The sequence below is a fragment of the Salvelinus namaycush genome, chromosome 34, assembly GCF_016432855.1.
Source record: "Salvelinus namaycush isolate Seneca chromosome 34, SaNama_1.0, whole genome shotgun sequence".
NCBI lineage: Eukaryota > Metazoa > Chordata > Actinopteri > Salmoniformes > Salmonidae > Salvelinus > Salvelinus namaycush.
Window position 1 is genome coordinate 38,751,758 of NC_052340.1, and position 72,089 is coordinate 38,823,846.

Genomic DNA, 72,089 nt, shown 5'->3' on the forward strand with positions numbered 1-72,089 from the left:
TGATAGATATTACTTTCCCTACTGGTTCTGATAGATATTACTGTTCCCTACTGGTTCTGATAGATATTACTGTTCCCTAATGGTGAGATAGATATTACTGTTCTATACTGGTTCTGATAGATATTACTGTTCCCTACAGGTTCTGATATATATTACTGTTCCCTCCTGGTTCTGATAGATATTACTGTTCCCTACTGGTTCTGATAGATATTACTGTTCCCTACTGATTCTGATAGATATTACTGTTCCCTCTGGTTCTGATAGATAATTACTGTTCCCTACTGGTTCTGATAGATATTACTGTTCCCTACTGGTTCTGATAGATATTACTGTCCCTACAGGTTCTGATATATATACTGTTCCCTACAGGTTCTGATAATATTACTGTTCCCTCTGGTTCTGATATATTACTGTTCCCTACGGTTCTGATAGATATTACTGTTTACTACGGTTCTGATATATATTACTGTTCCCTACTGGTTCTGATAGATATACTGTTCCCTACTGGTTCGATAGATATTACTGTTCCCACTGGTTCTGATAGATATTACTGTTCCCTACTGGTTCTGATAGATATTACTGTTCCCTACTGGTTCTGATAGATTTACTGTTCCCTACTGGTTCTGATAGATATTACTGTTCCTACTGTGAGATAGATATTACTGTTCCCTACAGGTTCTGATAGATATTACTGTTCTCTACTGGTTCTGATAGATATTACTGTTCCCTACTGGTTCTGATAGATATTACTGTTCCCTATGGGTGAGATAGATATTACTGTTCCCTACTGGTTCTGATAGATATTACTGTTCCCTACAGGTTCTGATAGATATTACTGTTCCCTACTGGTGAGATAGATATTACTGTCCTACTGGTGAGAGAAATTACTGTTCCCTACTGGTTCTGATAGATATTACTGTTCCCTACTGGGAGATAGATATTACTGTTCCCTACTGGTGGAAGATATTACTGTTCACTACAGGTTCTGATAGATATTACTGTTCCCTACAGGTTCTGATAGATATTACTGTTCCCTACTGGTTCTGATAGATATTACTGTTCCCTACTGGTTCTGATAGATATTACTGTTCCCTACTGGTGATATATATATTACTGTTCCCTACTGGTGAGAAGATATTACTGTTCCCTACTGGTTCTGATAGATATTATTCCTATGGTTCTGATAGAATTACTGTTCCTAATGGTGAGATAGATATTACTGTTCTATACTGGTTCTGATAGATATTACTGTTCCCTACAGGTTCTGATATATTACTGTTCCCTCTGGTTCTGATAGATATTACTGTTCCCACTGGTTCTGATAGTATTTACTGTTCCCTACTGGTTCTGATAGATATTACTGTTCCCTCTGTCTGATAGATATTACTGTTCCCTACTGGTTCTGATAGATATTACTGTTCTCTACTGGTTCTGATAGATATTACTGTTCCCTACTGGTTCTGATAGATATTACTGTTCCCTACTGATTCTGATAGATATTACTGTTCCCTCCTGGTTCTGATAGATATTACTGTTCCCTACTGGTTCTGATAGATATTACTGTTCCCTACTGGTTCTGATAGATATTACTGTTCCCTACAGGTTCTGATAATATACGTTCCCTACGTTCTGATATATTACTGTTCCTCCTGGTTCTGATATATATTACTTTTCCCTACAGGTTCTGATAGATATTACTGTTCCCTACTGGTTCTGATAGATATTACTGTTCCCTACTGGTTCTGATAGATATTACTGTTCCCTACTGGTTTGATAGATATTACTGTTCCTACTGGTTCTGATAGATATTACTGTTCCTACTGGTTCTGATAGATTACTTACGTTCCTACTGGTTCTGATAGATAACTGTTCCCTATGGTTCTGATAGATATTACTGTTCTCTATGGTTTGATAGATATTACTGTTCCCTACTGGTTCTGATAGATATTACTGTCCCTACTGGTTCTGATAGATATTACTGTTCCTACTGGTTCTGATAGATATTACTGTTCCCTACTGGTGAGATAGATATTACTGTTCCCTACTGGTGAGAAGATATTACTGTTCACTACAGGTTCTGATAGATATTACTGTTCCCTACAGGTTCTGATAGATATACTGTTCCCTATGGTTCTGAAGATATTACTGTTCCCTACTGGTTCTGATGATATTACGTTCCCTACTGGTGATATAATATTACTGTTCCCTACTGGTTCTGATAGATATTACTGTTCCCTACTGGTTCTGATAGATATTACTGTTCCTACTGGTTCTGATAGATATTAATGTTCCCTAATGGTGAGATAGATATTACTGTTCTACTGGTTCTGATAGATATTACTGTTCCCTACAGGTTCTGATTATATTTACTGTTCCCTACTGGTTCTGATAGATATTACTGTCCCTACTGGTTCTGATAGATATTACTGTTCCCTACTGTTCTGATAGATATTACTGTTCCTCCTGGTTCTGATAGATATTACTGTTCCCTACTGTTCTGATAGATATTACTGTTCCTACTGATTCTGATAATATTACTGTCCCTACTGGTTCTGATAGATATTACTGTTCCCTACTGGTTGATAGATATTACTGTTCCTACTGGTTCTGATAGATATTACTGTTCTACTAGGTTCTGATATATATTACTGTTCCCTACGGTTCTGATATTATTATGTTCCTACTGGTCTGATAATATATTACGTTCCCTACAGGTTCTGATAGATATTACTGTTCCCTCTGGTTCTGATATATATTACTGTTCCCTACTGGTTCTGATAGATATTACTGTTCCTATGGTTCTGATAGATATTACTGTTCCTACTGTCTGATAGATATTACTGTTCTCTACTGGTTCTGATAGATATTACTGTTCTCTACTGGTTCTGATAGATTACATGTTCCCTACTGGTTCTGATAGATATTACTGTTCTACTGGTTCTGATAGAATTACTGTCCCTACTGTTCTGATAGATATACTGTTCCTACTGGTTCTGATAGATATTACTGTTCCCTACTGGTTCTGATAGATATTACTGTTCCCTACTGGTGATATATATATTACTGTTCCCTACTGGTGAGAAGATATTACTGTTCCCTACTGGTTCTGATAGATATTACTGTTCTCTACTGGTTCTGATAGATATTACTGTTCCCTACTGGTTCTGATAGATATACGTTCCCTACTGGTTCTGATAGATATTACTGTTCCCTACTGGTGAGATAGATATTACTGTTCCTACTGGTTCTGATTGATATTACTGTTCTCTACTGGTTCTGATAGATATTACTGTTCCCTACTGGTCTGAATATATTACTGTTCCCTACTGGTTTGATAGATATTACGTTCCCACTGTGATATAATATTACTGTTCCCTACTGGTGAGAAGATATTACTGTTCCTAATGGTTCTGATAGATATTACTGTCTCTACTGGTTCTGATAGATATTACTGTTCCTACTGGTTCGATAGATATTACTGTTCTCTACGGTTCTGATAGATATTACTTCCCTACTGTTCTGATAGATTTTATTGTTCCCTACTGGTTCTGATAGATATTACTGTTCCCTACTGGTTCTGATAGATATTACTGTTCCCTACTGGTTCTGATAGATATTACTGTTCCCTATGTTCTGATGATATACTGTTCCCTACTGGTGCTGATAGATATTACTGTTCCTACTGGTTCTGATAGATATTACTGTTCCCTACTGGTTCTGATAGATATTACTGTTCCCTACTGGTTCTGATAGATATTACTGTTCCCTACTGGTTCTGATAGATATTACTGTTCCCTACTGGTTCTGATAGATATTACTGTTCTACAGGTTCTGATAGATATACGTCCCTACAGGTTCTGATAGATATTACTGTTCCCTACTGTGAGATAGATAGTACGTTCCCTACGGTTGACAGATATTACGCTCCCACTGGTTCTGATAGATATTACTGTTCCTAATGGTTCTGATAGATATTACTGTTCCCTACTGGTTCTGATAGATATTACTGTTCCTACTGGTTCTGATAGATATTACTGTCCCTACTGGTTCTGATAGATATTACTGTTCCCTACTGATTCTGAGTATTAATGTTCCTACTGGTTCTGATAGATATTACTGTTCTATGGGTGAGATAGATATTACTGTCCCTACTGGTTCTGATAGATATTACTGTTCCCTACAGGTTCTGATAGATATTACTGTTCCCTAATGGTGAGATAGATATTACTGTTACCTAAGGTGAGAAGAAATTACTGTTCCCTACTGGTTCTGATAGATATTACTGTTCCCTACTGGTGAGATAGATATTACTGTTCCCTACTGGTGAGAAGATATAATGTTCATACATCTGATAGTATTACGTTCCTACAGGTTCTGATAGATATTACTGTTCCACTACTGGTTCTGATAGATATTACTGTTCCCTACTGGTTCTGATAGATATTACTGTTCCCTACTGGTGATAATATATAATGTTCCCTACTGGTTCTGATAGATATTACTGTTCCCTATGGTTCTGATAGATATTACTGTTCCCTAATGGTTCTGATAGATATTACTGTTCCCTAATGGTTTGAGATAGATATACTGTTCTATACTGTTCTGATGATATTACGTTCCATAGGTTCTGATATATATTACTGTTCCTCCTGGTTCTGATAGATATTACTGTTCCCTACTGGTTCTGATAGATATTACTGTTCCCTACTGATTCTGATAGATATACTGTTCCCTCTGGTTCTGATAGATATACTGTTCCCTACTGGTTTGATAGATATTACTGTTCCCTACTGTTTGATAGATATTACTGTTCCCTCCTGGTTCTGATAGATATTACTGTTCCCTACTGGTTCTGATAGATATTACTGTTCCCTACTGGTTCTGATAGATATTACTGTTCCCTACAGGTTCTGATATATATTACTGTTCCCTACAGGTTCTGATATATATTACTGTTCCCTCCTGGTTCTGATATATATTACTGTTCCCTACAGGTTCTGATAGATATTACTGTTCCCTACTGGTTCTGATATATATTACTGTTCCTAATGGTTCTGATAGATATTACTGTTCCTACTGGTTCTGATAGATATTACTGTTCCCTACATGGTTCTGATAGATATTACTGTTCTTACTGGTTCTGATAGATAATTAGTTCTCTACTGGTTCTGATAGATATTACTGTTCCCTACTGGTTTGATAGATATTACTGTTCTTACTGGTTCTGATAGATATTACTGTTCCCTATGTTCTGATAGATATTACTGGTCCCTACTGGTTCTGAAGAAATTACTGTTCCCTACTGGTTCTGATAGATATTACTGTTCCCTACTGGTGAGATAGATATTACTGTTCCCTACTGGTGAGAAGATATTACTGTTCACTACAGGTTCTGATAGATATTACTGTTCCCTACAGGTTCTGATAGATATTACTGTTCCCTACTGGTTCTGATAGATATTACTGTTCCCTACTGGTTCTGATAGATATTACTGTTCCCTACTGGTGGTATATATATTACTGTTCCTACTGGTTCTGATAGATATTACTGTTCCCTACTGGTTCTGATAGATATTACTGTTCCCTACGGTTTGATAGAATTATGTTCCTAATGGAGATAGATATTACTGTTCTATACTGGTTGATAGATATACTGTTCCCTACAGGTTCTGATATATATTACTGTTCCCTCTGGTTCTGATAGATATTACTGTTCCTACTGGTTCTGATAGATATTACTGTTCCCTACAGGTTCTGATATATATTACTGTTCCCTCCTGGTTCTGATAGATATTACTGTTCCCTACTGGTTCTGATAGATATTACTGTTCCCTACTGATTCTGATAGATATTACTGTTCCCTCCTGGTTCTGATAGATATTACTGTTCCCTACTGGTTCTGATAGATATTACTGTTCCCTACTGGTTGATAGATATACTGTTCCCTACAGGTTCTGATATATATTACTGTTCCCTACAGGTTCTGATATATATTACTGTTCCCTCCTGGTTCTGATATATATTACTGTTCCCTACAGGTTCTGATAGATATTACTGTTCCCTACTGGTTCTGATATATATTACTGTTCCCTACTGGTTCTGATAGATATTACTGTTCCCTACTGGTTCTGATAGATATTACTGTTCCCTACTGGTTCTGATAGATATTACTGTTTTACTGGTTTGATAGATATTACTGTTCTCTACTGGTTTGATGAATTACGTTCCCACTGGTTTGATAGATTTATGTTCTCTACTGGTTCTGATAGATATTACTGTTCCCTACTGGTTCTGATAGATATTACTGTTCCCTACTGGTTCTGATAGATATTACTGTTCCCTACTGGTTCTGATAGATATTACTGTTCCCTACTGGTGATATATATATTACTGTTCCCTACTGGTGAGAAGATATTACTGTTCCCTACTGGTTCTGATAGATATTACTGTTCTCTACTGGTTCTGATAGATATTACTGTTCCCTACTGGTTCTGATAGATATTACTGTTCCCTACTGGTTCTGATAGATATTACTGTTCCCTACTGGTGAGATAGATATTACTGTTCCCTACTGGTTCTGATAGATATTACTGTTCTCTACTGGTTCTGATAGATATTACTGTTCCCTACTGGTTCTGATATATATTACTGTTCCCTACTGGTTCTGATAGATATTACTGTTCCTCTGGTGATATTATATTCTGTCCCTACTGGTGAGAAGATATACTGTTCCTACTGGTTCTGATAGATATTACTGTTCTCTACTGGTTCTGATAGATATTACTGTTCCCTACTGGTTCTGATAGATATTACTGTTCTCTACTGGTTCTGATAGATATTACGTTCCCTACTGGTTCTGATAGATATTATGTTCCCTACTGGTTCTGATAGATATACTGTTCCCTACTGGTTCTGATAGATATTACTGTTCCCTACTGGTTCTGATAGATATTACTGTTCCCTACTGGTTCTGATAGATATTACTGTTCCCTACTGGTTCTGATAGATATTACTGTTCCCTAATGGTTCTGATAGATATACTGTTCCCTACTGGTTTGAAGATATTACGTCCCTACTGGTTCGATAGATATTACTGTTCCTACTGGTTCTGATAGATATTACTGTTCCCTACGGTTCTGTGATTCTGATAGATATTACTGCTCCTACAGTTCTGATAGATATTACTGTTCCCTACTGGTGAGATAGATAGTACTGTCCCTACTGTTCTGACAGATATTACTGCTCCTACTGGTTCTGATAGATATTACTGTTCCCTACTGGTTCTATAGATATTACTGTTCCCTAATGGTTTGATAGATATTACTGTTCCCTACTGGTTCTGATAGATATTACTGTTCCCTACTGGTTCTGATAGATATTACTGTTCCCTACTGTTCTGATAGATATTACTGTTCTCTACTGGTTCTGATAGATTTACTGTCCCTACTGGTTCTGATAAATATTATGTTCCCTACTGGTTCTGATAGATATTACGTTCCTACGGTTTGATAGATATTACGTTCCCTACTGGTTCTGATAGATATTACTGTTCCTACTGTTCTGATAGAATTACGTTCTCTACGGTTCTGATAGATATTACTGTTCCCTACTGGTTCTGATAGATATTACTGTTCCCTACTGGTTTGATATATATTACTGTTCCCTACTGTTCTGATAGATATTACTGTTCCCTACTGGTTCTGATAGATATTACTGTTCTCTACTGGTTCTGATAGATATTACTGTTCCCTACTGGTTCTGATAGATATTACTGTTCCCTACTGGTTCTGATAGATATTACTGTTCCTACTGTTCTGATAGATATTACTGTTCCTACTGGTTCTGATAGATATTACTGTTCCCTACTGGTTCTGATAGATATTACTGTTCCCTACTGGTTCTGATAGATATTACTGTTCCCTACTGGTTCTGATAGATATTACTGTTCTCTACTGGTGAGATAGATATTACTGTTCCCTACTGGTTCTGATAGATATTACTGTTCCCTACTGATGATATAGATATTACTGTTCCCTACTGGTTCTGATAGATATTACTGTTCCCTACTGGTGAGATATATATTACTGTTCCCTACTGATTCTGATAGATATTACTGTTCCCTACTGGTTCTGATAGATATTACTGTTCCCTACTGGTGAGATAGATATTACTGTTCCCTGCTGGTTCTGATAGATATTACTGTTACCTACTGGTTCTGATAGATATTACTGTTCCCTACTGGTTCTGATAGATATTACTGTTCCCTACTGGTTCTGGTAGCAGCAGATCTATACATGTGAGAGAGGGCGATAGGCAATGGTAAAATTGAATCGAGTGAATAACAGTGGCCACCGAGGTGGGGAGAAGCGTCGCTAGAAGCGAGGTTACTGAGAGCCCGGGAGGTTTCCGTTGTGGCTTTCTCCAGTAAAAAGTTTACCATCACAGCGTTCAAGGTCTGGAGTCCCTCCATCAGGTTCTGAAGTAGCTCCTTGTGTCTTTCAATGGTGACTACTTGCAGGGAGACAGCGTTGTGGAGCTGGTCTGTGTCTGCTGGGTGAGTCATGGCCAGTTTGTACTATCACAACTTAGGATATGACCCAGATGGAGACACAGAGGCCGATGGTTCGGTTCTCAGAATATTTATTATAACAAAATGGTAGGCAAAAAGGCAGGTCGAGGGCAGGCAGAGGTTTGTAGTCCAAAGCAGAGTCAAAAGGGACAGAACGGCAGGCAGAAAGGTTGGAAACAGGAAGACTAGAAAACAAGAACTAGAGAGTCGGTAACACACGAAAAACACGCTGGGACAACCTAGACAAGACAAGTCGATCTGGCAACAGACAAACAGAAAATGCAGATATAAATACACAGGGGATAATGGGGGATAATAGGAGACACCTGTTGGGGGTAGGAAAAGATCATGGTGTGACATAGTTAGATTTGTTTTGGTTTGTTGCATTGAAAAAGGGCTGATATAAATTTGATTCGATCACTGAAAAAACATTGATCTATACAGTGAACACTAATGGGGCAAAGTTCAATCTCTTATGCCTGGCATTTCTTCTGCGCGACAGTGCAGATTAAGCAGAAAACGAAAATTCTCATCTGAAATAAAATTTTAAAAATGAAATGTAGGCAAATGGGGACATGTCACTACACTACGCTATAGATAATGACTAATGACTAATGAAAGCGTATTCGTGCCATGCATCAACTAAATGGTATCAGAAACCCCGGTGAGTAATTTTCGTCTCTACATTTGGAACACAACCAAGCTATTTTCAGTCAATTTAATCTAGCACTCCTAGGACATAAACAAAAGGTTTTGACATTCTGCACATTTTTTACCAATAAACTTTCACACCATAAATATCCATCATTGTAGCCCAGTGTAAAACAGGACATGCATACAGTTTCAAATCAAATGTTCAAATCAAATTGTATTTGTCATGTATACCAGGTATAGTAGACTTTACAGTGAAATGCTGACTTACAAGCCCTTGTAATGCATACACAGTTTGTCATTGTAGTCATTTTCCACAAGTGTACACTGGGCCCTCTCTGGGACTTGTTTGTGGAGGCCCAGGCGTGCAACAATAGGGCCCTCTCTGGGAGTTGTTTGGGGAGGCCCAGGCATGCAACAATAGGACCCTCTCTGTGAGTTGTTTGGGGAGGCCCAGGCATGCAACAATAGGACCCTCTCTGGGAGTTGTTTGGGGAGGCCCAGGCATGCAACAATAGGACCCTCTCTGGGACTTGTTTGGGGAGGCCCAGGCATGCAACAAATAGGACCCTCTCTGGGAGTTGTTGGGGAGGCCCAGGCATGCAACAATAGGACCCTCTCTGTGAGTTGTTTGGGGAGGCCCAGGCATGCAACAATAGGACCCTCTCTGTGAGTTGTTTGGGGAGGCCCAGGCATGCAACAATAGGGCCCTCTCTGGGAGTTGTTTGGGGAGGCCCAGGCATGCAACAATAGGACCCTCTCTGGGAGTTGTTTGGGGAGGCCCAGGCATGCAACAATAGGACCCTCTCTGTGAGTTGTTTGGGGAGGCCCAGGCATGCAACAATAGGGACCCTCTCTGGGGTTGTTGGGGAGGCCCAGGCATGCAACAATAGGACCTCTCTGGGAGTTGTTTGGGGAGGCCCAGGCATGCAACAATAGGGCCCTCTCGTGAGTTGTTTGGGGAGGCCCAGGCATGCAACAATAGGGCCCTCTCTGGGAGTTTTTTGGGGAGGCCCAGGCATGTGTAGTGTCCTTGTAGAGGAGGTCTGTGCTGTAGTGTCCTTGTAGAGGAGGTCTGTACTGTGGTGTCCTTGAAGAGGAGGTCTGTACTGTAGTGTCCTTGTAGAGGAGGTCTGTACTGTAGTGTCCTTGTAGAGGAGGTCTGTACTGTAGTGTCCTTGTAGAGGAGGTCTGTGCTGTAGTGTCCTTGTATAGGAGGTCTGTACTGTAGTGTCCTTGTAGAGGAGGTCTGTACTGTGGTATCCTTGTAGAGGAGGTCTGTACTGTAGTGTCCTTGTAGAGGAGGTCTGTGCTGTAGTGTCCTTGTAGAGGAGGTCTGTGCTGTAGTGTCCTTGTAGAGGAGGTCTGCACTGTATGTCAAATGACAGGTTTCTCCATGTGTTTCTACTTACCCAGCAGAGCCAGAGAAGACACAGGTAGGGGTTCTATAAGACACACCTGTTTGGCAAGGAGAGAGAGACGTTACCAAACGTACGTACATCCAGCTAAGAAAGGATAAAACCCTTAACACAATTTAAATGTGTTTTAATGTAGCAATAATTCAACCTCCCTACCTGGCGGATCATCTTAACAGGGTATGCTGTAGTAGCCCTTGTTGTGGTTGTTTCCACAGGAGAGGGATAAGAGGTGGGAGAAACAGTGAGAGGATGCAAAGTTCTGGGAAAAAGGGGCTTAGTGGAAGAATGTGTTTGTTTTCCTCTTGGATCCTTCAGTGTTTGTCCACATGGATGAAAGAGAGGTATGGTATTGGTATTTCTCAACACAGAGATTTAAACATAGAATTATCTCTCCTTCACTACCAGTTTGAGAGCACTGACATTCTGTGACTGACCTTGACGCTGACCAAACCCCTGACCATGATCCCGAACTTGACCTTTGTTCCGTGAGAGGTCAGATGTACAGTATGACTCCAACGAGGTCCATTCAGTCAAGATCATCTGTCATCAGTCATAGAGTTCATCCAATCATCTTTAAGTCACTGTCCTGGCTCCACCCGTATTGCTAATATCAGCAAGACATCCGTAATCTCCTGAGCTAATGATGATTGGTAGAGTAGTCCATCTGACCCTATAGAGCTGTTTTGATTCAGACAAGGAGAGGGGAAGTGAACATAATCTCAAACATTTTATGTGTTGCCAAATAGACTGAGTGGTGTACCAGCCAGGCCTGTAATACAGTAAACAGACTGACGGGTGTACCAGCCAGGCCTGTAATACAGTAAACAGACTGACGGGTGTACAAGCCAGGCCTGTAATACAGTAAACAGACTGACGGGTGTACCAGCCAGGCCTGTAATACAGTAAACAGACTGACGGGTGTACCAGCCAGGCCTGTAATACAGTAAACAGACTGAGGGGTGTACCAGCCAGGCCTGTAATACAGTAAACAGACTGACGGGTGTACCAGCCAGGCCTGTAATACAGTAAACAGACTGACGGGTGTACCAGCCAGGCCTGTAATACAGTAAACAGACTGAGGGGTGTACCAGCCAGGCCTGTAATACAGTAAACAGACTGACGGGTGTACCAGCCAGGCCTGTAATACAGTAAACAGACTGACGGGTGTACCAGCCAGGCCTGGGTGAGCTAGTCCAGGGATACCAATCATCAAGCCCTTGATTGGTAATCAGGTGAGCTAGTCCAGGGATACCACTCATCAAGCCCTTAATTAGTAAGCAGGTGAGCTAGTCCAGGGATACCAATCATCAATCCCTTGATTAGTAATCAGGTGAGCTAGTCCAGGGATACCAATCATCAATCCCTTGATTAGTAATCAGGTGAGCTAGTCCAGGGATACCAATCATCAATCCCTTGATTAGTAATCAGGTGAGCTAGTTTAGGGCTACAACAAAAATGTGAAACATCTAGGGGTCCCCGAGGAGAGAAAGGGAGTGGAAGAGAGAGAGAGCGGAGATTGGCGAGAGACCATGCATATGCCATGGATATACCATGTATATCGAATTGTATTGGTCACATACACATGTTTAGCAGATGATATTGCGGGTGTAGCAAAATGCTTGTGTTTCTAGCTCCGACAATGGAGTAATATCTAACAAGTAATATCTAACAATTTCACAAAATATACCGAAATACACACACATCTAAGTAAAGCAATGGAATTAAGAATATAGAAATATATGGACGAGCAATGTCAGAGTGGCATAGACTAAGATACAGTAGAATAGTATAGAATACAGTATATACATATGAGATGAGTAATGCAAAATATATAAACATTATTAAAGTGACTAGTGTTCCATTTATTAAAGTGGCCAGTGATTTCATCTCTATGTATATAGGCAGCAGCCTCTAATGTGCTAGTGATGGCTATTTAACAGAATTTAAGAGTCTGATGGCCTTTAGATAGAAGCTGTTTTTCCAGTCTCTCGGTCCCAGCTTTGATGCACCTGTACTGACCTCGCCTTCTGGATGATAGCGGGGTGAACAGGCAGTGGCTCGGGTGGTTGTTGTCCTTGATGATCTTTTTGGCCTTCCTTTGACATCGGGTGTTGTAGGTGTCCTGGAGGGAAGGACACCTACAACACCCAATATACCATGCATACACCATGTATATACCATGTATATACCATGTATATACCATGCATACACCATGCATATACCATGTATATACCATGTATATACCATGCATACACCATGCATATACCATGTATATACCATGTATATACCATGCATACACCATGCATATACCATGTATATACCATGTATATACCATGCATACACCATGCATATACCATGTATATACCATGCATATACCATGCATATTATATGCATATTCCATGCATATTCCAATCATAGTCCATGCACATTCCATGCATATTGCATGCATATACCATGCATATACCATGCATATACCATGCATATACCATGCATATCCCATGCATATATCATGCATATACCATGCATATCCCATGCATATACCATGCATATTATATGCATATTCCATGCATATTCCAAGCATATACCATGCATATACCATGCATATCCCATGCATATACCATGCATATACCATGCATATTTCATGCATACACCATGCATATTCCATGCATATAGCATGGATATTCCAATCATAGTCCATGCACATTCCATGCATATTACATGCATATACCATGCATATACCATGCATATACCATGCATATACCATGCATATCCCATGCATATATCATGCATATACCATGCATATCCCATGCATATACCATGCATATTATATGCATATTCCATGCATATTCCAAGCATATACCATGCATATACCATGCATATCCCATGCATATACCATGCATATACCATGCATATTTCATGCATACACCATGCATATTCCATGCATATAGAATGGATTTTTCATGCATATACCATGCATTTACCATGCATATATCATGCATATTCCATGCATATAGCATGGATATTCCATGCATATACCATGCATATTCAGGATGGGAAGAGAGGGAGAGAAAAAAGAAGAAAGAGGGAATTTCTGAGAATCAGTGAGGCACAGACTGTGGCCCCGTAGGATTGTTTATGGCCCTGTGGTTTGCTGCCCTCTCTATTCTTAGCGTAAATGCTGACCAGATGTGTTCTAGCCATGGATATGTCTAACTACAGGAGAAAGAAGCTATGTTAGGAAGAATCTAACATAAGCTAATAAACATTCCAGAAAATCAAATCGTTCATCAAGAGATAATCTTTCATTGTTGAAGTTAGAAATGTCTAAATGTCTTGTAATATGACTTGAGGGATTTTATAAACTGTTCCTGGGCCGTAGCTGGGCATGGTCAAAAACAACCTTTGTGCAGGCTGTCTGTAGAACTGTTTAGGATTGCATGCCTGGAGGGACTGTAGAACTATGTGTTGGAGTGCGAGGGCAACCAATGAGGGTCTCTCTTTCCTCTATCACATGATCATCTCTTCACAGGTCTCTTTACCTCCTTTCTTTCATCTGTTCAGTGTGGTGAAAGGTCCTGGGCACCACAGAGACAGAGGGATTCACCCACAATAAGACCAATCAATAGAGAAATTTACCTGGTCTCATTGTCTACTGTTCCCCCTGTATGATTGATAGTCAGGGCCTCCTAAAGGCACACAGAGACTTGCCTGATAATGACCTGAGACACTGATAGCTTACTGGACCCAAAATGCTGCTACTGAGGCTCTGATAGCTTCCTGGACCTGGAATTCTGCTACTGAGTCCCTGATAGCTCTACCTGTTGAGGTGGTGCTACTGAGGCCCTGATAGCTCTACCTGTTGAGTTGGTGCTACTGAGGCCCTGATAGATCTACCTGTTGAGGTGGTGCTACTGTGTAGTAACTATATCTGACGGATGACTGTGGTCTGAATGTGTACCGAGGTAGTGGAACAAGGGGAGCGCTTGTGTGTCTGGGGGGGCTCTATGCGATATGGAGAGAAGACGCATCGTCAAGACCGGACGGCAGACTCGGGTAAGAGTCTTTGGTAAAAACAGCTGGTGCGCAATCTCTAATGTTATGTAAGTCTCAAGGTTTTGTTAGTCTGATTTAGAATACCTCATGACAAGCTGCAGACCATACTATTTACCCAGTTTGTTTTCATCCACGTTTTTCGAAGCTGTCTATTTACCACCACAAACCGATACTGCCAATAACACCACACTCAATGAGCTGTATAGGGTCATAACCAAACAAGAAAATGCACATCCAGAGGTGGCGTTTTTTGTGTCCGGTGATTTTAACTTCTTTGGGGTAGGGGGCAGTATTTTCACATCCAGATGAAAAGCATGCCCAGAGTAAACAGCCTGCTACAAAGCCATAAAAGCTAGAATATGCATATTATTAGTAGATTTGGATAGAGAACACTCTGAAGTTTCTAAAACTGTTTGAATGATGTCTGTGAGTATAACATAACTCATCAGGCAGGCAAAAACCTGAGAAAAAATCCAACCAGGATGTGAGACATCTGAGGTTGGTCGATTTTCAACTCATCTCCTATTGAAGATACAGTGGGATATTGGTAATGTTGCACTTCCTACGGCTTCCACTAGATGTCAACAGTCGTTAGAACCTTGTCTGATGCCTCTACTGTTTAGTGGGGCCGAAGGAGAGAGGAATGAGTTAGGTCTGCCATGACCTGAACATGCTCTGACCATGCGCATTCAAGTGACAGCGAGCTCTGTTCCATCGCAATTCTGAAGACACAGGAATACTCCGGTTGGAACATTATTGAAGAATTATGTTAAAAACATCCTACAGATTGATTCAATAGTTTGTTTGTCATGTTTTTACGGACTGTAATATAACCTTTTTAACTTTTCGTCCATATTTTCCGCTGGACCTGCCCGCGTGTCGTGAGTTTGGAAAGTGTACTGAACGCTAGAACAACAAGGAGGAATTTGGACATAAATGATGGACATTATCGAACAAAACAAACATTTATTGTGGAACTGGGATTCCTGGGAGTGCATTCTGATGAAGATCATCAAAGGTAAGTGAATGTTTATATTGTTACTTATGACTTCTGTTGACTGCATAATATGGCGGCTATATTTGTGTCTTGATTGGGCTCTGAGCGCCGACTCAGATTATTGCATGGTTTGCTTTTTCCGTAAAGCTTTTTTGAAATCTGACACAGCGGTTGCATTAAGGAGAAGTGCATCTAAAATTCCATGCATAACTGTTGTATTTTTTAGCAATGTCTATTATGAGTATTCCTGTAAATTGATGTGGCTCTCTGCAAAATCAAAGGATGTTTTGTGACTTCTGAACGTAAGGAGCCAATGTAAACTCAGATTTTTGGATATAAATATCAACTTTACCAAACAAAACATACATGTATTGTGTAACATGAAGACCTATGAGTATCATCTGATGAAGATCATCAAAGGTTAGTGATTCATTTTATCTATATGTCTGCTTTTTGTGAATCCTCTCTTTGGCTGGAAAAATGGCTGTGTTATTCTGTGAATAGGCACTCACCTAACATAATTGTTTGGTTTGCTTTTGTCGTAAAGCTTTTTTGAAATCGGACACTGTGACTGGATTTACAACAAGTGTATCTTTAAAATGGTGTAAAATACATGTATGTTTGAGGAATTTTAATTATGGGCTTTCTGTTGTTTTGAATTTGGAACGTTAACGTCCCACGTCTTCAACAGCCAGTGAAAGGGCAGGGCGCCAAATTCAAATACAGAAATACTCATTCTAAAAATTCAGAAAACAAAACATATTTTACATAGGTTTAATGATTAACTTCTTGTGAATCCAACCACGGTGTCAGATTTTAAAAATGCTTTACGGCGAAAGCATACCTTACGATTATTTGAGAACATAGCCCAGCAGACAAATCATTACAAACAGTAACAAGCCAAGTAGAAGAGTTACACAAGTCAGAAATAGAGATAAAATTAATCCCTTACCTTTGATGATCTTCATATGGTTGCACTCAGCAGACATTCATTTACTCAATAAATGTTCCTTTTCTTCGATAAAGTCTCTTTATATCCAAAAACCTCAGTTTTGTTTGCGCGTTTTCTTCAGTAATCCACAGGCTCAAACGCAGTCAAAACAGTCAGACAAAAAATCCAAATTGTATCCATAAAGTTCATAGAAACATGTCAAACAATGTTTATATTCAATCCTCAGGTTATTTTTAGCCTAAATAATCGATGATATTTCAACCGGACAATAACGTCGTCAATATAAAAGGTAAACAAGAAAGGCACTCTCGGTCGTGCGCATGAAAAAGCTCTGTGACACTTTAGGATCCACTCATTCAGATTGCTCTTACTTCCTAATTTTTCAGTATACAAGCCTGAAACAATTTCTAAAGACTGTTGACATCTAGTGGAAGGCATAGGAACTGCAATTTGAGTCCTAAGCTAATCGATACTGTAATGGCATTGAATAGAAAACTACCAAACCCCCGAAAAAACGACTTCCCAAATTTATTTTTCTCAGGTTTTCGCCTGCCAAATCAGTTCTGTTATACTCACAGACACTATTTTAACAGTTTTGGAAACTTTAGAGTGTTTCCTATCCAAATCTACCAGTTATATGCATATCATATATTCTGGGCCTGAGAAGCAGGCAGTTTAATTTGGGTATTCCAAAATTCCGCATGCTGCCCCCTACCCTAGAGAAGTTAATGTAGGGAAGTTGAAATCCGTTTTACCTCTTTTTTTTTTACCAGGATGTCACCTGTGTAACTAGAGGCAACAAAACTCTAGGTCATCCTTACTCCACACACACAGAAACGCATACAAGGCCCTCCCTTTGTCAAATCAGACCATAACTCTATCCTCCTGATTCCTGATTACAAGCAAAAGCTCAAACAGGAAGTACCAGTGACGCACTCAAAACGGTATTGGTCCAATGAAGTGGTTGCTAAGCTACAGGATTGTTTCGCTAGCACATACTGGAATATGTTCCGGGATTCATTTGATGGCATTGAGAAGTTTACCACATGAGTCACCGGCTTCATTAATAAGTGCATTGACGACATCGTCCCCACAGTGACCGTACGTACATACCCCAACCAGAAGCCATGGATTACAGGCAACATCTGCACTGAGCTAAAGGCTAGAGCTGCCACTTTCAAGGAGCTGGACACTAATCCGGAAGCCCTCCGACGAACCATCAAACAGGCAAAACGTAAAAACAGGACTAAGGACTCATACTACACCGGCTCCGACACTCGTCGGAAGTGGCAGGGCTTGCAAACTATTACAGACATCAAAGGGAAGCCCAGCCACAAGCTGCACAGTGACACGAGCCTACCAGACAAGCTAAATTAATTATATGCTCAATTCAAAGCAAGTAACACTGAAACATGCATGAGAGCATCAGCTGTTCCAGATAACTGTGTTATCACGCTCTCCATAGCTGAAGTGAGTAAGAGCTTTAAACAGGTCAACATTCACAAGGCCGCAAGGTCAGACGGATTACCAGGACGTTGTTGAGGGAATTAAATAATTCCTCTAATGTACTCATTAATTAAAATCAATCTGTCTATTTATAAGAATTTGTAAGATACTTATTAACATAAAATAGACAGGATACAGTCTTATTAAAATTAGATAATAATATTTATTCTCGGAGCACGCTACCATTTGACCATAAACAACAGGTTTATATACAAGATATGACGTCATAGGTTACAGAATAAATCTCCTCGTCCTGGCCAATATAAAATAGGTTCAAAAGTTCATTCCAACTTCCCAGCGCACACACATGACACACAATATAATCTATCCTCCTGAAGGCTCACTATAATTTATTACCACTTTAGCAGACAACTCAAGATAATGGAAGACCTAAAAAGTTACCCACAGCCTTATCTAAACATCTCAGGGCTAAGTTGGGTCAGTTCAACCATAGTTTAACGACCCTTTCTGCTTATTGTATAACCCACAACACAAATCTCTTTTCACCAGGTGTGCAGAGTTCAATTAGTTATAGTTTTATCTAAAGCTAGAAATTGTTTTAATTATTTATTAACAAAATTCCTAACAGACGTGTACTCCGAGCATGCGCTGACCAACTGCCAAGTGTCTTCACTGAAATGTTCAACCTCTCCCTGTCTGTAATACCAACATACTTCAAGCAGACCACTATAGTCCCTGTGCCCAAGAACACTAAGGTAACCTGCCTAAATGACTACCGACCCGTAGCACTCACGTCTGTAGCCATGAAGTGCTTTGAAAGGCTGGTCATGGCCCACATCAACACCATTATCCCAGAAACCCTATAGCCACTCCAATTTGCATACTGCCCCAACAGATCCACAGATGATGCAATCTTTGTTGCACTCCACACTGTCCTTTCCCACCTGGACAAAAGAACACCTATGTAAGAATGCTTTTCATTTAATACAGGTCAGTGTTCAACACCATAGTGCCCTCAAAGCTCATCACTAAGCTAAGGACCCTGGGACTAAACACCTTCCTCTGCAACTGGATCGTGGACTTCCTGACGGGCCGCCCCCAGGTGGTAAGGGTAGGGAACAGCACATCCACCTCGCTGATCCTCAACACGGGGGCCCCTTAGGGGTGCGTGCTCAGTACCCTCCTGTACTCCCTGTTCACTCATGACTGCATGGCCAGGCACGACTCCAACACCATCATTAAATTTGCCGATGACACAACACAACCTTTTAGGCCTGATCACCGACAACGATGAGACTGCCAACAGGGAGGAGGTCAGAGACCTGGCCGTGTGGTGCCAGGACAAGAACCTCTCCCTTAACGTGATCAAGACAAAGGAGATGATTGTGGACTACAGGAAAATGAGGACCGAGCACAGCCCCATTCTCATCGACGGGGCTGCAGTGGAGCAGGTTGAGAGCTTCAAGTTCCTTGGTGTCCACATCACCAACATCATGGTCCAAGCACATCAAGACAGTCGTGAAGAGGATACGACAAAACCTATTCCCCCCTCAGTAGACTGAAAAGGTTTGGCATGGTTCCTCAGATCCTCAAAAAGTTATACAGCTGCACCATCAAGAACATCCTAACTGGTATGGCTACTGCTCGGCCTCCGACAGCAAGGCACTACAGAGGTAGTGCGTACCGCCCAGTACATCACTGGGGCCAAGCTTCCTGCCATCCAGGACCTCTATACCAGGTGGTGTCAGAGGAAGGCCCTAAAAATGTTCAAAGACTCCAGCCACCCTAGTCAGACTGTTCTCTCTGCTACTGCATGGCAAGCAGGACCGGAGCGCCAAGTCTAGGTCCAAAATGGCTTCTGAACAGCTTCTACCCCCAAGCCATAATACTCATGGACAGCTAACCAAATGCCTAGCCAGACTATTTGCATTGCCCCCCCCCCCCCCCCCCTTTTACACAGCTGCTACTCTCTGTTGATTATCTACAGTATGCATAGTCACTAACTAACTATATCTAGGCTACTCATGATGATGTATTGGTTGACCTAGCCAGCTATAGCTAGGCTACTCATTATGTATTGGTTGACCTAGCCAACTATAGCAAGGCTACTCATAATGATGTATTGGTTGACCTAGCCAACTATAGCAAGGCTACTCATAATGATGTATTGGTTGACCTAGCCAACTATAGCAAGGCTACTCATAATGATGTATTGGTTGACCTAGCCAACTATAGCAAGGCTACTCATAATGATGTATTGGTTGACCTAGCCAACTATAGCAAGGCTACTCATAATGATGTATTGGTTGACCTAGCCAGCTATAGCAAGGCTACTCATAATGATGTATTGGTTGACCTAGCCAACTATAGCTAGGCTACTCTTAATGATGTATTGGTTGACCTAGCCAACTATAACTAGGCTACTCATAATGATGTATTGGTTGACCTAGCCAGCTATAGCTAGGCTACTCTTAATGATGTATTGGTTGACCTAGCCAACTATAGCAAGGCTACTCATAATGATGTATTGGTTGACCTAGGCAGCTATAGCTAGGCTACTCATAATGATGTATTGGTTGACCTAGCCAACTATAGCTAGGCTACTCATAATGATGTATTTGTTGACCTAGCCAGCTATAGCTAGGCTACTCATAATGATGTATTTGTTGACCTAGCCAGCTATAGCTAGGCTACTCTTAATGATGTATTGGTTGACCTAGCCAACTATAGCTAGGCTACTCATAATGATGTATTGGTTGACCTAGCCAGCTATAGCTAGGCTACTCATAATGATGTATTGGTTGACCTAGCCAACTATAGCTAGGCTACTCATAATGATGTATTGGTTGACCTAGCCAACTATAGCTAGGCTACTCATAATGATGTATTGGTTGACCTAGCCAGCTATAGCTAGGCTACTCATGATGTATTGCTTGGTTGTTTTTTTCCTTTTGATGTGCTTTGAGATTGTTATGAAAAGCGCTATAGAAATGTAGTCAAATATATTGTATCAAAGATGGATTATTTAGTGGATGATTTATTTATTTAGTTTAGTAGAGATAAAAGCTCTGACGAAGGCCAAGAGGCAGACATGTAAGCTTCAATGAAAAAAGTAATGCTTGGAAGAGCAGTGTGGATGTTTCTTTTTTCTTTCAACGTATCTAATTGCTACCCATAGCTTAGATGTGAGAGTGCATTTTTATACAGAAATGTTGAAAGTAAAACACATCAACAGTAGATGTACTGTACCGGTATCAAATTTAAAATATATATATATTTTACCAACAAGAAACACTTTTCAATTAGAAAACAGAAATCCACTTTAGAGACCTAAAGTTAAGATTAAGAACTTAACCAAAAAAACATTAAGAAATTAATAAATTAAGAGCTATAAAAATAAAATATAGAAAATACCGAAAACTACTTTTTAATCATGGCCTCTAAATTAGCCGTAAGGTCTGTCACCTGTCACCTGTCACTTGCCTCTACATCTGTCCCTTTCTGCTAGGGAGAGGAGGAGATGATGACTGGTGGGGTGATGGAGAGGCAGCCCCTGACTCCTGTGGTTGAAAAAAAAATGGAGAAAAGGAAAGCTTTCAGCATCAATCATAATACATGTAAAGGCTCATGAAAGGTATTTTGACAGTTGCATTTCTTTGGAAAACTTTCCCATCTATTTCCTATGCTTCACCGACACATTCATGTCAGTGTGGAGATATACAGTACAAGTCAAATGTTTGGACACACCTACTGATTCAAGGGTTTTTCTTTATTTTTTACTATTTTCTACATTGTAGAATAATAGTGAAGACATCAACACTATGAAATAAAAACATATGGAATCATGTAGTAACCAATTTATTTTTTTAATATATTTGAGAATCTTCAAAGTAGCCACCATTTTGCGTAGGTGAACGGAATGGAATGAGTAGGTGTGTTCAAACTTTTGACTAGTACTGTATACACACACACAACCATTCAAAAGTTTGGGGTCACTTCAAAATGTCCTTGTTTTTGAAAGAAAAGCAATATTTTTGGTCAATTAAAATAACATCAAATTGATCAGAAATACAGTGTAGACATTGTTAATGTTGTAAATGACTAGTGCAGCTGGAAACGGCTAATTTTTAATGGAATATCTACATAGGCGTACAGAGGCCCATTATAAGCAACCGTCACTCCTGTGTTCCAATGGCACCTTGTGTTAGTTAATCCAAGTTTATCATTTAAAAAGACTAATTGATCATTAGAAAACCCTTTTGCAATTATGTTAGCACAGTAGTCCTGATTAAAGAATCAAACAAAGCAGTGAATAAAGGGTCTGTGCTACGTACGCCTCTTGGAGGAGGGAACGCAACACCCTGCTACATCTCAACTCCCCGTGGAGTAAAAAAAAGTATGTGATTGTAGGTGCGGGGGAAGGACGACAGAGGCAGAGAAAAATACAGTTTACAGGACTTGTGAAGCATCTGTTTCTCAAACTAGACACTCTAATGTACTTGTCCTCTTGATCAGTTGTGCACCAGGGCCTCCCACTCTTTCTATTCTGGTTAGAACCAGTTTTCCCTGTTCTGTGAAGGAAGTAGTACACAGCGTTGTACGAGATCTTCAGTTTCTTGACAATTTCTCGCATGGAATAGCCTTCATTTCTCAGAACAAGAATAGACTGACAAGTTTCAGAAGAATGTTCTTTGTTTTTGGCCATTTTGAGCCTGTAATCGAACCCACAAATGCTGATGCTCCAGGTGCTCAACTAGTCTTAAGAAGGCCGGTTTTATTGCTTCTTTAATCAGAACAACAGTTTTCAGCTGTGCTAACATAATTGCAATTATTATTTTTTTAAATGCCTTTTAAAATGATAAACTTGGATTAGCGTCAGGTGGTGGGTGTAGATGGTGCATGAAGGCATATGAACTAACAGGTTATAGAGTAAAGAACACAATTAGCACAACAGTGATTTTCCCCACGCACCGCTACTGATAGCCTAAGGTTTGTATCACAACTAAAGATGCATAAATAAATAAATATAGGAGGACCTGTTTCAAATGATCACTTTGTTATCTGCTCAGCACAGAATAGCCGCATGTGCACATATAAATATCCGTTATATTTTATTCAGCTATGTTCAATTATATTCTTCTTACTATAAAATAATATAGAATAATGCCACAGGAATTATAAGCACATTTTGTCTGCTAAATGAACTAATATAGCCCACAGCCATACGGCGTAGCCAGATCAGGGCCTAACATATGGATGACTCCGAGTATTCTGTTCTTCTGAAATAGACTACATTTCCTTCATATCATAATGTTTCTTTAGACCTGTCTAAAGTAAATAAGGGATTTATTGAGATGATGTAGGCTATGTTATATGGATTTATTAGACTTTTAAAATGTAGATGTTCGAAAGGTCTGCCTCAGTGGCTTGTAGGCTGTGTGTGGAAGCCCAGAGATGCTAAATGTGTTTATGTTAATTAAAGGTCAATTACAGTGAGATCGTCAGTCATTTGCATGACAGTTACCGACTGACAAAATGTTCTGACTGCCACAGCCCTAATAAGGAGTAAAAATAACATGGCTATATACAGGGAGTACCAGTACCAGGTCAATGTGCAGGGTTATGAGGTAATTGATGTGGCTATGTACATATAGGTAAGGGTAAAGTGACTAGACAACAGGATAGATAATAGACAGTAGCAGCAGTGTATGTGATGTGTGTGTGTGTGTGTGTGTGTGTGTGTGTGTGTGTGTGTGTGTGTGTGTGTGTGTGTGTGTGTGTGTGTGTGTGTGTGTGTGTGTGTGTGTGTGTGTGTGTGTGTGTGTGTGTGTGTGTGTGTGTGTGTGCGGATAATGAGCGTTTTGGGATGTCAGTGTAAAGTACAGTGCATTGGGAAAGTGTTCAGACCCCTTGACTTTTTCCACATTTTGTTACATTACAGCCTTGTTCTAAAATTGATTAAATCGTTTTTTCCCCCTTGTCAATCTACACACACAATACCCCATAATGACAAAACAAAAATAGTGAAATATCACATTTACATAAGTATTCAGAGTGTTACGTTCCCCAGTTTCTGTGTTCTTGTGGTTTTGTATGTGTGTCTATTTCAGGAAGTGGCTTCCTGGATTCCTATAGCAGCTGATTGGTCGGCCCCATCGCTGATTGGAGCTCTGACCCCTCCACCTCGTCAGGGGATACAGCTGTTTCTTCAATTTCTAACTCCTTCTCCAGCTTGATAAAAGCTGAGAGAAAAGTGTATTTTTATTTTCTGTGTTGGTTGTTGTGGCGGTCACTGAAAGTTGTTTTGATATTATTTTGTAGCCGCTCCTTCAGAGGTATGTGTACGCCAATAGGACTTAGTGTTTGTGGTTATTGAAATTTTACATTTAGAGAATTGGTCAATTATTATGTTTTTCATTTGTTCCCGGGGAGGGGGAACAAACCTTGGGAGTGTTAAGGCAAGAGGCCTACGGGCATACATAACCCGTAATATTGTACTCTATACACACTAGGTAAGACCTGGGCGGACCACCCCCTGTATTTTGGTTAGCGCACCAGGTGGTGCTAAAGGTTAGGTAAGACCTGGGCGGACCACCCCCTGTATTTTGGTTAGGGCACCAGGTGGTGCTAAAGGTTAGGTAAGACCTGGGCGGACCACCCCCTGTATTTTGGTTAGCGCACCAGGTGGTGCTAAAGGTTAGGTAAGACCTGGGCGGACCACCCCCTGTATTTTGGTTAGCGCACCAGGTGGTGCTAAAGGTTAGGTAAGACCTGGGCGTACCACCCCCTGTATTTTGGTTAGCGCACCAGGTGGTGCTAAAGGTTAGGTAAGACCTGGGCGGACCACCCCCTGTATTTTGGTTAGCGCACCAGGTGGTGCTAAAGGTTAGGTAAGACCTGGGCGGACCACCCCCTGTATTTTGGTTAGCGCACCAGGTGGTGCTAAAGGTTAGGTAAGACCTGGGCGGACCACCCCCTGTATTTTGGTTAGCGCACCAGGTGGTGCTAAAGGTTAGGTAAGACCTGGGCGGACCACCCCCTGTATTTTGGTTAGCGCACCAGGTGGTGCTAAAGGTTAGGTTAGTAGTGGGAAGGCATGAAAGGTAGGAGAGGGGATTCCTTAACTTTTACTTTCTTTGCTTTGGTTCCGTCCACATTACCAAGTGTTAGGAATAATACATTCCCTGTGAACGGTATTTTTGTAAGCCTCTGTCGTCCTTCCCCCGCACCTACGATCACATACTTTTTTTTACTCCACGGGGAGTTGAGATGTAGCAGGGTGTTGCGTTCCCTCCTCCAAGAGGCGTACGTAGCACAGACCCTTTATTCACTGCTTTGTTTGATTCTTTAATCAGGACTACAGCTTTCAGCTGTGCTAACATAATTGCAAAAGGGTTTTCTAATGATCAATTAGCCTTTTAAAATGATAAATTCAGATTAGCTATCACAACGTGCCATTGGATCACAGGAGTGATGGTTGCTGATAATGGGCCTCTGTACGCCTATGTAGATATTCCATACATCTGCCGTTTCCAGCTACAATAGTCATTTACAACATTAACAATGTCAACACTGTATTTCTGATCAATTTGATGTTTTTTTTTAATGGACCAACATTTTTTGCTTTTCTTTCAAAAACAAGGACATTTCTAAGTGACCTCAAACTTTTGAACGGTAGTGTATACTAAATAAAATGTATGAAAATTAGTTTTGATTTTGAATGGACCACAGTGGCAGCGGAAAAAAGTGCATATCATCCATAGGCCTTTGCACCTGAATAGCGCATGGAGGAGGCTTCTCCTGCGGTTCATTTTCATTCCAGCCAGGTGGGCTACTCCGGTTTTAAAGAGTAGCAATGTGCAACATTAGAAAAGTTGAAGAATAAATATAGTAGTCCTAGCTCATAGAAATCTGATGGGATCCTCCTATTTTTAATAGAGGCCATCAAAACTCTGTTTTCTCATACATTTGCATAGCCTATTGAAATGTTGTGCAACATGAGCTTCTAGGAACAATTATTTAATTCAATGCAACAATCAGCTATGAGGAGCTCTCGATGCGCAACATGTGATCCTATTCCACTCAAACTCTGATTGCCAGGGCTCTCATGAAGTGCTTGACTTGATTTTCAATTGCTTTTGCAATGATGTCAGAGTGATTAGAGGGACGATAGAGTACCAGGTCATTAGCAAGTTTGGTAGGCTACTAATGACCATCAGCGACAACAGAGCACAGTTTTGAAGAAGCCTAGTTACCATGACTTGACAGTCATTCAACGGTCATATGGAATTTGACAAATAAGCAAGAAAGAAGATGAAATTAAAAGCCAGAAGGACGGTATGCTTTCCTATGGTTATTTCAGGTAACAAAATCAACATCCGGTAAGAACAATGCGAGGGCAGATGGCAAAGTATCTGAAATATCTGAACTCTGGCGGCAAATACCGTATACCATGGCGGCTGACAGCATTCACCTTCGTTCTCTCAATGAAAACAATGACATCTGGTTTGCTATCTAGCTCGTGCAATCTGAATGCAGCATACGAGCCCAACTCCTTATTGTTCTGCTCCTGAGTGGCACAGCGGTCTAAGACACTGCATCTCAGTGCAAGAGGCATCACTACAGTCCCTGGTTCGAATCGAGGCTGTATTACATCCAGTCGTGATTGGGAGTCCCATAGGGTGCCGAACAATTGGCCCAGCGTCGTCCGGATTTGGGCGGGTTAGGCAGTCATTGTAAAAAAATTATTGGTTCTTAACTGACTTGCCGAGGAAAATAAAATAACATCCCTACTCATTGTTGTACGTCATAACAGCCCTACTCCTTGTTGTACATCACAACAGCCATACTCCTTATTGTTCATCATAACAGCCCTACTCCTTATCGTTCATCATAACAGCCATACTCCTTATTGTTCATCATAACAGCCCTAGTCCTTATTGTACATCATAACAGCCCTACTCCTTATTGTTCATCATAACAGCCCTACTCCTTATTGTTCATCATAACAGCCCTACTCCTTATTGTTCATCATAACAGCCCTACTCCTTGTTGTACATCACAACATCCCTACTCCTTATTGTTCATCATAACAGCCCTACTCCTTATCGTTCATCATAACAGCCATACTCCTTATTGTTCATCATAACAGCCCTAGTCCTTATTGTACATCATAACAGCCCTACTCCTTATTGTTCATCATAACAGCCCTACTCCTTATTGTTCATCATAACAGCCCTACTCCTTATTGTTCATCATAACAGCCCTACTCCTTATTGTTCATCATAACAGCCCTACTCCCTATTGTTCATCATAACAGCCCTACTCCTTATTGTTCATCATAACAGCCCTACTCCTTATTGTACATCATAACAGCCCTACTCCTTGTTGTACATCATAACAGCCCTACTCCCTGTGGTACGTCATAACAGCCCAACTCCTTGTTGTACATCATAACAGCCCTACTCCTTATTGTACATCATAACAGCCCTACTCCTTATTGTACATCATAACAGCCCTACTCCTTATTGTTCATCATAACAGCCCTACTCCTTATTGTACATCATAACAGCCCTACTCCTTGTTGTACATCATAACAGCCCTACTCCCTGTGGTACGTCATAACAGCCCAACTCCTTGTTGTACATCATAACAGCCCTACTTGTTGTACAGCATAACAGCCCTACTCCTTGTTGTTCAGCATAACAGCCCTACTCCTTGTTGTTCAGCATAACAGCCCTACTCCTTATTGTACATCATACCAGCCCTACTCCTTATTGTACGTCATAACAGCCCTACTCCTTATTGTTCATCATAACAGCCCTACTCCTTGTTGTTCATCATAACAGCCCTACTCCTTGTTGTACAGCATAACAGCCCTACTCCTTATTGTTCAGCATAACAGCCCTACTCCTTATTGTACGTCATATCAGCCCTACTCCTTATTGTTCATCATAACAGCCCTACTCCTTGTGGTACGTCATAACAGCCCTACTCCTTATTGTACGTCATAACAGCCCTACTCCTTATTGTACATCATAACAGCCCTACTCCTTATTGTTCAGCATAACAGCCCTACTCCTTATTGTACATCATAACAGCCCTACTCCTTATTGTACGTCATAACAGCCCTACTCCTTATTGTTCAGCATAACAGCCCTACTCCTTATTGTACGTCATAACAGCCCTACTCCTTATTGTACATCATAACAGCCCTACTCCTTATTGTTCAGCATAACAGCCCTACTCCTTATTGTACATCATAACAGCCCTACTCCTTATTGTACATCATAACAGCCCTACTCCTTATTGTTCAGCATAACAGCCCTACTCCTTGTTTTTATTCATTTTCACTGTGTATTTATTCCTCACTAAATACAGTATAATCTGAAAGAGGACCCGTCAGCATTTCACTGGTAGTCTACACCTGTTGTTTATCAAGCATGTGACACATTTAATTTAATTTCAATTTGATTTTAGGAAGGAGATATGGGGAAAGTAGAGGTTCCCACCGTGGGTAAGCAAACAGTGGAATATGCCTGTTTACATGTTAGTGTACGATGAGGGACACACACACACACTGGGTGTTGAAGGAATCTCTTCCACCATGAGAAGAAGGAATCTTTATTGGTATTGTTGAGTATACATAGACATATTTCATTCTGACACATTATATGACTACACAGTTGAAGTCAGAAGTTTACATACACTTAGGTTGGAGTCATTAAAACAATGTTTTTCAAGCACTCCACAAATGTCATGTTAACAAACTATAGTTTTGGCAAGTCGGTTAGGACATCTACTTTGTGCATGACACAAGAATATTTTCCAACAATTGTTTACAGACAGATTATTTCATTTATAATTCACTGTATCACAATTCCAGTGGGTCAGAAGTTTACATACACTAAGTTTACTGTGCTTTTAAACAGCTTGGAAAATTGCAGAAAATTATGCCATGGCTTTAGAAGCTTCTGATAGGCTAATTGACATCATTTGAGTCAATTGGAGGTGTACCTGTAGATGTATTTCAAGGCCTACCTCCAAACTCAGTGCCTCTGCTTGACATCATGGGAAAATCAAAAGAAATCAGCCCAGACCTCAGAAAAACAATTGTAGACCTCCACAAGTCTGGTTCATCCATGGGATACATTTCCAAACGCCTGAAGGTACCACATTCATCTATACAAACAATAGTACGAAAGTATAAACACCATGGGACCACGCAGCCATCATACAGCTCAGGAAGGAGACGCGTTCTGTCTCCTAGAGATGAACGTACTTTGGTGCGAAAAGTGCAAATTAATCCCAGAACAGCAAAGGACCTTGTGAAGATGCTGGAGGAAGCAGGTACAAAAGTATCTATATCCACAGTAAAACGAGTCCTATGTCGACATAACCTGAAAGGCTGCTCAGCAAGGAAGATGCCACTGCTCCAAAACCGCCATAAAAAAGCCAGACTACAGTTTGCAACTGCACATGGGGACAAAGATCATACTTTTTGGAGAAAAGTACTCTGGTCTGATGAACCAAAAATATAACTGTTTGGCCATAATGACCATTGTTATGTTTGGAGGAACAAGGGGGAGGCTTGCAAGCCTAAGAACACCATCCCAACTGTGAAGCACGGGGATGGCAGCATCATGTTGTGGGGGTGCTTTGCTGGAGGAGGGACTGGTGCACTTCACAAAATAGATGGCATCATGAGGCAGGAAAATTATGTGGATATATTGAAGTAACATCTCAGGACATCAGTCAGGAAGTTAATGCTTGGTTGCAAATGGGTCTTCCAAATGGACAAGCATACTTCCAAAGTTGTGGCAAAATGGATTAAGGACAACAAAGTCAAGGTATTGGAGTGGCAATCACAAAGCCCTGACCTCAATCCTATAGAACATTGTTGGGAGCACTGAAAAAGTGTGTGTGATCAAGGAGGCCTACAAACCTGACTCAGTTACACCAGCTCTGTCAAGAGGAATGGGCCAAAATTCACCCAACTTATTGTGGGAAGTTTGTGGAAGGCTACCTGAAACGTTTGATCCAAGTTAAACAATTTAAAGGCAATGCTACCAACTACTAATTGAGTGTATGTAAACTTCTGACCCACTGGGAATGTGATGAAAGAAATAAAAGCTGAAATAAATCATTCTCTCTACGATTATTTTGACATTTCACATTCTTAAAATAAAGTGGGGATCCTAACTGACCTAAGAAAGGGAATTTTTACTAGGATTAAATATCAGGAATTGTGAAAACTGAGTTTAAATGCATTTGGCTAAGGTCTATGTAAACTTCCGACTTCAACTGTTGGTATTAACAAAGTAATATGGTAAAAGTTTATCAGGAAATGTATGTTTTCAAACAGAATGGACATTCTACAATCCTTAAATCACGATATGAGTATGTGTCATTTCACATTTGTCCCTCGTGTTTTTGTTGGTTTTTATTTGTCCCACATGTGTTTCTTGTTGATTTCTATTTGTCCCTCATGTGTTTGTTGGTGGTTTCTAATTGGACATCATGTGTTTGTTGGTGGTTTCTAATTGGACATCATGTGTTTGTTGGTGGTTTCTATTTGGACATCATGTGTTTGTTGGTGGTTTCTAATTGGACATCATGTGTTTGTTGGTGGTTTCTAATTGGACATCATGTGTTTGTTGGTGGTTTCTATTTGACCATCATGTGTTTGTTGGTGGTTTCTATTTGTCCATCATGTGTTTGTTGGTGGTTTCTAATTGGACATCATGTGTTTGTTGGTGGTTTCTAATTGGACATCATGTGTTTGTTGGTGGTTTCTATTTGGACATCATGTGTTTGTTGGTGGTTTCTAATTGGACATCATGTGTTTGTTGGTGGTTTCTAATTGGACATCATGTGTTTGTTGGTGGTTTCTATTTGACCATCATGTGTTTGTTGGTGGTTTCTATTTGTCCATCATGTGTTTGTTGGTGGTTTCTAATTGGACATCATGTGTTTGTTGGTGGTTTCTAATTGGACATCATGTGTTTGTTGGTGGTTTCTATTTGGACATCATGTGTTTGTTGGTGGTTTCTAATTGGACATCATGTGTTTCTTGGTGTTTCTAATTGGACATCATGTGTTTGTTGGTGGTTTCTATTTGTCCATCATGTGTTTCTTGGTGGTTTCTATTTGTCCATCATGTGTTTGTTGGTGGTTTCTATTTGTCCATCATGTGTTTGTTGGTGGTTTCTATTTGTCCATCATGTGTTTGTTGGTGGGTTCTATTTGTCCATCATGTGTTTGTTGGTGGTTTCTAATTGGGCATCATGTGTTTCTTGGTGGTTTCTAATTGGACATCATGTGTTTGTTGGTGTTTCTATTTGTCCATCATGTGTTTCTTGGTGGTTTCTATTTGTCCATCATGTGTTTGTTGGTGGTTTCTATTTGTCCATCATGTGTTTGTTGGTGGTTTCTATTTGTCCATCATGTGTTTGTTGGTGGTTTCTATTTGTCCATCATGTGTTTGTTGGTGGTTTCTATTTGTCCATCATGTGTTTGTTGGTGGTTTCTATTTGTCCATCATGTGTTTGTTGGTGGTTTCTATTTGTCCATCATGTGTTTCTTGGTGTTTCTCTCTGGTCTCAGGAGGATGATGAAACACTTTGGAGCAAACAGACAGAACAGCAGCCCAAAGCTGGAAGCTAAGATGGCGAATATCTCCACAGCTACAGTGTACTTCCCAGGAGAGCTGACGTAGGCAGGGATGAAGGAGATCCATACGGCACAGAAGATCAGCATGCTGAAGGTGATGAACTTGGCCTCATTGAAGTTGTCAGGTAGTTTCCTGGCCAGGAAGGCTAAGAGGAGACAGAGGGAGGCCAGCAAGCCAATGTAGCCCAGCACCAGAGAGAAGCCGACCACAGAACCCACCTCACACTCCAGGACCACCCTCGGCCCCCGACCCTCTCTGCCGCCCCTCTCAGCCGGCCGGGGTGGAGCTAGGGTCAGCCACAGCACACAGATCAGCACCTGTGGAAGGGAAAGCAGTTTGGATGGAAAAAGCAAGCACAGTTACCATAACAACAGAATATGGTCAGTGAAGGAAATAAATCAATTCCAATAGACTACAGTAAAAACTAGACGTTCACCTGGATGAGTGTACAGATGGAGATACCCATCCTCTGCTGGGTGGGGCTGAAGAATCTCATCAGGTTCTCTCCAGGCAGAGTGGCCCTGAAGGCCACCAGCACCACCACAGTCCTGCTGAGCAGACAGGAGATGCAGAACACAAAGCTTATACCAAACAGGGTGTGTCTCAGCATGCAAGTCCACGGCTTCGGCCAGCCAATGAAAACCAATGCACACAGGAAGCAGAGCTTGAGTGACAGCAGGAGCAGGAAGCTGAGCTCAGAGTTGTTGGCTTTCACCTGAAACGAGACAGAGAATGATAATTTAGACTGAGTGACGTCATAAATCTCAACATTATATGACACAATATGACTTCTGTCCAGTACGAACTGATGTCACTCATGCAATGGATTGTATTTTTTGCAATGTCAGTTGAGTTGACTAAACAAATCATAGCACAGATTGAAGGGTACAATTCCAGCTTTTACTTCCTGGCATTGGTACACTCAGAATTTCTGCCAGTCCATCCATTATGCCATCATTGACTTGAATGGGGACACCCGTTCTATTCATTGTATTTCTATGATCATATGATTCTACTCACCAGGGGCGTATGGCGGTGGTAGAAGAAGGTGGCCAGTGCACCAGCTGTGAGCGTTGCCCCGGAAACTGAGATGAAGGACAGGATGACGCCCATGGTGTCACTGTAGGAGAGGAAGTCCACCAGCTGTGGGACGCAGGCTGTACGATCGGGGTTGGACCAGAACCGCTCTGGACACCTGCTACACTCAACTGACCCTGACAGAGAAGAAACAGAAATCAACAGTTAGAATCAGAACCAGTCAGAATCAGAACCAGTCAGAATCAGGACCAGTCAAGATCAGAACCAGTCAAGATCAGAACCAGTCAGGATCAGGACCAGTCAGAATCAGGACCAGTCAGAACCAGGACCAGTCAGAATCAGGACCAGTCAGAATCAGGACCAGTCAGAATCAGTCAGAATCAGGACCAGTCAGAACCAGGACCAGTCAGAACCAGGACCAGTTAGAATCAGGACCAGTCAGAATCAGGACCAGTCAGAATCAGTCAGAATCAGGACCAGTCAGAACCAGGACCAGTCAGAATCAGGACCAGTCAGAATCAGGACCATTCAGAACCAGTCAGAATCAGGACCAGTCAGAATCAGGACCAGTCAGAATCAGGACCTGTCAGATTCAGGACCAGTCAGAATAAGTCAGAATCAGGACCAGTCAGAATCAGGACCAGTCAGAATCAGAACCAGTCAGAATGAGGACCAGCCAGAATGAGGACCAGTCAGATTCAGAACCAGTCAGAATCAGGACCAGTCAGAATCAGTCAGAATCAGGACCAGTCAGAATCAGGACCAGTCAGAATCAAAACCTGTCAGATTCAGGACCAGTCAGAATCAGGACCAGTCAGAATCAGGACCTGTCAGATTCAGGACCAGTCAGAACAAGTCAGAATCAGGACCAGTCAGAATCAGGACCAGTCAGAATCAGCACCAGTCAGATTCAGAACCAGTCAGAATGAGGACCAGTCAGAATCAGGACCAGTCAGAATGAGGACCAGTCAGAATGAGGACCAGTCAGATTCAGAACCAGTCAGGATTGAGTCAAAAAATGAATTGGAATGAGAAAAGTTGATAGACTACCTGTTGTGTTGCTGATCTCTCCCTCAGCGCAGGACAGACAGTCGAAGCAGCACACAGGCTTTCCCTTCTGTACCGCATGCCTGGTACCAGGGGGACAGGCAGCACTGCATATAGACACAGGGACCTAGCAGACGGTGGGGAGGATGCAGTCATCATCATCATCATCATCATCATCATCATCGCTATTATCACCATTATTACACACACACACACACACACACACACACACATACACACACACACACACACACACACACACACACACACACACACACACACACACACACACACACACACACACACACACACACACACACACACACACACACACACAGGCAGGTTTGCTGGGCCCCTCTGGGGACTATGTGAGGAATCTGACCACACAAATATCTCACATTCAGTATCATGTTGATGACAGAGCTTCCTGTCTGACCTAACATTTAGTATCATGTTGATGACAGAGCTTCCTGTCTGACCTAACATTCAGTATCATGTTGTTGACAGAGCTTCCTGTCTGACCTAACATTCAGTATCATGTTGATGACAGAGCTTCCTGTCTGACCTAACATTCAGTATCATGTTGATGACAGAGCTTCCTGTCTGACCTAACATTCAGTATCATGTTGATGACAGAGCTTCCTGTCTGACCTAACATTCAGTATCATGTTGATGACAGAGCTTCCTGTCTGACCTAACATTCAGTATCATGTTGATGACAGAGCTTCCTGTCTGACCTAACATTTAGTATCATGTTGATGACAGAGCTTCCTGTCTGACCTAACATTCAGTATCATGTTGATGACAGAGCTTCCTGTCTGACCTAACATTCAGTATCATGTTGTTGACAGAGCTTCCTGTCTGACCTAACATTCAGTATCATGTTGTTGACAGAGCTTCCTGTCTGACCTAACATTCAGTATCATGTTGATGACAGAGCTTCCTGTCTGACCTAACATTCAGTATCATGTTGTTGACAGAGCTTCCTGTCTGACCTAACATTCAGTATCATGTTGTTGACAGAGCTTCCTGTCTGACCTAACATTCAGTATCATGTTGATGACAGAGCTTCCTGTCTGACCTAACATTCAGTATCATGTTGTTGACAGAGCTTCCTGTCTGACCTAACATTCAGTATCATGTTGATGACAGAGCTTCCTGTCTGACCTAACATTCAGTATCATGTTGATGACAGAGCTTCCTGTCTGACCTAACATTCAGTATCATGTTGTTGACAGAGCTTCCTGTCTGACCTAACATTCAGTATCATGTTGATGACAGAGCTTCCTGTCTGACCTAACATTCAGTATCATGTTGATGACAGAGCTTCCTGTCTGACCTAACATTCAGTATCATGTTGTTGACAGAGCTTCCTGTCTGACCTAACATTCAGTATCATGTTGATGACAGAGCTTCCTGTCTGACCTAACATTCAGTATCATGTTGATGACAGAGCTTCCTGTCTGACCTAACATTCAGTATCATGTTGATGACAGAGCTTCCTGTCTGACCTAACATTCAGTATCATGTTGATGACAGAGCTTCCTGTCTGACCTAACATTCAGTATCATGTTGATGACAGAGCTTCCTGTCTGACCTAACATTCAGTATCATGTTGTTGACAGAGCTTCCTGTCTGACCTAACATTCAGTATCATGTTGTTGACAGAGCTTCCTGTCTGACCTAACATTCAGTATCATGTTGTTGACAGAGCTTCCTGTCTGACCTAACATTCAGTATCATGTTGATGACAGAGCTTCCTGTCTGACCTAACATTCAGTATCATGTTGTTGACAGAGCTTCCTGTCTGACCTAACATTTAGTATCATGTTGATGACAGAGCTTCCTGTCTGACCTAACATTCAGTATCATGTTGATGACAGAGCTTCCTGTCTGACCTAACATTCAGTATCATGTTGATGACAGAGCTTCCTGTCTGACCTAACATTCAGTATCATGTTGATGACAGAGCTTCCTGTCTGACCTAACATTTAGTATCATGTTGATGACAGAGCTTCCTGTCTGACCTAACATTTAGTATCATGTTGTTGACAGAGCTTCCTGTCTGACCTAACATTCACCTGTTATTTGGTGTTTTTTTCTGTCTTTCTCTTTGCTGTATGTCTGCCTCAGGGTGAGAAACTAAACAAGTCTCTTTCTCTCTCACACACACACACACAAACAGACAGACAGACAGACAGACAGACAGACAGACAGACAGACAGACAGACAGACAGACAGACAGACAGACAGACAGACAGACAGACAGACAGACAGACAGACAGACAGACAGACAGACAGACAGACAGACAGACAGACAGACAGACAGACAGACAGACAGACAGACAGACAGACACAGACAGACACACACACTCTCCTCTCTGCCTCAGAGAAACCAAGCTAAATGGTACTCACCTCGTCTCCGCTGCCCCCTCCCCACACCACATTCTCCATATTGATGTGAAACTGGTCGTCCACTCCCACTGAAGACAGAAAATGGCCGACCTGGACAAACTCTGCCTTCCCTTCGGGGGTCACATGCCAGTTGATGATGTCATAAGAGGCAGGCGGATCACCATTCATGTCGAAGTGGAACAAATCCCCCACAGGAGTACTGAAGTTCACTCCCCTCAGATAATGAACAATCTCAAAGACAAAAGGTTTATTGAAACAGGATTAAGAGTTAGAACCAGTTGTGGCTTTGGGTCTTTAGTACTAAAAAAGTGTTCACTAGTAACACTAGTAAAGTGTTTCCACTGTATCCTGACTGGAAACATTAGTGTTGTTATCCTGAAAACAGATCAACATGCTATTGTCACCTGGCTGGGCTGAAGCTTCCTGATATCAGGGCACTGTCCACTATTAAAGGGTCCCTCCCCTGGTCGACAGGCCACCATGTCCTGAATGGCGTGGGCGATGGCGTACACAGCCTTGTACACATTGTAGCTGGCTCTCAGCTGAGACACGTCAGCATACTGGCTCTCCCCTTCACCTAGGTTTGACACTTTATTTTACTGAGACAACATCGGGAATGGATCAGGACACAAAAACAGAGCATTAGTTGTAAACTCTCCCTCACCTATGACCTCTGAACCAGTACACTGTCGCTGGGTCGACAGGGTCATGCTGAGGTCAATCCCCAGAGAACACCCAAAAATCTCCTCCCACAATTCCCTCAGGAAGGGGTCGGATTTCTGGTAGTCCCCATCAGGCCGGAGGCGTGTTAGGAAAGGGCCCAGGCTGGGAATGACAGCTTTCTTCAGGGCAAATCCAATAGTCCCGGCAAGAGAGGGCAGGTTTTTTGGGGAAGAGAGAGTAGAGTAGGTAACCCAGGCCTCCGAGGCGATCCACTGCCTGTCTGTTATGTTCTGACGGACAACCTCTTCCATCAGGGCCTGGAGAATGAGATGGTTGAAAAGATCAAGATAGTCAAGTTGACATACATTATTATCAATTAGAAAAACTTGTGTCTATAAAGGGCATCAAGACATGGTAGGACAAAAACACTCTGATACAGTTGTGTAACAAATACTTAACAATACTCTGACCAGTAACTGATTACCCGTGCATCCTGAGCGATGGCAAATGTCACCACCACTCTGGCAGTAGATCCTCTGATGGTGTCCACGATGTGCTTCATCCGTCTCTGAGATAGTACCTTGGGGATGACCATCAGTGAGAGAGAGGGAAGAGAGTCAGAGAAAATCAGAAAATCAGAGAGAGAGTTTCTATTTTAGATTAGTGGAGAGGGGGGGGAAGCAGAGTAAAAGAGAGACAGAAAAAGAGAGTCTATTGTCAGATCATCAGAGTGAGGTCGTACCTTGGGGATGACCTCTGCGTAGGCGACACAAACCCCAGATCCCTGAAGATCTCGGAGAAGCATCTGAACCCCAAACTTCCCATAGTCATCATCCCCTGACACCAGCCCCACCCACTCCCAGCCCAGCTGATGCAGCAGCCTGACCATGCCCCGAGCCTGGAAAGCATCGCTGGGTATCGTACGGAAGAACGACGGGTACCTCCAGTTGTCACTCAAACACGCACAGGAGGCAAAATAACTCACCTGGGAGAGAACAGAGCGAGAGAGAGAGAGAACACAGAGCAGGAGAGAGAGAGAGAGAGAGAGAGAGAGAGAGAGAGAGAGAGAGAGAGAGAGAGAGAGAGAGAGAGAGAGAGAGAGAGAGAGAGAGAGAAAGATGCAGAGAGAGAAAGATGCAGAGAAAGAGAGATCAGAGAGAATTCAAATATTTAAGAAGCAGATACCAGAGGGAGAGACAATTTAACATTATAGACAGAGAATCGTCTAGATAGATATATGAATGTAATCTGTAAGAGAGTCATTATCTCTTTCCATCCCAGTCTGTATTCCAACCCCATGCCTCACCATGGGTAAATCAAACGGCCCGAGGGTCTGTGCCACCACGATGGAGGCTGAGGAGCGGGCATCACCGATGATGACGGGCACCTCAGGGGTTGCTCCACACTCTGTGTCCGCCACAGAGGCCTCCTGGCCGGTCACCATGGCTAGAGCTGCCCCCAGAGTTGTACCCTCTGCCAGGCATGTGTCAGCAGCCAGGAACCCCAGGGTGAGGTTAGGAAGGAGGACTGGGTCACGGTTAATCTCCTCCACCGCAAAGATCATAGTCTGGAGCCAGCGGTAAGCACGCTGGTTGAAACTGACAGATGGAGGAAGGGAAGAGACAGGTAGAGAGGAGGTAACTGAAAACACTTTACACATGAAAAAAATGACACAAAGCTGTCATCACACAATACTTCAGAGTTGCGTACATTGTACATGTCACATTTCCTGCAATACTCCTGAACTCCTGCTCTGGTAGAGGGGCTTCCACATGGATGGGGAACAAGCCCCCAATGATCACATCTCCTGCCCGATAAACACTGCCCGAGATGGGGTTAGCCATCAGCCGACAGGCCCCCCCTCCACCTCCAGACTGACCCCAGACATACCCAGGGATATGGAGGCAGCAGAGCAGCCACAGCCAGCCACAGAGGCACATCACCTGGATAGAGACAAGGTTGAGGACTGGGAAAGTCCGTCACCTGGAGGAGAGAGATCAAACCAAGATCTTACAGACAGAACACTGAGTAAATAGAATGACATGAACAAAAAAACGCTATCAATAAAGAGATACACCACGGACACCTGTAACCAGACATTTGTATGAAACAACAGTGATAGACACACAAAAAATATATGTTCCATCTCTGCCCTACCTATCAATAGTAAACCTTATCCTGGTGAGAGAGACAGACAGTCAGACAGACAGACAGACAGACAGAGAGGATGCGTGTCTGTCAGTCTAGCATCTCCTGCAGAGAGTGAAAGAGGGAGAGGAAGAGGAGAGAAGGGGAGATGCTGATATAGGGAGAAATGAGCCCCCGGCTAAAAAACAGGCACGCAGCCACCAGGGGGTGCTTGTAGGGACGGGTGGGGCAGGAGGGGGTTAATTGGGGCTTGTTATTGGAGGATAACTTGGGGAACAGGTAATTGAGGGTAATTGGAGAAAGCCTATGAGGGTGATGTTATTGAAGGTAATGTAGTAGGAGAGGAGATGTGTAGAGAGAGAGAGCGAGTAAGAGAGAGAGGGAGAGCGAGAGAGAAAGAGAGAGAGAGAGAGAGAGAGGGGGAGAGAGAGATGGGGGGGGGGGGGAGTGAGAGAGAGACAGAGAGAGAGAGTGAGGGGGAGAAGAAAGAAAGAAATACATGTTCTTTCCCTAAACTCTCAGTTTTCCCTGAGCTGTACCAATGACAGCAGGTTGTTGTTAGGGATAATTGCATGTAATTGAAGAATGACTATGACACTGAAGTTAATCACTTTAATTACCACAGTCGCTGAGAACATGAGGTCATAAATCTTTTCCTCCTATTCTCTCTCTCTCTCTCTAACTCTCTTCCTCTCTCGCTCTCTCTCATTCGTTCTCTCTTTCCCTCTCTCTGTCTAGTACTTATCAAGAGTAATTCCACTGAGATGGGGTCTGTGCTCTGTTTGAGCCTGACACACAGGAAAATGTGGTGATTAGTGTGTGTGTGTGTGTGTGTGTGTGTGTGTGTGTGTGTGTGTGTGTGTGTGTGTGTGTGTGTGTGTGTGTGTGTGTGTGTGTGTGTGTGTGTGTGTGTGTGTGTGTGTGTGTGTGTGTGTGTGTGTGGAAGTCTAGTGCTGCGTCAACAGGAACGGAGTGCTGGAAAGGTCTGTTGTGAAAGGCAGGGGCAAGAGAGAGAAAGATATTTCATTTTGAGGAGAATCCTCTATCATTTTCTAGACTATATCAGCACCTACTCTTCCAATTACACCCCAATTCCATACTCTCCTTCACCCTCTCTCCCCAATTCTATACTCTCCTTCACCCTCTCTCCCCAATTCTATACTCTCCCTCACCCTCTCTCCCCTATTCTGCTCCTCTCCCTCTCCCCCTATTCTGCTCTTCTCCCTCTACTCTCCCACTCTCCCCTATTCTGCTCCTCTCCCTCTCCCCCTATTCTGCTCTTCTCCCTCTACTCTCCCACTCTCCCCTATTCTGCTCCTCTCCCTCTCCCCCTATTCTGCTCCTCTCCCTCTCCCCCTATTCTGCTCTTCTCCCTCTACTCTCCCACTCTCCCCTATTCTGCTCCTCTCCCTCTCCCCCTATTCTGCTCTTCTCCCTCTACTCTCCCACTCTCCCCTATTCTGCTCCTCTCCCTCTCCCCCTATTCTGCTCTTCTCCCTCTACTCTCCCACTCTCCGCTATTCTGCTCTTCTCCCTCTACTCTCCAACTCTCCCCTATTCTGCTCCTTTCCCTCTCCCCTATTCTGTTCCTCTCCCTCTCTCCCCTATTCTCCTCTTCTATTCTCCCTCTCTCCCATATTCTCCTCTTCTATTCTCCCACTCTCCGCTATCTTTCCCCTATTCTCCTGCTCTACTCTCCCTCTCCCTCTCCCTCTCTCCCCTATTCTCCTCATCTATTCTCCCTCTCTCTGCTGTCTTTCCCCTATTCTATTCCTCTACTCTCCCTCTCTCCCCTATTCTCCTCTTCTATTCTCCCTCTCTCCCCTATTCTCCTCTTCTATTCTCCCTCTCTCCGCTATCTTTCCCCTATTCTACTCCTCTACTCTCCCTCTCCCTCTCTCCCCTATTCTCTTCTTCTATTCTCCCTCTCTCCGCTATCTTTCCCCTATTCTCCTCCTCTACTCTCCCTCTCTCCCCTTTTCTCCTCCTCACCACAGTGAGGTCCCAGTGTTCGCACCAGGGGACCGGGTCTGGCTCTCGACCCGAAACCTGCCCCTCCGCCTGCCCTGCCAGAAGCTGGGTCCGCGGTTTGTGGGGCCATTTAATGTCCTGAGGAGACTGAACGAGGTGAGTTACAGGTTACAGCTTCCCCTCATTTACCGTATTAACCCCTCGTTCCATGTGTCTCTCCTCAGGCCGGTGGTGGCTGGCCCGCTCCAGGAGTCTGAGGTGCGGGAGGTTCCTCCGCCCCCTCTGGACATCGAGGGGGCCTCGGCCTACTCCGTTCGCTCCATACTGGATTCGAGGCGCCGGGCGAGGGGCCTTCAGTACCTCGTGGACTGGGAGGGGTACGGTCGGGCCTGGAGGAGAGATGCTGGCTTCCGGTCGAGGATGTATTGGACCCTTCAATGCTGCGGGAGTTCCACCGTCTCCATCCGGGATTGTCCTGCACCTCGCCCTCCGGGTCGTCCCCGAGGCCGGTGTCGGCGTGCTGCTGGAGCCGCGCGTCAAGGGGGGGGTACTGTCACGACTTCCCCCGAAGTCGGTTCCTCTCCTTGTTCAGGCGGCGTTTGGTGGTCGACGTCACCGGTCTTCTAGCCATCGCCGATCCACTTTTCATTTTCCATTTGTTTTGTCTTGTTTTCCCACACACCTGGTTTATATTTCCTTCATTACTTGTGTATTTAACCCTCTGTTCCCCCCATGTCTGTGTGTGAAATGATTTATTGTTTTGTGTATGCGCATGTTAGACTGGTTGCGCTGGGTTATGTCAACCCATATTGTGTTTAGTGTTCTTTGTGCCGTGTGTTTTGTTCGCCTAAATAAATTCGCCCAAATTCTGCTCTCCTGCGCCTGACTCCCAGCCAGTTACGCATACCTAACAGGTTAGCTCGCAGCAGATTCATGAGGTTAGTAACGACATGATATGGCACTATGTTCATTGTTGTTTAACTAGCTAATGTTAGCTGGCTTGCTTGCTAGCTAACGTTATGGGACGTGTATGATCTTACACGTTGCTTACCTAGCTAGGTAGCTATATGTCTTAACAAAAGACTCCACTATGCAAGTAAGCATGTTGTTCTGCGTTGGTAAATTCAGTCAGAGTGCAGAATAACTGATGAATTTACTAACGCACAACACCCGTTGAATATATCCAGAGGTAAACAAATCATCGGCCAGAGCATCAAGTGTGCGCTCTGAATGTTCCGAGAGTGAAACGAGATGAGTGGGGCTAAAGCTTAAGAGGGTGTGAACTATGCTGAATGGGTGTAGACAAAGAAGAGCTCTCCAGGTAGGTACCCAAACTTTCAAAGGGAATTTTCTCAAAAGTGAGTTTTATCAACTTTCATAGACGATTTACTTTCCCCATTGTTCCTCAACTGTAGTGTTTGATCCACCATTTTGTAGCTCTGAGTCTCTACTTTTATTCAATGTAAAAAACATAATTTTAAATTTTGCTACATAAGATCGATTTGAGCCGGTCGGACACATATAACTTGTCATTAGTCACATAGTTGTAAAGTCATAAGGCGTTTATTTCCACGATAGTTCATAGATAGGTCTCTATGCTCCTCTTCACCTGCCTCGTTGTCTGTCTGTGGCTTCACTGGGGCTAGGGTTGGAGCTCCAGGCCTCCCTGCGGACAGAGAGAATGCTCACCAGCTAAAGGTGCTGCCCCTGGGGGAGATCTGAAGAGGAGCCCTGGGTCTTTCACAGCTGGGAGCAGATTCACAGAGAAATGGTTGTTATGGAAACAGCTATCCTCCCTTTTTGATTTCCCAAAACATAGGGGTCTACGTTTTTGATGTGATCACTGATACAGTCAGACACACACTTTAACTTCTGTCTGTCTGCCATGCATTTACTTTACTTTTCACATGGTCTCCCTCTGTAGGCCTTCATGTGTGTTTTGTAGTTAATGTGTGTTTGTAGAGAGAGTATCCTTTAGAGTTGTTAGGGCTATTTCATAGGAAATGAGGCCCATGGGGATGTGTGTGTACTCTCCACGTGTCATTCTCTGTGTGTGTGTGTGTTTTCTGCCAGAGTGTGTGTGCGTGCGAGTGTGCGTCTGTGTGTGTGTGTGTGTGTGTGTGTGTGTGTGTGTGTGTGTGTGTGTGTGTGTGTGTGTGTGTGTGTGTGTGTGTGTGTGTGTGTGTGTGTGTGTGTGTGTGTGTGTGTGTGTGTTGAGTTGAGTTGAGTTTGAGTTTATTTTTACAGGGACAGTGCACATTAATCAACGTTTCAGTAAAAGTGCCGGTTTTAGCCAGCCGGCTAATTTTCAACCGCAGTCCCTGGGCAGGTTATTAAAAACAATTACAATATAGACAATAGCAACATAGAACAAGACATAGCATACAGACATAGCAACATAGGACAAGCAAGACGTAGCATACAGACAGAGCAACATAGAACAAAAAGCAGCAAGACAAAATTCATAAAAGCAACAAAGTACAGACAACAGACATGGAAAGCGGCAACACACAGCTAGGGACCATGTTCACAAATCTGATTGACCTTTAGCCATGTCTTCAAGCATTTTGTGAAAGTGTGATATGTGGTGCAGTTATGTGTGTCTGATGGCAGTGTATTCCAGACATGGGAAGCTCTCACAGAAAAAGCGGATTTACTAAAGGTGCTTTTCCTTAGGGGAACTACACAGTCACCTCTCATGGCAGACCTTGTGGATCTGCTGCCATATGTTTGGGTTTTCTGTTTAACAAAAATACTGAGTGGAGGGGGAGCCAAGCCATTTAGGATCTTGAATACAAGACATGCATCGGTGTATTGCACAAGATTTTCCCAACTCAGGAGCTCATGCTCATGCTTAAAGTCAGCTAGCCAGCTATTTTCGCCGTCCTAACGTTGTCAACACTGCTAGCTAGCCAGCTAGCCAACTTCTACCGAAACAGTACAACGGAACGATTTGATTAGTGTAGTGTTAGCTAGCTACATAGTTGTCTTTGCTGTCCTTGTATCTAAGATAATTGTGTAGTTTAGAGTAATTATCTAGCCAGTTATCGAGGTTACCTAGCCAGTTATCGAGGCTACCTAGCCAGCAACACTTTCAAACAAAGTCAACAACGCAGCCACTGCTAGCTAGCCTACTTCACCAGTCAGCAGTACTGCATCATTTTAATCATTTAGTCAATAAGATTTTTGCTACGTAAGCTTAACTTTCTGAACATTCGAGACGTGTAGTCCACTTGTCATTCCAATCTCCTTTGCATTAGCGTAGCCTCTTCTGTAGCCTGTCAACTATGTGTCTGTCTATCCCTGTTCTCTCCTCTCTGCACAGACCATACAAACGCTTCACACCGCGTGGCCGCTGCCACCCTAACCTGGTGGTCCCAGCGCGCACGACCCACGTGGAGTTCCAGGTCTCCGGCAGCCTCTGGAACTGCCGATCTGCGGCCAACAAGGCAGAGTTCATCTCAGCCTATGCTTCCCTCCAGTCCCTCGACTTCTTGGCACTGACGGAAACATGGATTACCACAGATAACACTGCTACTCCTACTGCTCTCTCCTCGTCTGCCCACGTGTTCTCGCACACCCCGAGAGCTTCTGGTCAGCGGGGTGGTGGCACTGGGATCCTCATCTCTCCCAAGTGGACATTCTCTCTTTCTCCCCTGACCCATCTGTCTATCGCCTCCTTTGAATTCCATGCTGTCACAGTTACCAGCCCTTTCAAGCTTAACATCCTTATCATTTATCGCCCTCCAGGTTCCCTTGGAGAGTTCATCAATGAGCTTGACGCCTTGATAAGTTCCTTCCCTGAGGATGGCTCACCTCTCACAGTTCTGGGTGACTTTAACCTCTCCACGTCTACCTTTGACTCATTCCTCTCTGCCTCCCTCTTTCCACTCCTCTCCTCTTTTGACCTCACCCTCTCACCTTCCCCCCCTACTCACAAGGCAGGCAATACGCTTGACCTCATCTTTACTAGATGCTGTTCTTCCACTAATCTCATTGCAACTCCCCTCCAAGTCTCCGACCACTACCTTGTATCCTTTTCCCTCTCGCTCTCATCCAACACTTCCCACTCTGCCCCTACTCGGATGGTATCGCGCCGTCCAAACCTTCGCTCTCTCTCCCCCGCTACTCTCTCCTCTTCCATCCTATCATCTCTTCCCTCTGCTCAAACCTTCTCCAACCTATCTCCTGATTCTGCCTCCTCAACCCTCCTCTCCTCCCTTTCTGCATCCTTTGACTCTCTATGTCCCCTATACTCCAGGCCGGCTCGGTCCTCCCCTCCTGCTCCGTGGCTCGACGACTCATTGCGAGCTCACAGAACAGGGCTCCGGGCAGCCGAGCGGAAATGGAGGAGAACTCGCCTCCCTGCGGACCTGGCATCCTTTCACTCTCTCCTCTCTACATTTTCCTCTTCTGTCTCTGCTGCTAAAGCCACTTTCTACCACTCTAAATTCCAAGCATCTGCCTCTAACCCTAGGAAGCTCTTTGCCACCTTCTCCTCCCTCCTGAATCCTCCTCCCCCTCCCCCCCCCCCTCCTCCCTCTCTGCGGATGACTTCGTCAACCATTTTGAAAAGAAGGTTGACGACATCCGATCCTCGTTTGCTAAGTCAAACGACACCGCTGGTTCTGCTCACACTGCCCTACCCTGTGCTTTGACCTCTTTCTCCCCTCTCTCCCCAGATGAAATCTCGCGTCTTGTGACGGCCGGCCGCCCAACAACCTGCCCGCTTGACCCTATCCCCTCCTCTCTTCTCCAGACCATTTCCGGAGACCTTCTCCCTTACCTCACCTCGCTCATCAACTCATCCTTGACCGCTGGCTACGTCCCTTCCGTCTTCAAGAGAGCGAGAGTTGCACCCCTTCTGAAAAAACCTACACTCGATCCCTCCGATGTCAACAACTACAGACCAGTATCCCTTCTTTCTTTTCTCTCCAAAACTCTTGAACGTGCCGTCCTTGGCCAGCTCTCCTGCTATCTCTCTCAGAATGACCTTCTTGATCCAAATCAGTCAGGTTTCAAGACTAGTCATTCAACTGAGACTGCTCTTCTCTGTGTCACGGAGGCGCTCCGCACTGCTAAAGCTAACTCTCTCTCCTCTGCTCTCATCCTTCTAGACCTATCGGCTGCCTTTGATACTGTGAACCATCAGATCCTCCTCTCCACCCTCTCCGAGTTGGGCATCTCCGGCGCGGCCCACGCTTGGATTGCGTCCTATCTGACAGGTCGCTCCTACCAGGTGGCGTGGCGAGAATCTGTCTCCTCACCACGTGCTCTCACCACTGGTGTCCCCCAGGGCTCTGTTCTAGGCCCTCTCCTATTCTCGCTATACACCAAGTCACTTGGCTCTGTCATAACCTCACATGGTCTCTCCTATCATTGCTATGCAGACGACACACAATTAATCTTCCCCTTTCCCCCTTCTGATAACCAGGTGGCGAATCGCATCTCTGCATGTCTGGCAGACATATCAGTGTGGATGACGGATCACCACCTCAAGCTGAACCTCGGCAAGACGGAGCTGCTCTTCCTCCCGGGGAAGGACTGCCCGTTCCATGATCTCGCCATCACGGTTGACAACTCCATTGTGTCCTCCTCCCAGAGCGCTAAGAACCTTGGCGTGATCCTGGACAACACCCTGTCGTTCTCAACTAACATCAAGGCGGTGGCCCGTTCCTGTAGGTTCATGCTCTACAACATCCGCAGAGTACGACCCTGCCTCACACAGGAAGCGGCGCAGGTCCTAATCCAGGCACTTGTCATCTCCCGTCTGGATTACTGCAACTCGCTGTTGGCTGGGCTCCCTGCCTGTGCCATTAAACCCCTACAACTCATCCAGAACGCCGCAGCCCGTCTGGTGTTCAACCTTCCCAAGTTCTCTCACGTCACCCCGCTCCTCCGCTCTCTCCACTGGCTTCCAGTTGAAGCTCGCATCCGCTACAAGACCATGGTGCTTGCCTACGGAGCTGTGAGGGGAACGGCACCTCCGTACCTTCAGGCTCTGATCAGGCCCTACACCCAAACAAGGGCACTGCGTTCATCCACCTCTGGCCTGCTCGCCTCCCTACCTCTGAGGAAGTACAGTTCCCGCTCAGCCCAGTCAAAACTGTTCGCTGCTCTGGCACCCCAATGGTGGAACAAACTCCCTCACGACGCCAGGACAGCGGAGTCAATCACCACCTTCCGGAGACACCTGAAACCCCACCTCTTTAAGGAATACCTAGGATAGGATAAAGTAATCCTTCTAACCCCCCCCCCCCCCTTAAAAGATTTTGATGCACTATTGTAAAGTGGCTGTTCCACTGGATATCATAAGGTGAATGCACCAATTTGTAAGTCGCTCTGGATAAGAGCGTCTGCTAAATGACTTAAATGTAAATGTAATGCTTTCTGAGGATGTGACAGTGATGATGGCTATTGGGCTTCCTATCAAGCACTTTGAGAGCCTGTTTGTAGACAGACTGAATAGGTTTTAATGTTGTACAGCAAGCTTGGGCCCAACTAGTCAAGCAGTATGTTAAGTGGGGGAGTATCATAGATTTGAAGTACAGTTTTGCTACCTCTGTAGTCAAACAATTTCGTATAAATCGGAAATTAGCTAGGTTGAATTTGGTTATTTGAATTACCTTTTTCACATGCTTTTTAAAAGAGAGGTTGGAATCAAGTATGATGCCAAGGTACTTAAAATCAGATACCACCTGTAGCTTCTCCCCTGACACATAGACATCTGGCTCAGTAGCATCTGTTGCCCTCTTTGTGAAGAACATGCAAACAGTTTTTTTCACATTGAGATGCAAACACGAGTCACTGAGCCACTTTGTAACCTGGACCATTACAGTAGTGAGTTCTTGTGCAGCTTGTTGTTTGCTCTTTGCATGCACATATATCACTGTATCATCTGCATACATTTGAACTTCAGACCCAGTACAGACAGAAGGCAGATCATTAATGTACAGGCTGAACAGGAGGGGCCCCAGTATTGACCCTTGGGGCACACCCACATCATAGCTAAGAGTGGGCGACAGCTCATTGCTCACTCTGACACACTGAGTTCTGCCTTCAAGGTATGATTTCATCCATCTCAAGGCATCGGGGGAAAAGTTGAACTTGGACAATTTTGTGATGAGAATCTCATGGTTAACAGTATTGTGGTGTGTGTGTGTGTGTGTGTGTGTGTGTGAGGTTAGTGTAATTTTAGAAGCTGTGTCCGGTGGGGACTGAGTGTGTATTCACCCCCCTGCTCAGTCCATAGCTGCCTCGGCAGATGTAAACATCAAGTCAGCACAGATCTCATACAGTAGGATCCAAGTTGACCAGAAGGTCAGTGAGGAAGAACCATGGGGCCAAGAGGTAAGAAACTTCTTCAATACTTTATCTTCAAAACTGTGCAATGAGTGAGTGAGTGAGTGAGTGAGTGAGTGAGTGAGTGAGTGAGTGAGTGAGTGAGTGAGTGAGTGAGTGAGTGAGTGAGTGAGTGAGTGAGTGAGTGAGTGAGTGAGTGAGTGAGTGAGTGAGTGAGTGAGTGAGTGAGTGAGTGAGTGAGTGAGTGAGTGAGTGAGTGAGTGAGTGAGTGAGTGAGTGAGTGAGTGAGTGAGTGAGTGAGTGAGTGAGTGAGTGAGTGAGTGAGTGAGTGAGTGAGTGAGTGGTAATGGGAGCTGGGGGATGGGAGCTGAGGAATGGGACCTGGGTAATGGGAGCTTGGGTATTGGAGCTTAACAGAAGACAAAGTACCCACCTCCTACAGGAAGCTTAACAGAAGACAAAGTACCAAGGAAACTGTATTTTTCTGTCTTAACAAGTATGTACAATGTGAATTTCTTGATGTGCTACAAGTATAGATTGTAGCAGTGTGAGACCGTGTGTGTGTGTGTGTGTGTGTGTGTGTGTGTGTGTGTGTGTGTGTGTGTGTGTGTGTGTGTGTGTGTGTGTGTGTGTGTGTAGTAATCTATCATGCCGTGTGATCTGTCTGACTGCTTCGTCTCACAGCTGAAACGGTCTTCGATCCACCTGTAATTGAGTACCTCTAAAGTGAAATGTGTGTGTGTGTGTGCGCGTCACACATTTGGTGATACCCATCCAAAACATCAGATGTGATGAGGTGGTTGCCATGGTTACTGATAGCCCCCCCCCCTCCCCATCAGTTAAAAATATGTTTTGACTTCCCATAAGCGAGAGTGCGAGCACCTCTCTTGAAGGAGAAATAGAGGAGGTTAGGGAGGAAGAGGGAAGAGAAGGATGACATTTGACACGACAACTTTAGAGCAGGTCATTACTTTAAGCTGACATTGATGGATATACTATCTACAGTATGTAGTAATACTGTAACTCACTAACTTGTCATGGGGGATGCTCCTACGATTTTCTACCGATTTCTTTGCAAATATTTTCAAGTATCATTCATAAGAAATTTGTCAAAATAAAAAGTCCCTTGAAATAGATCTTTATTTATCCAGTGAACATTTGGATTCATATCCAACCCTCTGAAACAGCGTACCAGGCTGTGAGCAGCACAGAGTAGTGGTTAGTCACTGTACTGAATATTTTGGATTCTCTCTCATCTTTCGGGAACATGCCATTGGGTAAACAGCCCTCAATATCAGTATCAGAGATCCCTCTGACCAAAATACATGAACCTACCTGGCCACTGTAAATGAGAGGACATTTCCGTCCATTTTCTGTGTCCCTGGCTGACAGAGAGACTGCAGTCATTTTCTGCTGTCCCCAGGACTAACCAAAGGGCTGACTAGAGGGCTGTCCCCAGGACTAACTAGAGGGCTGTTCACAGGACTAACTCGAGGGCTGTTTACAGGACTAACTAGAGGGCTGACTAGAGGGCTGTTCACAGGACTAACTAGAGGGCTGACTAGAGGGCTGTTCACAGGACTAACCAAAGGGCTGACTAGAGGGGTGTCCCCAGGACTAACCAAAGGGCTGACTAGAGGGCTGTCCCCAGGGCTGACTACAGGGCTGACTACAGGGCTGACTACAGGACTAACCAAAGGGCTGACTACAGGGCTGTCCCCAGGACTAACCAAAGGGCTGACTAGAGGGCTGTCCCCAGGGCTGACTACAGGGCTGACTACAGGGCTGTCCCCAGGACTAACCAAAGGGCTGACTACAGGGCTGTCCCCAGGACTAACCAAAGGGCTGACTAGAGGGCTGTTCACAGGGCTGTCCACATGGGTTAACTACAGGGCTGACTACAGGTCTGACTACAGGGCTGTCCACAGGGCTGACTACAGGGCTGACTACAGGGCTGTCCACAGGGCTGACCACAGGGCTGACCACAGGGCTGACCACAGGGCTGACTACAGGGCTGACTGCAGGGCTGACTACAGTGCTGATTACAGGGCTGACCACATGGGTTAACTACAGTGCTGACTACCGGGCTGTCCACAGGGCTGACTACAGGGCTGACTGCAGGGCTGTTCACAGTGCTGACCACATGGGTCAACTACAGGGCTGTCCACATGGGTTAACTACCGGGCTGACTACAGGTCTGACTACAGGGCTGACCATAGAGCTGTCCACAGGTCTGACTACAAGGATGACCACAGACCTGTCCACAGGCCTGACTGCAGGGCTGACCACAGCGCTAACAACAGTTCTAACTACAGGGCTGACTACAGGGCTGACTAGAGAGCTGACCACGGGGCTGACACAGGGCTGACCACAGCTCTAACAACAGTTCTAACTACAGGGCTGACTACAGGGTGAACCACATATTTGACTACAGGGCTGACTAGAGAGCTGACCACGGGGCTGACACAGGGCTGACTACAGGGCTGACTACAGGGCTGACTACAGGACTGACCACAGGGCTGACTACAGGGCCGTCTACAGGGCTGACTACAGGGCTGACTACAGGGCTGACTACAGGACTGACCACAGGGCTGACTACAGGACTGACCACATGGCTGACTACAGGGCCGTCTACAGGGCTGACTACAGGGCCGTCTACAGGGCTGACTACAGGGCTGACTACAGGACTGACCACAGGGCTGATTACATGGCTGACTACAGGGCTGATTACAGGGATTGACTACAGGGCTGATTACAGGGCTGATTACAGGGCTGACTACAGGACTGACCACAAAGCTGATTACATGGCTGACTACAGGGCTGATTACAGGGCTGACTACAGGGCTGACTACAGGGCTGACTACAGGGCTGCCCACAGGGCTGATTACAGGGCTGATTACAGGGCTGGCTACAGGGCTGATTACAGGGCTGATTACAGGGCTGACTACAGGGCTGACCACAGAGCAGTCCACAGAGCTGACCACAAGGCTGACAACAGTGCAGTAAAGGTCACACAGACACTGTGGCAATCTGCCCTGATCTGACCATCTACTAACCCTAAACCTAACCTTAACCCTCTTTTTCTTCCAGTCTCAGACTTTCTCTTAGTTCCTTAGTTCCTGGTAAACTTTAACATAAGTGCCTTTGAATGCCAGGCGCACCGGTTTGAGTGTGTCAAGAACTGCAACGCTTCTGGGTTTCTCACACTCAACAGTTTCCCGTGTATATCAAGAATGGTCCACCACCCAAAGGACATCCAGTCAACTTGACAACTGTGGGAAGTAATGGAGTCAATATGGGCCAGCATCCCTGTGGAACACTTTTAACACCTTGTAGAGTCCATGTCCCGACGAACTGAGGCTGTTCTGAGGGCAAAAGGAGGTGCAACTCAGGATTAGGAAGGTATTCTTAATGTTGTGTACACTCAGTGTATATGTTCCCCTTCCTAGTATTTCATTGATTAAGTTATGTCACTGATTTGCCAAATCAGCCACATACCTGCTTTCCCATCTTCCAATGTGTCTCTGTTACAAAAGAAAAGCTGAAAATCTAAGGCCCTTGAATACTACCACTGAGTACTACCACTGAGTACTACCACTGAATACTACCACTGAATACTACCACTGAGTACTACCACTGAGTACTACCACTGAATACTACCACTGGATACTACCACTGAATACTACCACTGAATACTACCGCTGAATACTACCACTGAATACTACCGCTGAATACTACCGCTGAATACTACCGCTGATTACTTCCACTGAATACTACCACTGAGTACTACCACTGAATACTACCACTGAATACTACCACTGAATACTACCACTGAGTACTACCACTGAATACTACCACTGAATACTACCGCTGATTACTTCCACTGAATACTACCACTGAATACTACCACTGAATACTACCACTGAATACTACCGCTGAATACTACCACTGAGTACTACCAATGAGTACTACCACTGAATACTACCACTGAACACTACCACTGAATACTACCACTGAATACTACCACTGAATACTACCGCTGACTACTACCGCTGAATACTACCGCTGAGTACTACCGCTGAATACTACCACTGAATACTACCGCTGAATACTACCGCTGAATACTACCGCTGATTACTTCCACTGAATACTACCACTGAATACTACCACTGAATACTACCACTGAATACTACCGCTGAATACTACCACTGAGTACTACCAATGAGTACTACCACTGAATACTACCACTGAATACTACCACTGAATACTACCACTGAATACTACCGCTGAATACTACCGCTGAATACTACCACTGAGTACTACCAATGAGTACTACCACTGAATACTACCACTGAATACTACCACTGAATACTACCACTGAATACTACCACTGAATACTACCACGGAATACTACCACTGAATACTACCACTGCTTACTACCACTGATTACTACCACTGAATACTACCGCTGAATACTACCACTGAATACTACTGCTGAATACTACCACTGAAAACTACCACTGAATTCTACCACTGAATACTACCACTGAATACTACCACGGAATACTACCACTGAATACTACCACTGCTTACTACCACTGAGTACTAGCGCTGAATACTACCACTGAATACTACCGCTGAATACTACCACTGAATACTACCACTGAATACTACCACTGAATACTACCGCTGAATACTACCGCTGAGTACTACCGCTGAATACTACCACTGAATACTACCACTGAATACTACCACTGAATACTACCACTGAATACTACCACTGACTACTACCGCTGAATACTACCGCTGAATACTACCGCTGAGTACTACCACTGAATACTACCACTGAATACTACCACTGAATACTACCACGGAATACTACCACTGAATACTACCACTGCTTACTACCACTGATTACTACCGCTGAATACTACCACTGAGTACTACCACTGAATACTACCACTGAGTACTACCAATGAGTACTACCACTGAATACTACCACTGAATATTACCACTGAATACTACCACTGAATTCTACCACTGAGTTCTACCACTGAATGAACCTATTATTATCCAGTAGTACAGGTCTTTGTGACTCAACACTCTGAGTGGCAAACATAAAAAGGAGCTGGAACTATGTCTACCAGCCCCCACCAAACTACTCTGATTCGGCCACAGTGACCAAGCTGATTTGTTGTGTAACACAAAAACGAATGCCTCCCACTCTCCAAGCCAGATGGCAGGCAGCTTGCTGGGGTGTTATAATACCAGCTGTGATGCTAGGTAGCGTAGCAGCTAATAACACTGAAGCTGTGAGTGGGAATGGTGTGGAAACACTGCTGCTGCTTCCGCTGCAGCCATAGGATAGTGGGTGGTGTTAACCTACAGCAAGCTGCCAAAAAAGAGAGGAGGGGGGATGGAAGAGAGAGGTAGAGAGAGATGAGAGAGATGGAAAAGAAAGAGAGGGAGAGGGAGAGAAAAAGAGGGAGAGAGAGAGAAAGAGAGGGAGAGAAAGATAGGGAGAGGTAAAGAGAGGGAAAGAGAGAATTAGAGGGAGAGAGAGAGAAAGAGAGGGAGAGACAGAAAGAGAGGGAGAGAGAGAACAAACAGCAAAAACATATACATGATCAAACACAAATCTTAGAATCAATTATTGAAGACTACCAGAACCCAATGGATTATCCAATTACATTGAATGAACTACAGGACAAAATACAAACCCTCCAACCCAAAAAGGCCCGTGGTGTTGATGGTATCCTGAATGAAATGATAAAATTTACAGACAACAAATTCCAATTGTCTATACTAAAAGTCTTTAACATCATCCTTAGCTCTGGCATCTTCCCCAATATTTAGAAACAAGGACTGATAACCCCAATCCACAAAAGTGGAGACAAATTTGACCCTAATAACTACCATGGGATAAGCGTCAACAGCAACCTTGGGAAAATCCTCTGCATTATCAATAACAGCAGACTCGTATATGTCCTCAGTGAAAACAATGTACTGAGCAAATGTCAATTTGGCTTTTTACCAAATTACAACGTAAAACACCAAATAATGCATTCAGAGCAGAATTAGGACGATACCCGCTAATGATCAAAATCCAGGAAAGAGCCGTTAAATTCTACATCCACCTAAAAGGAAGCGATTCCCAAACCTTCCATAACAAAGCCATCACCTACAGAGAGATGAACCTGGAGAAGAGTCCCCTAAGCAAGCTGGTCCTGAGGCTCTGTTCACAAACACAAACACACCCCACAGAGCCCCAGGACAACAACACAATTAGACCCAACTAAATCATGAGAAAACAAAAAGATAATTACTAGACACATTGGAAAGAATTAACAAAAAACAGAGCAAACTAGAATGCTATTTGGCCCAAAACAGAGAGTACACAATAGCAGAAAACCTGACCACTGTGACTGACCCAAACTTTAGGAAAGCTTTGACTATGTACAGACTCAGTGAGCATTGCCTTGCTATTGAGAAAGGCCGCCGTAGGCAGACCTGGCTCTCAAGAGAAGACAGGCTATAAGCACACTGCCCACAAAATGAGGTGGAAACTGAACTGCACTTCCTAACCTCCTGCCAAATGTATGACCATACTAGAGACACATATTTCCCTCAGATTACACAGACCCACAAAGATTTCGAAAACAAACACAATTTTAATAAACTCCCATATCTACTGGGTGAAATACCACAGTGTGCCATCACAGCAGCAAGATTTGTGACCTGTTGCCACAAGAAAAGGACAACATGTGAAGAACAAACAACATTGTAAATACAACCCATATTTATTTATTTTCCCTTCTTTACTTTAACCATTTGTACATCGTTACAACGCTGTATATAGACATAATATGACATTTGTAATGTCTTTATTCTTTTGGAACTTCTGTGAGTGTAATGTTTACTGTTCATTTTGACTGTTTATTTAACTTTGGTATATTATCTACTTCACTTGCTTTGGCAATGTTAATAAGATATGTTTCCCATGCCAAAAAAGCCCTTTGAATTGAATTGAATTGAATTGAGAGAGGGGGAGGGATTTGGCACCTATGATCCTCACCCAAAAGGGCAAGTCATGACAACACAATGGAAAGGATTAACAAAAAAACAGAGCAAACTAGAATGCTATCTGTCCCTAAACAGAGAGTACACAGTGACAAAATACCTGACCACTGTGACTGACACCAAATTAAGGAAATCTTTGACTGTGCAAAGACTCAGTGAGTATGTAATGTCTTTATTATTTGGGAACTTTTGTGAGTGTAATGTTTAATGTAAATGTTTTTAATTGTTTATTTCACTTTTGTTTATTATCTATTATCACTTGCTTTGACAATGTCAACATGTGTTTACCATACCAATAAAGCTCTTAAATTGAATTGAAATGGAATTGAATTGACAGAGAGAGAGAGAGAGAGAGAGAGATGGAAGAGAGAGAGAGAGAGAGAGAGAGAGAGAGAGAGAGAGAGAGAGAGAGAGAGAGAGAGAGAGAGAGAGACTGAGACAGAGAGAGAGACAGAGAGACAGAGACAGAGACAGACAGAGACAGAGACAGAGAGAGAGAGAGAGAGACAGAGAGAGAGACAGAGACAGAGACAGAGACAGAGAGAGAGAGAGAGAGAGAGAGAGAGAGAGAGAGAGAGAGAGAGAGAGAGAGAGACAGAGACAGAGACAGAGACAGAGACAGAGAGAGAGAGAGAGAGAGAGAGAGAGAGAGAGAGACAGAGAGAGAGACAGAGACAGAGACAGAGACAGAGAGAGAGACAGAGACAGAGACAGAGACAGAGACAGAGACAGAGACAGAGAGAGAGAGAGAGAGAGAGAGAGAGAGAGAGAGAGAGAGAGAGAGAGAGAGAGAGACAGAGACAGAGACAGAGACAGAGACAGAGAGAGAGAGAGAGAGAGACAGAGACAGAGAGAGAGAGAGAGAGAGAGAGAGAGAGAGAGAGAGAGAGAGAGAGAGAGAGAGAGAGAGAGAGAGAGAGAGACAGAAAGCATTATAACCTTTAGAACTGAAAAAAATAAAAAATTCAGTAAAATGCATTTCTGAAGCTGAATTAATATGAAGATAACAGTGGGTCCTGATGATGGGGCAGAGAGAGGTGAGGGACAGAGGTTGAGACACATGTAGAGATATGCTGAAGTTCACTGATTGCTGACCTGGTTATGGAGGCCGGAGGTTCATATTTCATTCTCTCTCTGCTGGCTGTAAAAATTGTGACAACAAATGTCTCACTATGCCTGCCACCCTCTCTCTTTCTGTATCTCTCTCTGCTTTCTCCCTTTATATACCTGTTTCCATGTATCTGTCTCCCTCTCTCCCCTGTCTCCTCTCAGTAGGCCTATCTCTCTCCCTCTCTCCCCTGTCTCCTCTCAGTAGGCCTATCTCTGTCCATCTCTTCTTTTTTCAGTAGACCGATCTCTCCCTCTCTCTCCTTCTCTCAGTAGGCCTATCTCTCCCTCTCTCTCCTTCTCTCAGTAGGCTTATCTCTCTCCCTCTCTGTCACTCTCTCCTTCTCTCAGTAGGCCGTACTCTCTCCCTCTCTCCTTCTCTCAGCAGGCCTATCTCTCTCACTCTCTGTCACTGTCTCCTGCTCTCAGTAGGCCTATCACTCTCCCTCTGTCTCCATCTCTCCTTCTCTCAGTAGGCCTAACTCGCTCCCTCTGTCTCAATCTCTCCTTCTCTCAGTAGACCTAACTCGCTCCCTCTGTCTCCATCTCTCCTTCCCTCAGTAGACCTAACTCTCTCCTTCTGTCTCCATCTCTCCTTCTCTCAGGAGACCTAACTCTCTCCTTCTGTCTCCATCTCTCCTTCTTTCAGTAGACCTAACTCTCTCCTTCTGTCTCCATCTCTCCTTCTCTCAGTAGACCTAACTCTCTCCTTCTGTCTCCATCTCTCCTTCTCTCAGGGAGCAACTGCGTGTTACCACTCCACTATGTCTCTCTGTCATGGCTTTTGCGCCATCAGTACAGATACCAACACATCTTGACCACCAAAGTCCATTTGATGTCACAAAGCTGTCCAAGTACTTTATAAATATCCTCTCATGTTTTGCTGGTTTCGAGTGGTTTGCAGAAGAGGATGTCTTCCTTAACTTACCCCCCATAAACGTAACGAACATATACCAGCTGTGCCAGGCTCGCCATGTCTGTTGACTCATCCAGCTCTAACGCATAGAATTCACTGGCTTGTATGTGAAGCAGTAATTGTTTCAAAACATCTCCTGCCATGTCACTGACGCGTCGTGAAACGGTGTTGGGCCTTTTCCCCCAGCATTGTCCTGCCATATCCACGGCAGCAAGAAGAATGAAGTCCTCCACAATAGTATGGGGCTTGCCTGTCCTAGCCAGGCGGTAGCTCACCATATAAGACGCTTCTAGCCCCTTCTTATTAATGGTATCTGTTGCTTTTATACTTGTCTTACTACTCGAAAGTCATCTTTAATCTCGCTCAAAAAACTACTGTGGCTTATTTTTCAAATTGGCATGTTTTGTTTCTAAATGTCTGCACAAGAGTGAAGGTTTCATCGAGTTGTGAGGTAGTACTTTTACACATATAACACACTGTGGCTGAGGAAAGGCACTACTCCCAATATAAGTGAACTCCAAATCAATGTAGTTCTCATCATATTTGCGCCTCTTCGATGGTCCAACGTCCCTGTCTGTTGTTCGGTGCTTTCCCCTGGTAAGGGGGCAGTAGCTCTTCGACTGCTGGTAGTAGCAGTACCATTGGATGTGCTCGTGGAAGCAGAACAACTTGTGTCGTCAACAGGTGCAGGTGTAGTACTGCTGGTAGTAGCAGTACCATTGGATGTGCTCGTGGAAGCAGAACTACTTGTGTCGTCGACAGGTGCAGGTGTAGTACTGCTGGTAGTAGCAGTACCATTGGATGTGCTCGTGGAAGCAGAACTACTTGTGTCGTCGACAGGTGCAGGTGTAGTACTGCTGGTAGTAGCAGTACCATTGGATGTGCTCGTGGAAGCAGAACAACTTGTGTCGTCGACAGGTGCAGGTGTAGTACTGCTGGTAGTAGCAGTACCATTGGATGTGCTCGTGGAAGCAGAACTACTTGTGTCGTCGACAGGTGCAGGTGTAGTACTGCTGGTAGTAGCAGTACCATTGGATGTGCTCGTGGAAGCAGAACAACTTGTGTCGTCGACAGGTGCAGGTGTAGTACTGCTGGTAGTAGCAGTACCATTGGATGTGCTCGTGGAAGCAGAACTACTTGTGTCGTCGACAGGTGCAGGTGTAGTACTGCTGGTAGTAGCAGTGCCACCAGTAGAGATGGTATGTGTCTCTATGGATGCGGGCATTACTTTTTTAAATTATGAATAAATTTTCGAGCAAACGGAATGAGCAGCAGTTTGGCTACATACGGACCATTAGTGGAATTCCTGCGAGAGAGTGGTTGGTTAATGTGGTCGGATGTTAATTATTTGACGAGGGTACCTGTATCTGACATTGTGTTGTTATTTCGCTGAACACTAGATGGTTTAATTACATTTTTGGCAGTGAAACGAGGCTACTCAGGCGAGAAAATAAAGACCCAAATGTATAGCCCAATTGGAAAGTCTAAATGGACTGTTTGAAAATGTGAAGAAAAAAATATATATATTATAAAAATAAAAAAAAGTGAATCACATTTTTATTTGGCGTACCCCAGACTTATGACAATCACAGTCCTGCTGGTTTTTGGTGTCCCTTCGTGACACTTCATTTCTGAACTAATGTCATCAATTTACCAAGGGATCTGTACACACACCTGGTTGGCCAGGTCTAAACCGATCAGAAGTGGTGGATGAGACCCAGCATCCAGTGCACCCCCCCCCCCCCCCCCCCCCCCTTGTACAGGATGTCCATCACCTTGTTATCATCTCAGATAGACCCTGATGGTACAGTATCACTCTCTCCCTGTCTCTTTTTCTCCCCTCTCTCTCCTGTCTCTTCCTCTCCCACCCTCTCTCTCTCTCTGTCTCCCTATCTATCTTGCCCTCTGTCTCCCTCTCTTTCCCTTTGTCTCTCTATCTCACCCTCTCTCGCCCTCTGTCTCCCTCTCTCCCCCTTTTTCTCTCGCTGTCTCCCTCTCTCTCCCTTTGTCTCTCTCTGTATCTCTCCCTCTCTCTCCCTTTGTCTCTCTCTGTATCTCTCCCTCTGTCTCCCTCTCTCTCCCTTTGTCTCTCTCTGTATCTCTCCCTCTGTCTCCCTCTCTCTCCCTTTGTCTCTCTCTGTATCTCTCCCTCTGTCTCCCTCTCTCTCCCTTTGTCTCTCTCTGTATCTCTCCCTCTCTCTCCCTTTGTCTCTCTCTGTATCTCTCCCTCTCTCTCTCTCTCTCCCTTTGTCTCTCTCTGTATCTCTCCCTCTGTCTCCCTCTCTCTCCCTTTGTCTCTCTCTGTATCTCTCCCTCTCTCTCCCTTTGTCTCTCTCTGTATCTCTCCCTCTCTCTCCCTTTGTCTCTCTCTGTATCTCTCCCTCTCTCTCCCTTTGTCTCTCTCTGTATCTCTCCCTCTCTCTCTCCCTTTGTCTCTCTCTGTATCTCTCCCTCTGTCTCCCTCTCTCTCCCTTTGTCTCTCTCTGTATCTCTCCCTCTCTCTCCCTTTGTCTCTCTCTGTATCTCTCCCTCTCTCTCCCTTTGTCTCTCTCTGTATCTCTCCCTCTGTCTCCCTCTCTCTCCCTTTGTCTCTCCCTCCCTCTCTCTCTCCCTCTCGCATACCTTTAATTTCACCTTTATTTAACCAGGTAGGCCAGTTGAGAACAAGTTCTCATTTACAACTGCGACCTGGCCAAGATAAAGCAAAGCAGCATATACCACACACACACACAATAAGTGAAACACACCACCTGCTCCTGAAGGATTTATTATTAAAGCAAAAAATGTCAAGATGCTCATCATTATTGTCATCATGATTTTTTTTGTTGATTACAAAGTATCTAAAAACAGGCAACTGAGGTGTATCTGTCTGTCCTACAGGTGGGATGGGTGTGTGTGTGTGTGTGTGTGTTGGGGGGGTGGTACTATATACAGAGAAAGCAGTGTGAGTGGACATGGCAACACTTACAGAGGACATTTTGAGAAACAGTAATGTTTTGAGTCCCATGACACATTGTGGACTGAACCTAATTTTCCCACACAAAGAAAATCACAATGGATACAGTGACACCAACCAGATTTACAGGTGCAAAGATTCTATCTGCTTTCTTTTACAAAGGAATAACAGACAAAAACTAAACACTTAGTAAATCTGTATTTACAAGAAACCATACTAATGATATAATCAACAGCGAAAACACGTTTGATTGGTTTGCCGTGTCTGTGTGTGTGAAAGAGTGAATGTGAATGAAGGAGAAAAAAAGAGAGTGATAGAGAAACATAAATGGAGAGAATCAGAAGAGAGAGAGAAGAGAGAGAGAAGAGAGAAAAGAAGAGGGAGAGAGAGAGGTGGGAGAGAGAGAGAGAAGAGAAGAGAGAAGAAAGATAAGAGAGAGAGAGACAGAAGAGAGAGAGATAAGAGAGAGAGAGAGAGCGAGAGAGGAGAGGACCACTATTAGGACCACTATTGTTTTCACTATATATTTTACCTCTTGGGGATGTTATTCGAAAACATAGTGTTAACTTTCACTGCTATGCGGATGACACACAGCTGTACATTTCAATGAAACATGGTGAAGCCCCAAAATTGCCCTCGCTAGAAGCCTGTGTTTCAGACATAAGGAAGTGGATGGCTGAAAACTTTCTACTTTTAAACTCGGACAAAACAGAGATGCTTGTTCTAGGTCCCAAGAAACAAAGAGATCTTCTGTTAAATCTGACAATTAATCTTGATGGTTGTAAAGTCGTCTCAAATAAAACTGTGAAGGACCTCGGCGTTACTCTTGACCCTGATCTCTCTTTTGACGAACATATCAAGACTGTTTCAAGGACAGCTTTTTTCCATCTACGTAACATTGCAAAAATCAGAAATTTTCTGTCCAAAAATGATGCAGAAAAATTAATCCATGCATTTGTTACTTCTAGGTTAGACTACTGCAATGCTCTACTTTCTGGCTACCCGGATACAGCACTAAATAAACTTCAGTTAGTGCTAAATACGGCTGCTAGAATCCTGACTAGAACCAAGAAATTTGATCATATTACTCCAGTGCTAGCTTCCCTACACTGGCTTCCTGTTAAGGCAAAGGCTGATTTCAAGGTTTTACTGTTAACCTATAAAGCGTTACATGGGCTTGCTCCTACCTATCTTTCCGAGTTGGTCCTGCCGTACATACCTATACGTACGCTACGGTCACAAGACGCAGGCCTCCTAATTGTCCCTAGAATTTCTAAGCAAACAGCGGGAGGCAGGGCTTTCTCCTATAGATCTCCATTTTTATGGAACGGTCTGCCTACCCATGTGAGAGACGCAGACTCGGTATCAACCTTTAAGTCTTTACTGAAGACTTATCTCTTCAGTAGGTCATATGATTAGTGTAGTCTGGCCCAGGAGTGTGAAGGTGAACGGAAAGGCTCTGGAGCAACGAACCGCCCTTGCTGTCTCTGCCTGGCCGGTTCCCCTCTCTCCACTGGGATTCTCTGCCTCTAACCCTATTACAGGGGCTGAGTCACTGGCTTACTGGTGCTCTTTCATGCCGTCCCTAGGAGGGGTGCGTCACTTGAGTGGGTTGAGTTACTGACGTGATCTTCCTGTCTGGGTTGGCGCCCCCCCTTGGTTTGTGCTGTGGTGGAGATCTTTGTGGGCTATACTCGGCCTTGTCTCAGGATTGTAAGTTGGTGGTTGAAGATATCCCTCTAGTGGTGCGGGGGCTGTGCTTTGGCAAAGTGGGTGGGGTTATATCCTTCCTGTTTGGCCCTGTCCGGGGGTATCATCGGATGGGGCCACAGTGTCTCCTGACCCCTCCTGTCTCAGCCTCCAGTATTTATGCTGCAGTAGTTTATGTGTCGGGGGGCTAGGGTCAGTTGGTTATACCTGGAGTACTTCTCCTGTCTTATCCAGTGTCCTGTGTGAATTTAAGTATGCTCTCTCTAATTCTCTCGTTCTCTCTTTCTTTCTCTCTCTCTGAGAACCTGAGCCCTAGGACCATACGTCACGGCAAACCGGGCATGGTGACTCCTTGCTCTCCCCAGTCCACCTGGCCTTGCTGCTGTTCCAGTTTCAACTGCTCTGCCTGCGGTTATGGAACCCCTACCTGTCCCAGACCTGCTGCTTTCAACTCTTAATGATCGGCTATGAAAAGCCAACTGACTTTTATTCCTGATTATTATTTGACCATGCTTGTCATTTATGAACATTTTGAAAATCTTGGCTCTCTCTAATTCTCTCCTTCTCTCTTTCTTTCTCTCTCTCGGAGGACCTGAGCCCTAGGACCATACGTCAGGACTACCGGGCATGATGACTCCTTGCTGTCCCCAGTCCACCTGGCCTTGCTGCTATTCCAGTTTCAACTGTTCTGCCTGTGGTTACGGAACCCCTACCTGTCCCAGACCTGCTGTTTTCAACTCTTAATGATCGGCTATGAAAAGCCAACTGACATTTATTCCTGATTATTATTTGACCATGCTTGTCATTTATGAACATTTAGAAAATCTTGGCTCTCTCTAATTCTCTCCTTCTCTCTTTCTTTCTCTCTCTCGGAGGACCTGAGCCCTAGGACCATACGTCAGGACTACCGGGCATGATGACTCCTTGCTGTCCCCAGTCCACCTGGCCTTGCTGCTATTCCAGTTTCAACTGTTCTGCCTGCGGTTATGGAACCGCCACCTGTCCCAGACCTGCTGTTTTCAACTCTTAATGATCGGCTATGAAAAGCCAACTGAAAATTATTCATGATTATTATTTGACCATGCTTGTCACTTATGAACATTTTGAACATCTTGGCATAGTTCTGTTATAATCTCCACCCGGCACAGCCAGAAGAGGACTGGCCACCCCTCATAGCCTGGTTCCTCTCTAGGTTTCTTCCTAGGTTTTGGCCTTTCTAGGGAGTTTTTCCTAGCCACCGTGCTTCTACACCTGCATTGCCTGCTGTTTGGGGTTTTAGGCTGGGTTTCTGTACAGCACTTCGAGATATTAGCTGATGTACGAAGGGCTATATAAAATAAACTTGATTTGATTTGAGAGAGAGAGAGAGATGAGGAGAGAGTGAAAGACAGAGGAGAGAGCGAGAGAGGGAGGAGAGAGCGAGAGAGGAGAGAGAGAAGAGAGATGAGAGGGGAGAGAGAGAGAGAGAGATAGAAGAGAGGAAGTAGAGAGAGAGAGGGAGAAGAGAGAAGAGAGAGAGAGGAGAGAGAGAAGAGAGATGAGAGGGAGGAGAGAGCGAGAGGAGAGAGAGAGGGAGAAGAGAGAGAGAGAGAGAGATGTGAGGGGAGAGAGTGAGAGGGAGAAGAGAGAGAGAGGAGAGAGAGAGAGAGAGGAGAGAGAGAGAGAGGAGAGAGAGAGAGAGAGAGAGGAGAGAGAGAGAGGGAGAAGAGAGAGAGAGAGGAGAGAGAGAGAGAGAGGAGAGAGAGAGAGAGAGGAGAGAGAGAGAGAGAGAGAGAGGAGAGAGAGGAGAGAGAGGAGAGAGAGAGAGAGGGAGAAGAGAGAGAGAGAGAGAGAGAGAGGGAGAAGAGAGAGAGGGAGAAGAGAGAGAGGGAGGAGAGAGAGAGGTTATTCGTGGCACGTTTTTAAATCAGGAAAATATTATTTGAGATTGCTGGAAACCAGAGAGGCTCATATAGGGATTTGAAATCTTTGGCGTTAACAGTGTGTGTGTGGAGGCTGCTGAGGGGAGGACGGCTCATAGTAACGGCTGGAATGGAGTCAATGGAATGGAATCAAATATATGATTTCCATGTGGTTGATACCATTCCATTGACTCCATTCCAGCCGTCACTAACAACCGTCCTCCCTTCAGCAGCCTCCACTGGTGGGTGGGTGGGTGGGGTTTCACTACGAACCAGACTTCCTCTGCCCCCCACACACAAAACAGCAGTAGCTCTATGGGTTATGTAAGGCTTCCTAAGCTTGTTGAAAAATGTAGCGGTCACACCCAGACAAAAAACACACATCAACACGCACATAAAGAAATACAAACACCCACACACACAGAGAACACACACACACACACACACACACACACACATACAGAGAACACACACACACAGAGAACACTAGAAGAGGTTGGATCTATCAGAGGACAGGCTCATTCTAACAGCTGGAGCGGAATCAATGGAACGGAGTCAAAAGCTTTGTCTCCATGTGTTTGATACCAAACCATTGATTCCATTCCAGCCATTACAATGAGCCCGTCCTCCTATATTCCCCCTCACCAGCCTCTTCTGCTGAACACACGGTGAAGTTTAAATTAAAGTCACATTCTTCATGTAAAATAAAAAATGAATATGTTTGGTATATGTCAATTCCTGACCAGATAGGAAACCCAACTGACTCCAAGGCAACAACTTCATTTTGGTTCAATGCTTGTAGACATAAACAGTTGGCACTCATTTTGAAGCTATTTCCACCTTATATACAGAACATTTATGCTATTATAATTATACTCATTGGTGTATATTCAGTCAAATAAAATGTTATTTTCTTAAATATACAATAAAATAGAATCTCCCCTAGTGTGACTGTATCGATCACTGTTAATGTATACTCATCTAAAACGTATTGATATACAGTATACATTTTGGTTTATATATAGTGTAAAACAAATAACATTTTGGACAAACAAAGTGACAGTTTAGAATAATGGACGAGGTTAAAAATTCTCAAATTACTGTCTGTCTGTCTGTCTGTCTGTCTGTCTGTCTGTCTGTCTTCTGAATATCTGTCTGTCGGTCGGTCTGTCTGTCTTCTGAATATCTGTCTGTCGGTCGGTCTGTCTGTCTTCTGAATATCTGTCTGTCTGTCTGTCTGTCTGTCTTCTGAATATCTGTCTGTCTGTCTGTCTTCTGAATATCTGTCTGTCTGTCTGTCTTCTGAATATCTGTCTGTCTGTCTGTCTTCTGAATATCTGTCTGTCTGTCTGTCTTCTGAATATCTGTCTGTCTGTCTGTCTGTCTTCTGAATATCTGTCTGTCTGTCTTCTGAATATCTGTCTGTCTGTCTGTCTGTCTGTCTGTCTGTCTGTCTTCTGAATATCTGTCTGTCTGTCTGTCTGTCTGTCTGTCTTCTGAATATCTGTCTGTCTTCTGAATATCTGTCTGTCTGTCTGTCTTCTGAATATCTGTCTGTCTGTCTGTCTTCTGAATATCTGTCTGTCTGTCTGTCTTCTGAATGTCGGTCTGTCGGTCTGTCGGTCTGTCTGTCTGTCAAAAAAGAAGAATCCTGATTGAAATGCAAAGGGAAACATTTAATTGAAGGACATTTTCAACCCCCCCCCCCCCCCAAAAAAAAATTATTGTGATTTGGCGTGACTGTATTCAGTGGAAAAGGGTGACCTGGGTGACCTGGGTGAAGAGCCTGGATCTTGATATGAACAGCCTTCTGTAGTCCCTTGAAGCTGGTTGTTCTGTACGATCGGTGTAGCAGTCCTGGTCCCAGCCTGCAGTGAACTGGGGAACATCGACCATATCCCTGTCCCAGACTAGTGCTCTAACAGTCAGGCGGGAAAATGAGGTGATGAGGACACAAGCCCACCCTCTACCAGCCTCAGGGCAAAGCTAGTGTCAGGACTACAGTATCACCAGACTTGGCAAGTCTTGTCAGGTACCATGTAGCTGTTCTTGGGACAGTTGAAGGCCTTGGCAAACTCTGGGAAGTTCTGGAGGGACCCAAGAACCCTGAACAGGAAATGGTCATTATTGGCCAGAATGACTAGGCAATCACCACAACTGGTGTCCCAGGTCTAAATCCGACACTCATTAAAATGAAATAAGGAAAACCAGAGACACTGAGGAACACAAACCATTAATATGGACAGAGATGGAGTGAGGGGAAGAGGAAGTGGCATTGAGTTAATATGGACAGAGATGTTGTGAAGGGAAGAGGAAGTGGCATTGTGTTAACATGGACAGAGATGGAGTCAGGGGAAGAGGAAGTGGCATTGAGTTAATATGGACAGAGATGGTGTGAGGGGAAGAGGAAGTGGCATTGAGTTAATATGGACAGAGATGTTGTGAAGGGAAGAGGAAGTGGCATTGTGTTAACATGGACAGAGATGGAGTCAGGGGAAGAGGAAGTGGCATTGAGTTAATATGGACAGAGATGGTGTGAGGGGAAGAGGAAGTGGCATTGAGTTAATATGGACAGAGATGGAGTGAGGGGAAGAGGACATGGCATTGAGTTAATATGGACAGAGATGGTGTGAGGGGAAGAGGAAGTGGCATTGAGTTAATATGGACAGAGATGGTGTGAGGGGAAGAGGAAGTGGCATTGAGTTAATATCGACAGAGATGGGGTGAGGGGAAGAGGAAGTGGCATTGAGTTAATATGGACAGAGATGGAGTGAGGGGAAGAGGAAGTGGCATTGAGTTAATATGGACAGAGATGGAGTGAGGGGAAGAGGAAGTGGCATTGAGTTAATATGGACAGAGATGGAGTGAGGGGAAGAGGAAGTGGCATTGAGTTAATATGGACAGAGATGGAGTGAGGGGAAGAGGAAGTGGCATTGAGTTAATATGGACAGAGATGGTGTGAGGGGAAGAGGAAGTGGCATTGAGTTAATATGGACAGAGATGGTGTGAGGGGAAGAGGACATGGCATTGTGTTAATATGGACAGAGATGGTGTGAGATGGGAATACAGTCTCTCATCATATTTACAGTGATGTGAATACAGTATCTGTCATTATATTTACAGTGATGTGAATACAGTCTCTCATTATATTTACAGTGATGTGAATACAGTCTCTCATTATATTTACAGTGATGTGAATAGAGTCTCTCATTATATTTACAGTGATGTGAATAGAGTCTCTCATTATATTTACAGTGATGTGAATACAGTCTCTCATTATATTTACAGTGATGTAATACAGTCTCTCATTATATTTACAGTGATGTGAATACAGTCTCTCATTATATTTACAGTGATGTGAATACAGTCTCTCATTATATTTACAGTGATGTGAATACAGTCTCTCATTATATTTACAGTGATGTGAATAGAGTATCTCTCATTCTTCCTCGTCTACCCAACTACTTATGACTGCTTTTTACTACAATACATGTTTTTAATGTGTGTCTGTCTGTCTGTCTGTCTGTCTGTCTGTCTGTCTGTCTGTCTGTCTGTCTGTCTGTGCGTGTCCTCCCAGCCATGTAGAGCGTATGAACAGTTCATGATAGACGTGGCCAGGCTGATCCGCACCGACCGCAGCCTAGTGGTCAACGAGACCCAAATCAGAGAGGAGGTCACCAGGGTCATTGAGCTGGAGAGGGAGATCGCCAACGTAAGTTCAACACTTACGCTCTAGGAAAACCCTGCTTTACTTACTTTAGTTTTGTAACTTCAGCCCCTAACCGCCTCTCCATCACTGTGTTTATGAAGCCAGTCCTCAGCCCCTAACCTCTTCTCCATCACTGTGTTTATGAAGCCAGACTTCAGCCCCTAACCTCCTCTCCATCACTGTGTTTATGAAGCCAGTCCTCAGCCCCTAACCTCTTCTCCATCACTGTGTTTATGAAGCCAGACTTCAGCCCCTAACCTCCTCTCCATCACTGTGTTTTGAAGCCAGACCTCAGCCCCTAACCGCCTCTCCATCACTGTGTTTGAAGCCAGACTTCAGCCCCTAACCTCCTCTCATCACTGTGTTTAAGAAGCCAGACTTCAGCCCCTACCTCCTCTCCATCACTGTGTTTAGAAGCCAGACTTCAGCCCCTAACCTCCTCTCCATCACTGTGTTTATGAAGCAAGACTTAGCCCCTAACCTCCTCTCCATCACTGGTTTATGAAGCCAGACCTCAGCCCCTAACCTCCTCTCCATCACTGTGTTTATGAAGCCAGACTTCAGCCCCTAACCTCCACTCCATCACTGTGTTTATGAAGCCAGACTTCAGCCCCTAACCTCCTCTCCATCACTGTGTTTATGAAGCCAGACTTCAGCCCCTAACCTCCACTCCATCACTGTGTTTATGAAGCCAGACTTCAGCCCCTAACCTCCACTCCATCACTGTGTTTATGAAGCCAGACCTCAGCCCCTAACCTCCTCTCCATCACTGTGTTTATGAAGCCAGACTTCAGCCCCTAACCTCCTCTCCATCACTGTGTTTATGAAGCCAGACTTCAGCCCCTAACCTCCTCTCCATCACTGTGTTTATGAAGCCAGACTTCAGCCCCTAACCTCCTCTCCATCACTGTGTTTATGAAGCCAGACTTCAGCCCCTAACCTCCTCTCCATCACTGTGTTTATGAAGCCAGACTTCAGCCCCTAACCTCCTCTCCATCACTGTGTTTATGAAGCCAGACCTCAGCCCCTAACCTCTTCTCCATCACTGTGTTTATGAAGCCAGACCTCAGCCCCTAACCTCCTCTCCATCACTGTGTTTATGAAGCCAGACTTCAGCCCCTAACCTCCTCTCCATCACTGTGTTTATGAAGCCAGACCTCAGCCCCTAACCTCCTCTCCATCACTGTGTTTATGAAGCCAGACCTCAGCCCCTAACCTCCTCTCCATCACTGTGTTTATGAAGCCAGACTTCAGCCCCTAACCTCCACTCCATCACTGTGTTTATGAAGCCAGACCTCAGCCCCTAACCTCCACTCCATCACTGTGTTTATGAAGCCAGACCTCAGCCCCTAACTGTGTTTATGAAGCCAGACTTCAGCCCCTAACCTCCTCTCCATCACTGTGTTTATGAAGCCAGTCCTCAGCCCCTAACCTCTTCTCCATCACTGTGTTTATGAAGCCAGACTTCAGCCCCTAACCTCCTCTCCATCACTGTGTTTATGAAGCCAGACCTCAGCCCCTAACTGTGTTTATGAAGCCAGACCTCAGCCCCTAACTGTGTTTATGAAGCCAGACTTCAGCCCCTAACCGCCTCTCCATCACTGTGTTTATGAAGCCAGACTTCAGCCCCTAACCTCCACTCCATCACTGTGTTTATGAAGCTAGACCTCAGCCCCTAACCTCCCCTCCATCACTGTGTTTATGAAGCCAGACTTCAGCCCCTAACCTCCACTCCATCACTGTGTTTATGAAGCCAGTCCTCAGCCTCTAACCTCTTCTCCATCACTGTGTTTATGAAGCCAGACTTCAGCCCCTAACCTCCACTCCATCACTGTGTTTATGAAGCCAGACCTCAGCCCCTAACCTCCTCTCCATCACTGTGTTTATGAAGCCAGACTTCAGCCCCTAACCTCCTCTCCATCACTGTGTTTATGAAGCCAGACCTCAGCCTCTAACCTCCTCTCCATCACTGTGTTTATGAAGCCAGACTTCAGCCCCTACCCTCCTCTCCATCACTGTGTTTATGAAGCCAGACTTCAGCCCCTAACCTCCTCTCCATCACTGTGTTTATGAAGCCAGACTTCACCCTAACCTCCTCTCCATCACTGTGTTTATGAAGCCAGACTTCAGCCCTAACCTCCTCTCCATCACTGTGTTTATGAAGCCAGACTTCAGCCCCTAACCTCCACTCCATCACTGTGTTTATGAAGCCAGACTTCAGCCCCTAACCTCCTCTCCATCACTGTGTTTATGAAGCCAGACCTCAGCCCCTAACCTCCTCTCCATCACTGTGTTTATGAAGCCAGACTTCAGCCCCTAACCTCCTCTCCATCACTGTGTTTATGAAGCCAGACCTCAGCCCCTAACCTCCTCTCCATCACTGTGTTTATGAAGCCAGACCTCAGCCCCTAACCTCCTCTCCATCACTGTGTTTATGAAGCCAGACTTCAGCCCCTAACCTCCACTCCTCATCACTGTGTTTATGAGACTAGACCTCAGCCCCTAACCTCCTCTCCATCACTGTGTTTATGAAGCCAGACCAGCCCCTAACCTCCTCTCCATCACTGTGTTTATGAAGCCAGCTCAGCCCCTAACCTCCTCTCCATCACTGTGTTTATGAAGCCAGACTTCAGCTCCTTAACCTCCTCTCCATCACTGTGTTTATGAAGCCAGACTTCAGCCCCTAACCTCCTCTCATCACTGTGTTTATTATTACTCGTATTATATTATATTAATAATAAATAAATAATTAATGAATAATATTAATATTTATATATAATTAATAAATTATTATTATAGAGTAATATTATAAATATTATTGAAATTTGAATATAAGAATAATATATAAAAATAAAATAATATATAATCTAATTTACCTATATAATTAATGGATTTAAAATGGGATATATATAAAAAAAAAAAATTAAAAACTTGTTAATTTGCATATATATATATTATAGAATAATATTAATGTAATTATAATTAAATATATTTATATTGAATTAATTATAATAATATATATAAAATATATTTTGAATATATAATAATATTACTATATAATTTTATATTTATGTTATTTATTTATAATGAAATAATACTATATATTATTATATTTATATATATATTATATTAATATATGCTATATATATAATGATATTAATATTAATTAAATATTAATATATAAAGTATATTACATAATCATATTATTATCTTTTAGTATTATAATTATTAGTTTAATATAAATTTAATATACTTAATTATATAATATAATATAAAATTTGATAAATATATATATGTAATTGTATTATGGATATTATAATTATTTTATAATATTGAAAAAATGAATATTTTATTATAAATGATAAAAATATTGATTTAAAATTAATAAATTATAATATGATCTTAAATAATAATGATAAAATAGAGATTTAAATATAATTTTATTATATATATTTATTAATGATTAAATTAATTTATTAATTTTAAATATTAAAAATATTATAAATGATCAATATAATGGTAAAAATAAATATTTAATTATCATAAATTAATATATTAGATTATTAATGCTATATTATATATATATATTAATATTATAATATAATATATATATATATATTAATTAATATTAATAATTATGAATACGTATATTTATATAATTATATTATTATGTTATATATATCATATTATAATATGTATATTATATATATATATAATATATAATATAATATTTATATATATATATTATAATGGTATTCAATATATGTATACTATTGTATATTATATTATTTATTTATGATAATATGTATCTATAATAATATATAATTTATTATACTTATATATATATATATATATTAATTATAAAATATACTAAATATAATATATATTGATGATTATTATTATTAATATATATATAAATATTAAATTATATTTAAATAAATTATTAATATTATAATAATATAAATCTAAGTATGAATTTAATAATATACATATAATTTTATATCTATATTATATATATATTAAATTTTATATTGTATTGATATATTGTTTTATATGATGTATATTAATTAATTTAAATTTATTTATATTATAATTTTATATTTAATGTTATAAAAAATTTTTATATAAAATATATATATAAATCATGGCTATTTAAATATATTTATTTCATATAAATATTATGATCTAATATTCTTATATAGATTATATATATAATTAACATATGATTTATAAATATTTAAAATTTGTTTATTTTAATTACTTATATTTATATATATTTGAATCATGAATATATAAATAGGAAGATATAATTAATTATTAGATTAGGAAATAATATAATATTACTGA

General features: G+C 43.2%; 1 protein-coding gene across 1 annotated transcript; it reads right to left on the bottom strand.

Annotated features, from left to right (window-relative positions):
* Positions 1–31,667: 31,667 nt before the first annotated feature.
* LOC120028972 (extracellular calcium-sensing receptor-like) lies at positions 31,668–38,882 on the bottom strand. The gene is made up of 11 exons (XM_038974257.1): positions 38,653–38,882; positions 38,249–38,540; positions 37,685–37,927; positions 37,427–37,522; positions 36,944–37,259; positions 36,684–36,856; positions 36,280–36,510; positions 33,868–33,991; positions 32,800–32,993; positions 32,216–32,494; positions 31,668–32,096 (listed from the first exon to the last, which is right to left on the bottom strand). The coding sequence occupies exons 1-11, from the start codon at positions 38,880–38,882 to the stop codon at positions 31,668–31,670; spliced, it is 2,607 nt and encodes an 868-aa protein (XP_038830185.1).
* Positions 38,883–72,089: the final 33,207 nt, after the last annotated feature.

Excerpts from the sequence above, each read along its gene's own strand:
- LOC120028972 (XM_038974257.1), bottom strand. The coding sequence starts at position 38,882 with ATGTGCCTCTGTGGCTGGCTGTGGCTGCTCTGCTGCCTCCATATCCCT. Across the intron at positions 37,523-37,684 it reads ACGCAGAGGTCATCCCCAAG|GTACTATCTCAGAGACGGAT; the intron begins GTACGACCTCAC and ends GTCATCCCCAAG. Across the intron at positions 36,857-36,943 it reads TACTGGTTCAGAGGTCATAG|GTGAAGGGGAGAGCCAGTAT; the intron begins GTGAGGGAGAGT and ends TGTCAAACCTAG.